At 47.9% G+C, this 72,089-nt stretch overlaps 2 protein-coding genes and 1 pseudogene across 2 annotated transcripts; 1 reads left to right on the plus strand and 2 right to left on the minus strand.

Moving 5' to 3' along the window:
• Nucleotides 1–4,567: 4,567 nt before the first annotated feature.
• On the minus strand, nt 4,568–29,791 carry LOC149344761 (uncharacterized). Its single transcript, XM_089542666.1, has 4 exons — nt 29,495–29,791; nt 26,000–26,187; nt 10,366–10,520; nt 4,568–4,699 (listed from the first exon to the last, which is right to left on the minus strand). The coding sequence occupies exons 1-4, from the start codon at nt 29,562–29,564 to the stop codon at nt 4,597–4,599; spliced, it is 516 nt and encodes a 171-aa protein (XP_089398792.1). The 5' UTR covers nt 29,565–29,791; the 3' UTR covers nt 4,568–4,596.
• Nucleotides 29,792–35,981: 6,190 nt separating this feature from the next.
• Nucleotides 35,982–37,976, plus strand: LOC149344762 (uncharacterized). Its single transcript, XM_089547298.1, has 2 exons — nt 35,982–37,127; nt 37,970–37,976. The coding sequence occupies exons 1-2, from the start codon at nt 35,989–35,991 to the stop codon at nt 37,974–37,976; spliced, it is 1,146 nt and encodes a 381-aa protein (XP_089403424.1). The 5' UTR covers nt 35,982–35,988.
• A 21,070-nt stretch (nt 37,977–59,046) lies between these two features.
• LOC149344763 (uncharacterized) lies at nt 59,047–61,521 on the minus strand (annotated as a pseudogene).
• Nucleotides 61,522–72,089: the final 10,568 nt, after the last annotated feature.

Genomic DNA, 72,089 nt, shown 5'->3' on the forward strand with positions numbered 1-72,089 from the left:
AACTATTTAACTAACCGTAAGCAGTATGTCTCGATTGATGGAGAGGAATCGGGCGCTCTTTCAGTCACTTCTGGAGTGCCTCAGGGGAGCGTACTTGGGCCTTTATTGTTCTTACTATATATTAATGACATCGTCGACACAACTGTTCCGGGCGTTGAGATTCGATTGTTTGCGGATGACTGCTTGCTGTACAGAGATATTACATGTTCAAATAAGCAGATTGACCTAAACACTTCTCTAACTAACATCCTTACCTGGTGCCAGAAATGGGATATGGCTTTAAACAAAGAAAAAACTAACTTCCTTCGCGTGACACGTAAAAAAAAATATTTTTGAGCACAGGTACCATCTCGGACAAACACCACTAAAGGAAGTTTCCAGTTTTAAATACCTGGGTGTAACATTAACTAACAATCTGTCCTGGAATTCACATGTGGAAAATATCTGTTCGTCCGCCTTTCGCAAACTCTATTTTTTAAGAAATAAACTTTCCAAAGCTCCCCCTCAGGTTAAACTTCTCGCGTTTAACTCACTAATCAGGCCTAAGCTCGAATATGCATGCGTGGTGTGGGATCCTTATACTAATACTAATATTAAGAAAATTGAAAGAATCCAAAGAAAAGCCATAAGATTTATTTATTCTAAATTTTCACCTTTTGATTCTCCGTCAGAGCTAATGAAATCTAACCGTATCCAACCTCTTGAGGTAAGAAGAAAAAATATTCGACGAGAATTTCTTTCCTTCCTCATAAATAACAAACTGGCTCTTGATCCTGCACCCTATTTATCGTTTTTAGCTACACGCACCACACGTCACCATCATCCCGGTTCACTTACCCCGTACTTTGCTAGAACTGACACATTTAAATTTTCCTTTTTCCCGCGTACCATCAGTGAGTGGAATTCTCTGACATGATAAAATGTAAGCGCATAGTCATCCTGCATGCCTTTTTTATTTTTATTTTTAGTTTTTCTTTCTATTTTACTTGTTATTTCTTTTTATTTTACTTGTTACCCGTGTATCTGTGTTATCTTGTTCTGCTTGGATCTGTAAGATGATCTGCAGTATGAAATAAATAAATAAATAAAAAATTGGAGCGAGACGAGCATAGAGGGAGACGTTCGAATGCAAGCAGTGCAGCATCGCTTAGTGGCATCACATTCCTATATTAGACGACGCACGCCGAGAAAATCACGGCCATGCTGCGTGGCAGGTCAATGTGTAAAAGTATATGAAGGAGTTAAAGCACTGTTCGTTTTCATTGAATCATTCTTCTGGGGCCTAACCTAAGGACTAATTGTGGGCCGCTACTGATGTTTCCTTTTTCTTTCTCTTGTTTAACGAGCTGAAATTTTTCTATTGCGGGGCACTCGCGAGGCGTCGTGCAGCCAGAAATAGACGCGGAGAGAAAACCCTTTGTCGCGGTACGAGCGCGATACGGTAGCAGTAGCGAACGACCCAATGGAGACCACGTCCTTCCTCCTGAGCGCGCATGCGCGCGAGCTTTTCGTGGCCGTCGGCCGTCGGCGCCAGCGTCGGTGCACGGAGCGCAGGCCACGGGCTCGCGTGTTCCTTTTCATATTGAGCGCAACTGTGCAGTCCCCTATTGTGTCACAAGTGTGTATGCGTGTGTAGCCAGAGGCAGCGATGCCGTATAGGTAGAACACCCGCCTCGCGTGCAAGAGTACCGGGGTTCGAATCCCAGTGCCGCGCAATTCTCCACCGGGTTCGAAAAAAAAAACAAATCTGTGTGTAGATGCGATTGCATAACCAGGCCTGGGGTGCGGCCTGATATCGGCGACCAGAACCGGCAACGCACTTCCTCACCAGAACAAGATTTCGCCCCACTGGCGTAGAACTTGGCCCCAACCTTCTATGAGCAAACCAATTAGCTCTCGGCACTCAGTCCTCGGCGGCTGCGAAGCAACTGACAAAGGCGGCGGTCAGACCTGTGACACAGCGGAGGGTGCTAAGAAGCACTGGCTCCGGACAGGCCGCCATTGGAAACTGCACTTGGCAACATTTAATGCTAGAACTTATCCATGTAGTGAGGATAGTCTGACAGTGCTATTCGAGGAACTCGCGAGTACTAAATGGGATGTCATAGGGCTTAGTTAGGTTACGAGGATCAATGACGCGTATACAGTACTAAATGGCGGGCGCATACTGTGCTACCGCACCTTAGCGGGTAGAGGAGAACTAGGTCTGGGATTTGTCATTAATCAGGATATAGCTGGAAATGGTGAGGAGTTCTATAGTATTGACGGGAGAGTGGCAGCTATCGTAACTGGGCTCAATAGGATAAACAAGCTTAAGGTGGTGCAGACCTACCCGCTGACATCACGCCATGATGACCAGATCGTTGAATGTTTCCATGCATATGTGGAATCGGCAATAGCCGAAGTGAAATCACAGGACAGAGTCGATTGCACTTGTCTAGAGCGCAGGAAAGGGGCTGTTCGAGGGGAATGAAGGGAAATTACGAAGCAGGTATTGATTTTCATTAATAATGCTTGCGCTGGAGAGGAGCTGAATAGAGACGTGAACGCATAGGCACCAGCGCCTTACCGCTGGCAAAGCAGCTGCGAAAAGATTTCAATTCATCTGCTCCGCAGCACACCGTCCGAGCACTCTAGACAAGTGTGATCGGCTCTGTACGCTGTACAGATGGGCGACTTCAATGCGAAGGTAGGCAAGAAGCAGGCTGGCGATCAGGCGGTCGGCGACTATAAGATAGTATCTCGGAATAGCAGGGGAGAGTTATTAGTAGAGTTCGCAGATAGAAATAATTTAGGGATCATGAATACATGCCTTCTTCCGCAAACGAAAGAACATGAAGTGGATGTGAAAGAGCTCCCCTAGTGGGAAAGCTAAAAATGAAATAGCCTTCATACTATGTGCGTTAACCCTGGTATCGTGCAGGATGTGGACGTCCCCGGAAAGGTGCGCTGTAGCGACCACAGAGTGGTAAGGTGCTGAATTAGCCTAAATTTGAAAAGGAAATGGAAGAAACTAGTGGAGCGAAAGCCCATTAACTAGTTAGCGGTGAGAGCTAAAATACAGGAATTCAGGATTTCGCTACAGAACAGATATTAGGCTTTAATTGAGACAAGCGATCTTAATGTTGAAACAATGAAGGATATTCTCAGGGCTATCATTACGGAGTGTGCCGCAGAAGTAGATGGTAGGGTGGTTCGACAGGAAACCGGCAAGCTTTCTCAGGAGACGAAAGATTTCATTAGTAAACGCCAAAGTATGAGGGCGTCTAACTCTGCAGAAAGAATGGAACTAGCAGAGCTATCGAAGTTTATAAACAAGCGAAAGGCAGCCGAAATAAGGAAGTTTAATATGGAGGGAATCGAGCATACTCTAGAGAATGGAGGTAGCCTAAAAGCGGTGAGGAGGAAACTAGGCGTAGGTAAAGCTAGATATATGCGTTGAGAGACAAGGAGGGCAATGTCATTAACAATACGGATAAGATAGTTAAAGTAGCCGAAGAGTTATACACAAATCTGCATAGTAGCGATTGCAATCAGAATGTCACTTAGAGAGGCAGCAGAGCACAGCAATGGGACATCCTGCCAGTAACGAAGGAGGAAGTAAAGAAAGCGTTAGGAGCAATGCAAAGGGGGAAGCAGCTGGTGAGGATAGGTAACAGCAGATATCTTGAAGGGCAGAGGGGAGATTGAGCTCAAAAAACAAGCCACCATAAGCAATGCCTTGCGACATCGAGCCTACCAGAAACATTGAAGAACGCTAGCATTATTTAAAGTATAAAAAAGGGGATGAACTTGAAATTTTAGCGACCGATCAGCTTGCTGTCCGTTGCTTACAAGGTATTTACTAAGCTAATCGCTAATGGAGTCAGGGTGGGCGGATGAGATTAAGAAGTTTGCGGTGACACCGTGGGCGCAACTGGCAAATGACAGTGTTAATTGGAGAGAGATGGGAGAGATGACGTTAGCCAGACTGCATGCATGTGCTGTTTTATTCCTTATTTCTTTCCCGTTCCTATTTCCTGTTATATTTCCATCTGAGTCACTCAGTACGCTGCTCTGTCTCCTTGCTGCAATCTTGGCTACCGCTTGCTCAATCAGAGTGATATGGCAAAGGGTTTCATAGCACTAGCTCCTATTAGCTTGTTCCTCAATTTCGCGCTAAAGTCGAGGATGGCGTCCGCAGCGCCACCTTCCACCTGCCTTGGATGGCAGGTGGTGAAGTGGAGAGACGAAAAACCCTCTCCACTTTTAGGAGAAAGGAGGACCAGGCTTTTCAACAGTGACTGAGGCGTACACCTCGGCTGCGCCAGGGAAGGGTTCGAACCTCAACTCCGGACGCCAGTGTCCCCAGGCCCCGCTTTTTTTGTTCACACTAACGCTCAAGTACTAGAAATACGTGCTCGTAACTGTCCAGCGAATTTTTTACTTAGAAGGGTGGCGAGACATCAACGGGTACTGTTCCACGCGGTGCAGAACAAGACATGATGACGAAGATTGAAAGTGGTCATCTAGAAGCCCCACAGTGCAGGAAATGTCTGGCAGGCAGAGTTTTATTTCCAGCGTGCAGGCTGTTCGCCGAGTGTCGCAGATGCAGCGTCACTGGAAGTCCATGCAGCCGCGGTACATGTTGCGGCAGTCGTGTCCTCGGATGCCCATCATGGCGGAGTCCAGGTACTCCATGTTTCTGTCCACAGCCATTCTGGGGGGAACATAACACAGCAAAATATGCAGTAGCGAAACATCTCCCCTATTCAAGTAAGCTTACAGATCAACTTGAACTACCTGAAACAACCTGAAAGTCGCCCTACTCTCAATGAAACTGGCCAGCAAGGGCGTACAATAATTTAGATTCATCATCCGACTCCATTTCTCTTGCACTTGCCGGATTCGCTGACAGCGGCTTTCGCACTTCATAGGGGCTAAGTTATGTATGTGGCCATGTAGAGCTTTCGAGAGGTAAGGCCGTGCAGATGCCAGCGGCCTTTGCATAGAGTTATAATATACCAGCATTAAGCTAGGTCCGGTAACCATATTAAGCTTTGTCGTTAGTCCCTCCATTCTTGGCAGATTCAGGTGATCATCGTCCCAGAATTGCGGTCAACCTGTCCTAAAGCATGAAGCCAAGCTTATCCAGGAACCACCAAACGTTTTTGTCCGATCGGCATGTAGCCCAAGCCGGATTCGAAACCGCGCTGCCGGCACAAACACAGCAGCTTCGTTTGCCAATGCCGTAGGCCACTTGCTCGGCCTTCAGCGCATTTGGTTTCCAACATGGTGTTTATTGCATAAAGTAGCCATGCAATGCCTGCGCTGGAGTAGGGTAAGCTGTTGGGCGAATTAGTCACTCAACATTATCAAGGAACCAAGCCCCCCCCCCCAAAAAAAAAAAAAAAACGGGACAAAAGAGAAGAGAAACACACGAGCGTTGACTAGCAACCGAATGCATTGATTGCGCGAGAGCCTAGACACATGTGAAGAAGACTTGCGCCGACGCAGAAGAAAAAAAATATATAAAACATAAAAAAGCCACCAGCACTCGTCATTCAGGAATTAAGATACACCAACTCGTGGCGGGACCGGGAAACAAAAGTTTTGCTGAGAGATGATGAGCCCCGCGCGCGATAGCACAGGCTTCCGAGGTTTTTCTTGTCCGTGCACCGGAGTAATGCCTGAGGAAGACAGGCCGATCAAAAGCGGTAAACACCCTTGGCAGGTTTTTGTAGGGGATCGCCAGGTTGCTGTAGGGACAATGCTTGCTCTTTGAGACGATCATTTATGCATCGCCCCGTTTGCCCAGCGTATCAGGCGCCGCACGAAAACGGCACTTCATAAACAATATACGTGCGGCAGGTTGGAAACTGAACCTGGCAACGTTTAACGTAGAACGTGATCCAGTCACGCTAGTCTGGCAGTGCTGTTCGAGGAACTAGGGGCTAATAAATGGGATGTCATAATCTTGTTGAGGTAGGAGGACAGATGAAGCGCACACAGTACTAAAGGGCGGGCACGTACACTGCTATCATGGATTAGCGGACAGGCGAGAACTAGGTGTGGAATTCCTCATCAATAAGGACAAAGCTGGCAACGTAGTGGAGCTGAAGACTATAAACGAGAAGGTGGCAGCTATCGTAATTAGACTTAATAACAGGTACATGCTGTAGGTGGTGCAGGCCTACGCCCCTACATCAAGCCATGATGACAAGATCGTTGAAAGCTTCCATGAAGAAATGGAATCGGCAACGAACAAAGTACAATCACAGTACACTGTACTAATGGGCGACTTCAATGCGAAGATAGGCAAGAAGCAGGCCGGAGACCAGGCGGTAGGTGACTACGGGATAGACTTCAGGAATATCAGAGGAGAGTTATTAGTAGAGTTCGCAGAGAGAAATAATTTACAAATCATGAATACCCTCTTCCAGAAACAAAAGAACATTAAGTGGACATGGAAGAGCCCCAGTGGAGAGGCTAAAATGAAATAGACTTCATATTATGCTCTACCTTTGGTATCGTGCAGGATTTGGAGGTCCTCGGAAAGGTGCGTTGTAGCGACCACAGAATGGTAAGGTAAGAAAGGGACGAAATTAGTGAAGCGGAAGCCTATTAACGAGTTAGCGGTAAGAGGGAATGCAGAGTAATTCATGATGTGGCTGCAGAACAGATATTCGCCTCTTACTGAGGAAGACGATCTTAATGTTGAAAGAATGAACGATAATCTCACAGCTAGAATGAACGATAATCTCACAGCTACCATATTGGTGTGCGCAGTAGAAGTAGGTTCGACAAGATACAGGCACGCTATCTCAGAAGTAAAAAATCCTGCTTAAGAAACGCCAAAGCATGAAAGTGTATAAAACCTTACAGAGAGGAAAGAACTGGCGGAGCTATCAAAGCTAACAAATAAGCGTAAGTTAGCCGACATAACGATGTTTATTATGGAAAGAATCAAGCATGCTCTAAAGAGCGGAGGCATCCAAAAAGCGGTGAAGAGGAAACTATAAGAATAGTCCAGTATAACGATACTGCCTTGGTTATAGGTCGCTTAATTGTTTCGCAGTAATTATTCTAATTTTCCACACTTCCTTTTTCTGACCTGTTATTTTACAGTGCTGACTGCACCTTGACTGAAATTACTGCACTGATTGCAGCCGATTTTCTTTTTTGTTATCCGTGTCACCATGTTTGTAGCCTATTATTTCGACCTCAAAGTTGACCTAGTTCTTGAATTCTCCAACCAATTCTGTTACTATTTTTGCCGTATATTTTTGTTTAAGTTCTTGTATTCATTTGTTGTATGTACCATTCAGAGCCCTTCATGGCACAGTCCCTGACGAGACTCACAGTATAAAAAAATATCATATGTATGCGTTAAGAGACAAAGACGGCAATGTCATTATCAACATCGATAAGATGGTTAAACTCGCCGAACATTTCGATAGAAATCTATGCAGTAGTGAATGTAATCAGCATGTTAATGAGAAGGACAATGGCGCACAGCAATGGGACCTCTCACCAGCAACGAAAGAGGAAGTAAAGAGAATCTTAGGAGCAATGGAAAAGTGGAAAGCAGTTGGTGAGGATCAAATAACAGCAGATTTGATGAAGAACGGAGGGGAGATTGCGCTAGAAAAACTAGGCACCCTATATATACACAGTGCCTTATGACCTCGACCGTACCAGAAGCTTGTAAAAGCGCTAACATTACGTAGTTCATAAGAAAAGAGGCGTCCGTTGCCTACTGTCCGTTGCTTACAAGCTACAAGCTTACTGTCCGTTGCCTACAAGAAGTTAATGGCTAATGGGATCAGGACAACCTTAGACTTCAATCAACCAAATGATCAGACAGGCTTTCGTAAACGATACTCGACAATAGACCATATTCACAGTATCAGTCAGGGTGTAGAGAAATGCGCACAATATAACCAACCCTTTTATATAGCCTTCATCGATTACGAGAAAGCGTTTGACTCAGTGGAAACCTCAGCTGCCATGCAGGCATTGCGGAATCAGTGTGTAGATGAGTCATGTGAAAATACTGAGATATCTGTAACGACAGCACAGCTACCATAGTTCTCCATAAAGTCAGCAATGAAATTCCAATAAGGAAGCGTGTCAGGCAAGGAGACACTAACTCGCCATGCTATTCATCGACTGTTTACAAGAGGTGTTCCGAGGCACGGATTGCTGAGCCCTCTTGAAGTGCTGTAGATCTCCTTTTGTTCGTGTGGCTGCCCATTGTTTCTTCCTAGCCCATTTTGTCTCGTTGATATGCGTAGAGCCTTCTGCGTTCGCTGGTGGTCCCTGGTAATGCAAGCTCTTGTCGTGTAGCACTCTCTCTCTCAATGCCAGCCTTTCTCAGGATATCCAGGGTATTACACTGCCATTACCTGAAGTGTGCCACAGCATCATACAAGGCAAACAGTATTGTAGGCATGACTTCCACACCTCCTTGAGGCCCACAGCAATATCATCATCATCATCAGCCTGACTACACCCACTGCAGGGCAAAGGCCTCTCCCATGTCTCTCCAATTAACCCTGTCCTTTGCTAGTTGTCGCCACTGTATTCCCGCAAACTTCTTAATCTCATCCGCCCACCTAACTTTCTGCCGTCCCCTGCTACGTTTACTTTCTCTTGGAATCCACTTCGTTACCCTTAAGGACCAGCGGTTATCTTGCCTTCGCATTACATGCCCTGCCCAAGCCCATTTCTTCCTCTTGATTTACACTAGGATGTCATTAACCCGCGTTTGTTCCCTCACCCACTCCGCCCTCTTCCGATCTCTTAACGTTACACCTATCATGCAATATACTGCAATATAAGTCCATTGAAACACTCATTTCCATTTTGTGTTTTGCCATACAAGCACTTCGATGGAAGTTCTTCTTAGGGCAGATTACTGTACGCAGCTTCCACTCTGTTCAACACGGCCTTTAGAAGGCCTCCTATGTGCACACATTTCTCTTGGTCAAATGCTTCAACCCTTTTGCACCCGTGCCAGCTGTTCAGACTAGGCGGGAGCAGGCCGTGCCTCGGCTGCTCGTCAGTGGAGCTGCAGGGAAAGAGACTGCTTAGGGTGGCATGTTTCATTGCCGAAAGGTTTCCCAGGTTAGCTCGACGATCCCATAGCAGTTTTTCAGGTGGTCAATAAAGGCATCAGTTAGCTTTTTGACACCAAGTTCACACACTGCTTTCTTGAGTTTTCTCAGGCGGCAGCCAACACGCTTCTGGACATGCCCAATGCATTCAAGTTTCTTGGCGTTATCTCCGTACATGCCCTTACAGTGGCATAGCTCTTGGAATAACCATCACTGTAGTAACGCAGGTACTTCAGGGCTCTCGATGCTTGTGACTTCTCAAATATTCTGTACAAGCCAACTGTCTCCATATTTCCTGCACTATCTTTAAGGTTTGCTTGCACTATGTTTAAGGTTTAGGTGACAAAATTCGCGCGGTTCTTCATACAGAGTTCGATTGTGACCGGGAAAAAAATGTGTCAGGGGTGTAAAAGGTGAATACGGGGCACAAGAACAAGCTCAAAGCAGATTACAAAACATTTTGTTTTTTACTCAGGATTGCGCCTGTGAACGCATCAAGAGAGGAGCATTCAACTTGCACTGCGCTAAAGCTGACAGAAACAAAAACAAATTACAGGATTGCACTTAAATCTGCTTAAGAGCGGAGCTTTTCCCAGTCTTCTTTCTTGCTCCTTTTTTTTCTTTTTTGGCCATTATTTTGTTTAAGTTCATTATTTTTAATTTTTATTTTTCTTTCAGGTGTGTATTAACGTTTCGTTTCGTTATCTCCTTCTTTTTCATTTTTCGTTCTTTTTATTTTAAATTTGGTTTTGTTTTCTATTTTATTTTTAATTACCGACTAGTGAATGCATGGATTGTTATGTGGCTAGTGTTAGGTTGGCTATGGATCTGTCTTGTCAGACGAATGCCACTGATGAACAAAAAAATGCTTTCACATTAATAAAGCAGCTGCTGTCTCTTAGCTTTAGCGCTTGATTGCCAAATAGTGAACACCTGCTTCAGCGCTAGCGCCCAGAGATAGTCAACATAGAAAGTAACGTTGTGAGCCAAAAACTGAGGTGAGCGACACGCCAAATGCGGCCGCGGCAAGTAGACGATCCGCACCAGGGCGCCGGGCGGAGAACAGCAGCGACAGATGTGTTGTCACGAAGCGGAGGCGCCCGGAACTGCGCTTTGTACCGTGCCGGTCGCCACACATCTAGCCAGCGTTACAGGCCCCGAAAGATTTGCTTCACGCAAAGCAACCCGCACGTGGTATTCCCGCACGAGTACTGCCGCACCCGAAGGGCTCGTTTAAGAGTTCTGTGGGGGTGGCATGCGGACTCACTCGGCCTGCTGTCGACCCATGTCCGACGCCATCCGCTGCCCGTGCTGGCAGGCGGCCATGCGTCCGCAGTACACCCGCCGCGTCTCCTGCAGGGCGTTGAGACGATCGTTGTCGCTCATCTGCGTGATCAGCCTGTTGACGCCTTTCAGGCCCACCTGCGACAGTGAATACAAGGCGGCCACCTAATCAATCAACCAATCAATCAATAATCTTGCAGCGCTGCAATACTGTTTACTCGTAGTTTACTTTGGAATGCACTGAAATCTCCGTGCAATTTCCAGGTTGTTTTCTTTAGTCTTCGCTTCAGAGGATAAGTCCTCTTGTCTAAACGTCGGCAAGCGTCCTTAACTTTCCCCCTCCCAGGACTAGCGCCTCCTGTTCACCCAGGGTGCCGGTGGAAAGCGTCCCTTCCCACTGCTCCAGCGCCGCGTCGGGCGGCTCTAAGTGTTTGGGTGTAGCTGTGCATATCCATATAGTGTGTGTGAATGTAGAAATGTCACCTCAGGGTCCATGTAACAAAAATCGGCAGTCCGAGGTGGCCAAAATTCGGTTGTTTACGGACTGCCACCCCTCTCGCGGTCAATACCGTAAGCTACGTGCAGATTGCAAAATTCGAGATTGCTGATAAACGCACAACCACTTGGCAACAAAATGGGTGAAACAGGATCGCTAACAAAGACCCATACATACAGCAGACCAAGCCATAAATTTAGAGAGAAAAGAAAAACGCGCTTTTCAGAAGAAAATGACGATTTATGAGAAAAGCTTTTATCGGCCACTCCCAGACGGCGCAGCCATCTGGAAGCGGCCGCCATCGTTCAAAGCACAAAAAGCTCGGAGCAAAATATTATATGAAGAACGCCTGGGGAAATTGGACGATAACAGCAGGGCAGCTGCGGTAGTTAACTACTGTGAGAGTGAGGACGGAGCGAGCTTTATTAATGCGAAAGCACTACTAGGCTGTGTCGTCGGCGGGGTCGTGTCCGCAAAATGTGTCGGCAGCAGTTATGGGCAACTCACGATAGGTAGCGTCAAACGAATAGTTGTAATTGAAAGAGGATGATGTGAGGATGCTGGGCAAAAAGAAAAATTCGGAATCGGATGAATAGTTAATTAATTAGAGCCAGAAATTTTCAGAACGTGGGCGTGGCCGGAGCTAAAGTGGCGCCAAATTTTGAAATGCTGTTAGTGTGCGTCCACGTGACCGGAAGTGTGGGCGGAGCCAACGCTGGCGCCAAATTTGCAACTCCGAAATGCATACTGAGATGAAATGAGAGAAAATGACCAGTTAATCGAAATTAAAATAGGAATTGTTGAGAGTAAATTAAGGCTAATTGTGAATAACGGTGAATTAATTCTGAATTAAGGTGAATTACTGTAATTTAGATGTGAATTAATGGTACATTAAGCCGAAATAAGGATGACGTAAAGGAATTATTATGAATTAATGCGAATTATTTTTCAAGTAAATGTAATCAAAATGATTAATTTGTGAATTAAGTGGGCAATTAAGGAACCAATTAAAAAATGGCTGAGGCTTAACTTGGTTAAGCCTGGAGAATGCGAAGCATCATCGTGTCGCGTAATTTGGAGGCGCACAACCACAGCAACGGCGCGAGGTGGGCCCCCGTTTCTCCACTGTCATGACGTCATCGTGTCACGTGGTGTGACGTCATGTATCACGTGATTTGGAGGCGCACAACCACAGCGACGGCGCGAGGTGGGCCCCCGTTTCTCCACTGTCGTGACGTCATCGTGTCACGTGGTGTGACGTCATGTATCACGTGATTTGGAGGCGCATAACCACGGTGAAGGGCTGAAGTGGTAGCTAAAGTATGCTTCGCATAAAACAATCGACTTGAAATGTGGAGGCATCATTCCTTTCGCATTGCTCCAGTGCGGGTTACCGCGGTGATCTCGAATTTTGCCACTCGCAACAACGGCAACCATCTTAATAATATTATTTAATAATCATGTAATAATATTTAAAATGTGTCGCTTCTGGTCGTTGAACCCCGATGAACCTTTAAACCCATAAAATGTACAGGTAAATTTCAGGTATATCCACATTCACAATAAAAAGCCAACAATGAAGAAGAGCGGCTGCACACTCGTGCGCACACGAATCACGAGCGTGCGCACTGTATGTATTTTTGCCTAACTGTATAAAGACAGATCTGTTACCGGTTGCCTACATAGTTCTCTTAATTTGTGGGTTTCGCAAAATACCACAAGCAAAAAGGACGCGGCGTGTTCCCGCGCGCGTGCACCATACTGCTTTGAAATGTAAACAGGTTTGAAATTTAAACACGTGTGAACACATCACGTATTTCCTGCCCTTATTTTGCGGCTAAACAAACAGAATGTGTAACCAGCTTACCTCGCGCAAGCGGGTGTTCTTTCATGGCACAAATTTTTCCCGCCTTTGCTGATCATTTTTTTCCTTCAGGAATGCAGAAAAATGCTTTTCCTGACTCAAACCTGCTGCTGTACCCAAAGGCACAGCAGCCAGGCATGATGCCTTGGAATTTCACGCCTTTGCGCTTCCACGAATAGACCGAAAAAAAAAGGAACTCCCGCAGAAGGCATGTATTCTGTCCGCGTGCTTGGAAGGCATATGGCAGCGCGAAGTCACGTGACCCGCATCAGCTAATCAGCGCGCCAGCGGCACGCGGACAAGAAGTGCCTACGAGTGCGCACGAAAGCGTTAGAAGTGTCACGCGGCAGCTGCGTGGCATGTCGCTGTCTGGAGTCCTTCGGCGTGCTCTCGCAAGCGCAAGAAGGCGGCTGTTTCTAACACATCATGCGCTTCTTCCTCCTATGAGACCATCTCAAATGATGTCGCCTGATACTACCGAAAAATGCCGTCCTAATAAGATCGCAAATGCCCTTTTAGTGAATCGGCTGACCTAGAAACATGACGTGCACAAATCACTCTATCTTTGCACTTGCTCTTGTCTCAACCCCCTATTTCTACTCACCCCGAGAAGTGGCTGGACGATCTCAAGGACGTTGTGGCGCAGGGCCGCCGCTCTGACAGCGCGGCCGGATGGCCCCCTGATAAAGTCAGCTTGCGTTTGCGTACAGGGTATGGAGACCAGAATCGGCTGGACTTGGTTATCTTTCAGTTAGAAGCCTTCGGGCCTTCAGCGCAAAAAAAAAATGGCAGTGGCTTATCTCTGGTTAAGCCTGGAGATACAAGCGAAAAGCTGCAGTAGTGCTTTGTTTGACGTCATGGCTGTCGCAGTTGGCGCACAATGCACTGGGAGCGTCACGATAAGGGCGTAGGCAAGCGCTTTATATAGCCCTCCTTCTGCATGCGTAGCAACTGTGGTAAACACGCGGCTGCAACGAAAGGGCAAACGGTGGCGAGGAGGAGTAGCGCGCGCAGCAGTAGCGGCGGTGCACATGCGCAGTAGCGCGCGGCTGCGGCGAAAGGTCAGGTGGCGGAGTTGGCGGCTACCTGCGCTGCGCGTGACGTCACTCGGTTTCGCGCATGCGCAGAGCTGGCGAATCTGTGCACCGGCTCACGGCTCACGCGAAGCTCGGCTCCGACCCTCGTAGTGAAGCTTTTCGCTTCAAAAAGTCAGCTCAGCAGTGCCCGCTTTCATCGCGTCAACTCTCAGGACTAACCAGCGTTTTTTGTTGTTATTGTTGTTATCCGAATATTCCCGCGGTGAACGACGAGAAGAAGCGGAAAAGAAATGTCCGCAACAGCCAGGCTGGGGGGGGGGGGGGAGAGCTCGAACAGAAGCTAATGAGTGCCACGAACAGGGCGGACGCAGCAAGCCCCCTACGCAGCAGAATGGCAGCACGCCTTCCAGCACTGCACAGTCAAGGACACCGATGAGGACGTCTGGGCGCGTCGAAGAAAAAGCTGGCAGTTTCAAGATTGCCGACGGCAAAAGCAGCGCAAGCGTCGTTATCTGCGAAGTTGAAGCACTGACCCGACTCGTGAGCGGGACAAGTGCAAACTCGCTGTTGCAGAGGTCGTAAGCAAAGCAAGGGCTTCGCTTCTGTCCTGACGCTCAGGTCTGAGAATGGAGCATATGCCCGGCAACCACAAGATATTCAACATCATAGCGAAGAAGATGCACATCGCTGCCTTCAAAGTAGCCTACGACAACCTTTGTAGCAGCGAGGCGAGTAAATGCACTGCAAACTGACGCTGCTGTCATGTCTGAGGGGACCTGGAAGAAGCGCAGGCACAAGAGACACAATGACGTTGCCGCTGCCAATTCTGAGCATAGACTTGTCTAAGCGTTATCAAAGGGCTGTCAAACAAGTGCTGTCAAGGCTGTAGTAGCCACAAAGTTTTTGACGAGGAACATGATGGCAGGCGTTCCATTTTCCTGTGCGCGATAAAAATGCGGAGTGCACAGTGCATATGGCTTGGAAACAGAAGCAGCGGCACACATCTGGAGCAGGACGCAGTCATACGACACGCAGATGCAGTTCACCACATTTCTTAGCTATGGTGGCAGCACGACGTGTAGTGCAGTGTGTGAAGCGGAAGTTTATTGATCGGAGGCAGTGACCAAAGAGGACCGCTCAAAACACGTCACCAAACACCTTGGCACTGCGCTGAGGAAACTAAAGACGCCGCTGCCGCATGAACAGAAGCTTAGTGGCAAGGCCATCCAGAAACTATTGCCAGATAGCCATAACCAGCAACAGAGACAGCGTAATAGCAATGTTCTGCGGAATCTGGGCGTCGTATTTTCACTCGTGCTCAAGCAATGAAGCAAGCAGCCACAAGCTTTGCCCTGCTGGGAAAGAGTCATGGTGGCGCCCCCTTCCTGGCCAAACCGCAAGCAAAAGGAGCGCGGCCGGTATACAAACGCTTGACGGACGCCAAACTGCTCGCTCGCTGTTTGCAACGATTCAACACGCTGCTGGGTCCCTTAACAGCAAGATTTGGGTATTGCGGCCCAATAATCGCTTTTCTTGCCGACCTGCACTGGAGACGGCCACCACCATTGCAGTGTTGTGGTTCAACAGGGGGACTCCAGCTTCGAGGAACTGCTGGAAGAACTGGGAGTCCTCCCTTCAAGCAATTCGTCAGGCTCAGCTTTGAAAGCGACCAGAAAAATCTCTGCGAGTCCCACAGTTGAAGCCAAGTGGCATCGCCGCAGACAAGTGAAGCGAGCCCTTACTGAGGTCTCTGTTTGCAAGAACCGCGGGGATGAAACTAACGCAGCAGGAGAAGTCTCGTCTCATGGTCTAATGGTCAACGTTTTGAACGATATTAACACCAAGTTTCATATGATTTAGGTGATAATTTTGGATCTGACATGCACATAAACTTTTAATTCATTTTCTTGTAATTGGAGTTTTTGGCATTTTTTTTTTATTTTTGCGCGCACGATTTTTTTCTCTTGCTCTGCTTTGCTCGCAAATAAATTTTTCGCAGATGTTCCTTGTTGAGCATGAGGGCGAATTTTGCTGATTTAACTAATTTTACCATGTCTTCATTAGAGTTTTGTAACAAAAGACTGGCACACAGGGGAAAGTACAGCTACTTTTAATTTTTTTGTTGATGTAGAAGATGCGGATAAAGTTATTTCATCTAGATTTCCGCTTTCTACGAAAGCTGTTTTAAAATACTAAATAAGCACTAGAAAGACTGTGTGTACAAGAAAGGTGTTCATTATACATTTCATAGCGAACAGAAATTCAACTACTGTACCTATAGAAAAAAACCGAACTCACACGTCAAAAAAAGTTTATACCAGCATGCAAATTTCATCCCCGGGCCCTAACTTCATTATCAAAGAAACCTTTCTTGTTTTACAAACTTTTGGCCTTAAAGAGAGGAAATGCATTCGAAGATTGTTGGTAAATAAGTTTGCAGAATTAATGTTTTTGAGCATCGGTACTAAGTATAAGTTTCTTGGAATCGAGCCGGCTACTTCTTATTATATTTTTAAGAACCGTTTTTTTTTTAATTCCCGCGCCAACTGGTGTGCTCGTAGTGATGGTTTTTAGGACTATATTTATAAGAGTCACTAGTATGCTGATGTCATAGTGATCAGCAGGCAACAAGACGCTGTCATTCACTGCAGCCACCACGTCGCAAGTCGCGAAAGTCATCTGTTCGTGCCGCGGTAGCTCAGAGGTTACGGCGCTCGGCTCCTGACCCGAAAGAGGCGGGTTCGATCCCGGCCGCGGCTGCTGAATTTCGATGGAGGCGAAATTCTACAGGCCCGTGTACTGTGCCATGTCAGTGCACGCTAAAGAAGCCCAAGTGGTAGAAACTGCCGAAGCCCTCCACTACGGCGTCTCTCATAGCCTTAGTCACTTTGGGACGTTAAACCCCATAAACCAAACCAAACCAAACCTTCACTACGGTGTCCCTCATAGCCTGAGTCGCTTTGGGACGTAAAACCACAATAAGCCAAAGCAAACCAATCATCTGTTCGTGTTGCTGCCCAACCTCTCGGGAGTGGCGGGCAATGCCTTCGCGCGCATGGTTCCGATGTGTCCTGTCGCATCTTTCTGTCGGTGGCTCCGGAGCCATCCACCGCGTCTTCAGCGTCCGCCCCTGACCCGTTACTGCCGACAACGAGAAAGAGGAGACCGAAGCATCCGCGAGAAGACCAGGGAGGCGATCACCCACGCAGGGGGAAACGAGTGCCATAACCGGAAGTCAGTAAATCAATCGTCAACCGATGACGTTTTGTGGGCGGGGCGCCGTCCAAGCTGCTTCGTTTATTTTTGTCCCGTGTATCGGCGTGTATGAGTTGAGAGAGGAAAGGAAGGGGGTCAGTTTTAATCGCCGATATCTTCGGTTTTAAAGCCCAGTTATTCTTGCGGTGAGGTGACGTGTGATGGAGTACCTATCGTTCACTTGCTTTAATTGCTTGGGCTCTGAAAATATCACTTCGTAGTTTCTCTAAGTAATCCCACAGCTAATTCATGATCTGTTTGCAAAATGTGATTGCGAAGCGGGTCGTCAAAAAAAAATATTTATTTCGTTAGACTATGTGCGACGTATAGGTTCGCTATCACAGTCACTTTGCTTAACTTGGAGTGCCTTCGTTAATATTGCTGATTGTGCTACCGGGGTTAAATTTAGGGCGATCGATTTTATTGATGCGGAGGAAATGCGAAAGCATGCAATCTATCGAATTCGCTTATTCAGTAATGAGGAAGCCTTCCGTTATATCTGGGTTTCTCTCTGAGTCGTGGACTTTCCAACCCCTCCTCTGCAAGGCGAAATGGAATATTTCCCTCTGTGTATTTTGCCACTCCTCAACTGTGGCTCTCCCGTTAATTAACCTCCAGACAACACGACCCTCTCGCTTGCCAAAAACTTGGTCCAAATGAGAATTCGGTGCGCATGCGCTTCGCTTCCTTTTTTTGCACTTCAGTTTCAGCTTTTGAATCCACTGCGCACGGATGGAGGTTGTCGAAGACGGCGGTGTGCAAATAACTGCGAGGGATAGTTTTCAGTTTAGCACGCGGGATGTTGGGCTGCGGTTAACATACCTACTCGCATAGCGGCGACGGCGCGGTGGTCTAATGCAGTGGCCAGAAAAGCGTATCTGTTCGCGCCGTCTCTGGTTTGAAACCCACTAGCGGAAGTAAAATGTTTTATATTAGTTTATTTGCGCTCTGAGGCTTAATCACCTGATAAGACGGCTTCTTCGCCAGCGCAGTAAGAAAGCAAGATGCAGATATACAAAGTAGCACAACATTCACGGAAGCCGGATCAGCCGTGTGAGCGCGGCTGTGTGCAAGGCGCAGTGAGAGGGGATGGCTGTCGGCCGAAGTGCCCGGAGAAGCCCACCATCCATGTCCCTACACTGCCGCCGCCGCTTACTTAGCGTTGCCTTGCTTGAACAACGAACTCGCGTGCGCGCTTTTTCTGCAGCTCAGCTCATCTCGAAGCGCCCAGGGACAGTCATTTGTTGGTCACTACTAAGTGCCCGCGAATACTTGGCAGCGGCGATGCCGTTTTGGTTGCTTCGCGTGCGTTTCCTGTGGGAGTGGCGCGAAGCAACGCCATCCGGATCGTTTCACTGCGCGCCGCTATAGTTTTGCGCATGCGCAGATCACTCGAGCAAAAACTGGATTCAACCGCCAACGAGACCTTTGCAACAGATTGGCATGGATCTACTTGGCCCCTTTCCCATGTCGGCATCCGGTAAAAAGCGGATAATAGCAGCAACTGACTACTGGACCCTTACGCCCCAGTGAAAGCGCTGCAAAAGTTGCCAAATTCATCACTTCCTTCTTTCTTTGCCATGGTGCCCCCAAATTTGTAATGGGATCTACTATATCTATATATTATGCACTTTTTTACTCTAAAATATTGGCATGGATCTACTTGGCCCCTTTCCCATGTCGGCATCCGGTAAAAAGCGGATAATAGCAGCAACTGACTACTGGACCCTTACGCCCCAGTGAAAGCGCTGCAAAAGTTGCCAAATTCATCACTTCCTTCTTTCTTTGCCATGGTGCCCCCAAATTTGTAATGGGATCTACTATATCTATATATTATGCACTTTTTTACTCTAAAATATTGGCATGGATCTACTTGGCCCCTTTCCCATGTCGGCATCCGGTAAAAAGCGGATAATAGCAGCAACTGACTACTGGACCCTTACGCCCCAGTGAAAGCGCTGCAAAAATTGCCAAATTCATCACTTCCTTCTTTCTTTGCCATGGTGCCCCCAAATTTGTAATGGGATCTACTATATCTATATATTATGCACTTTTTTACTCTAAAATATTGGCATGGATCTACTTGGCCCCTTTCCCATGTCGGCATCCGGTAAAAAGCGGATAATAGCAGCAACTGACTACTGGACCCTTACGCCCCAGTGAAAGCGCTGCAAAAGTTGCCAAATTCATCACTTCCTTCTTTCTTTGCCATGGTGCCCCCAAATTTGTAATGGGATCTACTATATCTATATATTATGCACTTTTTTACTCTAAAATATTGACATGGATCTACTTGGCCCCTTTCCCATGTCGGCATCCGGTAAAAAGCGGATAATAGCAGCAACTGACTACTGGACCCTTACGCCCCAGTGAAAGCGCTGCAAAAGTTGCCAAATTCATCACTTCCTTCTTTCTTTGCCATGGTGCCCCCAAATTTGTAATGGGATCTACTATATCTATATATTATGCACTTTTTTACTCTAAAATATTGACATGGATCTACTTGGCCCCTTTCCCATGTCGGCATCCGGTAAAAAGCGGATAATAGCAGCAACTGACTACTGGACCCTTACGCCCCAGTGAAAGCGCTGCAAAAGTTGCCAAATTCATCACTTCCTTCTTTCTTTGCCATGGTGCCCCCAAATTTGTAATGGGATCTACTATATCTATATATTATGCACTTTTTTACTCTAAAATTTGTTACTGCATTCTCGTCTGGGGTACTACAACTTCCGGTAATTACGAAAAATTAATTACGATACAAAAGAAAGCACTGAGAGCAATAAAGGATATCACGGCCGACCACAAAACCTCCCATCAATGTCACTATTCATCAAACACAGCATTCTGAAGGCAGTTCAGATATACTTCTTCCGACTATTTCAATATATCCACAAAAACCGACTATACGCTACCATTAATTCCTGACATATCTTCCACAACGTACCACTTCCGAAAGCAAAGAAAACTGGTTCCTAAAATCCGGTCCAATTACGGTAAACAGACAGTACGCTACCAAGTTCCTACAGCCATAAATATTTTACCGCCACCTCTTGACTTCAATTCTTCCACATCGTAGTCCAATAAGAACCTTAAAAATTCCTTAATAGGCAGCAACATTCAATTTCCATAATACTTCACTCGAGATTTCCGTACAGTTCCTGTGTGCATTCTATGAATCTTGCTACTTTGTTTGATAATTATGTATTCTGATGAGTAAATCTTGGTTGTGTCCTGTTCTGTGAACTTTACGTAAAAAACTGTGTGTTGCAAATTGTTGCTTGTGCATTATTGTGTTATAACCTGCATACGCGTCGTCTTTTTTCCTAACTTGCATTAAATGTAAGATTTTTTCAAATGTTTTATTTTTTGCCACTGCATTGCCAACTGTGTACGGGTGCTGAGGCCTTCGTCAGGCAAGTCAGCCTTTTGCCTCAGTTCCTCTTTCCATGTAAAATAAATAAATTGAATTGAATTGAAATTGAATTGATAGATAAACTGCGTTTGCTGCCGACTTTACCGAAGCAATCCTGCCACCAAAAAACGATTGTGCACCACCCCAAACTAACCGTAATGAAACACGCAAACAAAACGGTCATCGACATGCACGCCATGTCGACGCCGAACACAAGATTTGACGCGTCACCCTGCTTTACGTCATCCTCGCTTACAACATCATCCAGATGGCGCTGTTCAGTCTCGTCCACTACGGGGAGCCTACGAACACGCTCGATGCCACGCTGCTGAATGCTACCGATGAAGGCAACCTCGACGACGCTGGGATCTACGCCTACGTCAAGTGGAATATTCAGGAAAACTTGCGCAGAATAACACAACACGGGAGGGAGAGACACGCACACACACACGTGCGCAATCTTGCAAATGTGCAAGTTTGCGCTCGCGGCAAGATTGCGCTCGTGTGTGTGTGCGTCTCTCCTTCCCGTATGTGGCCCAACGTTCTGCCCAACGTTCTGCTCTACTAAGTATCAAGTGGAGAACAAGCCGAGTGACCGACGAAGTTTGGGTCTGAATGACCATTCATCGCGCGGACTCAATGAAAAATTTTTGCCCCGTTTTATCGGCCCGCACAAACTCATTTTTCTCCTAGGTGACCTTTAGTCGCTCATCATTGAGCGTCAGCTTAACAGCGACGCCGGGCGCACCTAGAAATGGCACGTGCCATGCGCCTGAAACCCTATTACGCGCGGCACTGAGCCCTACTGAGACCTTTTCAGTTTTTAAGTTGGCATTTTTTTCTTTCCTTCAAGCATCATCTCGATACTTCTTTAAAGTGGTAGAGACAGCAAAGTTTTGGTCGGCGTGTTCCTTGTTTGAAACGTTGCGTATTGCCAGAGGGCGTGTGATACAAGCTCCGCGATTCATATATGCGCGATAAATAATTTATTTTTGCATTATTTACACTGAGCGAGTTTTGCTTCGCCTTCAGAGCGCCGGGGTGTGCTACGATGTCACACCCGGGGATGAGCAGCCATCCTGCTCACGTGAGCTCCAAACGTTGTTACATGCTGCGTTTTCTGCCCTCGTGGAAACGCTGTGCACACCAGCACCTTTCGAAATGCCACTATGTTGAGAAAAGTGAAGCGACCGAGGGACGACATTGAATTCTGAAACCAAATCCATAGCTTGGGCCGATATCAGTCGCCACACCACCTATGCCAACGGGGTTTCTGCGTCGTATTCCGCTTTGCCAGACTACGCCGATGCTCGGCGGACGGCCGTGTCGGTTCCTCGTAGCCGACAAGCGTCAGTCGGCCGATCCCCCGGTCACATTACAGCGACACGATGTCTCGCTGTTCGTACCGACCAATACCCGTCTCTGTCTTCACTTGCTGCGGGACTGCTATGAGTCCCGTGGCTGCTGATTACGATATCTGCTGCTTGTCAGCAGATGTCGATATCTGCTACCAATATCGATATCTGCTGCTTGTCACTGGATTCAGCATTTACCGTCGTAACTCCCTCAGGAATGTGGCCATGACGACGATTGCGTCTCGGCGCTATTTTTGTTTGCGCACATCTGCATCTCTATACTGAGAGCAATGGGGATATACAAAATTCCTCAAGAGCGCTGTCCCGTATAACAATGTCGCACAAGACAAGATGGCTGACCATGCGTTTCCAGCCGAAACAAAGCAAGAAGGACTAGTTTTTTTTTATTTGATTCTTCCCAAATACTTTTCTTACATTCTATCCGTACTCTTAGCGCCTGTCCTGCAGGGCACGAAGTTTTTATTTTTTTTTAATACAGAAGTCGGCCATAATGTCTTTGGTAACATAGTTTTGTGGAAAGCGCCCTTAGGGAATTTTGAATATCTCCTATTACGCGTTCGTTCGGCCTGCGCTCTTTTTCTTCGGTTGTGCATTTCATTGTTTCCGCAGTGCGGTAACTCCGTAAGGATCGCCGATTAATGCGACCGCCAGCCTGGGGAATGTTTCGTAGAGAGATTGTTGACACCGCGCAGGTCTAGTTGGTAAATGCTTTTTCCGATGTGTCCAACAGTCGGCTTTATATTGCATTATCTAGAAGTATGCTCGGATCCCATTGTCTATAAATAAAATGGCTTAGTTCGGTGTCCACGAGAGAGGATGACGACTGCAGCCGGGCGCCTGCAGCTTTGGTCGGCAGACTGGGTCATACAGCCTATCATTGGCATATATGAGCGTCCTATGGTGTAAGCAATCATCGCTGTTTATGCCAACAACAGTGACACTTGATGTCACTATTTTCAAAGCTATGCTCGATGACCATTCGTATTCGCTAAAACTAGTGGACTCGCACTCCACAATCGCTGACATAGCACATTTGAACCCCGTGGACTAGCTTAGCCTACTCGTACCGTTGATGAGTGTCAAAAGGTGAACATTTGAAATGCAGTCACAATAAAAAATTCAAGGGGGAGGGGGGGGGGGGGGGTACTTTGTTGGCCTAAAGTGCGGTGAGGAGAAAGCCTTTAGCGTGGTGTTGCTGCTTGTGTCACTGATGTGTGGTTAAGATGTTAAGTGCACAATTGTTTGTCAACCTTAAATGCCGGAGACACTGCAGAGCGTTTGGGAAGCATCCGTCTGATTCGACGCCTCTCTGCAAACACTCTCCAGCGTTCTAGACAAGGAGAACTCCATGTGCGTTGGCAGCAAGTAGCGTAGCCATTAGCACGCTCGGCTGCAGAACGGAAGGATGTTGGTTGGAATCCCATCGTGCACAGAGATTTTTTTCTGGTCTGTCTAGAAAAAGCGTAACACCTCTGCTGACAACCTTCTGTCGACAACGATGAGGCATTAAAGGCTGACGCCTTAATGCGGATGAGGTACAGACCAGAGCAACTAATGAGGCCGTCGTCTCATCGACGTAAAGGCTCCCCTCGGACGCTAGTGCTGGTGCTGGCTGGTGCGTCAGTGACGGCGATCAGCTTACCGACCGACGAGTTGCCGACGTAGCGCCGCGCGTCGCCGTTCATAGTAGGGGGGCATAACACCTGTCTAGAACGACCGAACTGCGTGTTCCGCAGCTCACAAAATCGTTGCTACCAGGAAGGCGACGAAACCCTTGAGTTAAACTGCACATGCTTAGATCCAGGCCATTATTAACCAAAGGTTATCCCTAGATATCTCGTGTTCAGCCCGAAACACGCCCAGAACGTGTTCTAAACAAACTCTGTGCGCCATGTTACTGGGGCTGTTGTGTCACTAATACTCACTGATATCTTTACTAATGTTAGACGTCACTAGCTATCGACGTGTCTCGATCGTGAGAAAGTTTACTTTAGGACCCTTTGTAGCTTAAATAATATACATTTTACGCGTTTGTTGCGTCACAAATTTGGCCGTGGCTGCCATTACATACATCGGAATCCCATAACAAGCTTCTTATAGCCTCAAAATTCCGTATCTCAGACCCTTTTAACGTGGGATATTGGAGTGAGCATCTTAATATTCGTTTGTCCATGTCACAGGCCGCCGACACGCGCCCTTATCGTGTTCCTTTTTCTCGTGGGAGAAGCGACCTGATTTCTCTGGCAAGATTGCAGCACCAGGCAGTTGCCTCTACGATTTTCGAGATCACCACAGGTGCTCTCTGTGCCTTATCTGCACTCTGAACACGAAAGGAGCAAAAAAAGGGGCAAGCTGTCTTCTAGCGCATTCCCTTTGCGGGGCAGAGTATGCCACCCAAGCCCTGGGGTTTATTTCCATCGCTAAAAGTAGGGAATGCAATAAAGGAGTAATTACTCATTGGCATCCACCCGAGCGCTGCCATACGGCTACAACGGAAAGCTATACAGCTTTCTTATAAACTTCGTAGTTTAAGAAAAATTCGTCCTGGTCCGGGGTTCGAACCCGGGACCACCGCTTCACCGGAGCAGTCGCTCTACCAATTGAGCTAACCGGGACGGCAAGCTTAGGGTAGGGCGAGAGCGAATTGATCAATCACTCGAAGTGGGAACTGTGTTGGTCAAATGTTTAAGGGAATCCCCTAAGGTGGAGTAGATTTGTAATAAAGGAGTAATTACTCATTGGCATCCACCCGAGCGCGGCCATACGGCTACAACGGGAAGCTATACAGCTTTTTCGGAAACTTGGCATCCACCCGGCTGCGCTCGGGTGGATGTCAATGAGTATTTACTCCTTTATTACAAATTTACTCCACCTTGGGGGATTCCCGTAAACATTTGACCAAAAATAGGGAATACTTATGGTTGCAACTGAAAAAAAAAAATCCCTCTTCTAAAGATGAAAATTTCTAGCAGTAAAGAACATTTAAACCTTGAGGTTCTTTTTTGTTTTTCTTCTTCTCGCTTGCTGTTGCGTAGAATCACAGCAACCAACAACACCAGTCAAACAAACGACCAGGTGGACCTTCAAACTGCTACTATATGGTCGTGACACAATCATTCGGTACAGAAATTCGCAGGTTGTAAGTCGTTCCCATGTCTTTAAAAATTACAGTTGAATTCAAACGTCCGCAGCCAAGCAAGCGCTGTGTGAGTACGTGGAAGATATTTAAGGACCCTGGGAAACATCCATTGAGACTACACAACGAGCGTGAACCTTCACATGAGAATTGATAGGCCAAAAACTGAGCAGGATGCAAGGGGCTTTCTCTCCGCTGCTCCTCCTCTCCTATACTCACAGGAGGAATTCATAAGTACAGATTTGCAAGACTTTTCATGCAAGGCTTTCATCTTATGGGGAACAGCGCAACGAAGGCTTTTTTGCGCTGTTCCCCATAAGATGAATACTTACCAACTCGCCCAAATTTCAGCTTTACTCAATGCAAGGCTTTCTTAATTTAATTCATCTTTCGTCACCGGCGGTATGGCAAATTATAAAGCAGTTTTAATTTTCAAATAATCACCCGTAGGGCGCAAGCTTGGAGGCTACCGGAAAGCCTCTGAATTAAATTGTGGACGACACATTGAACTACGCACGTTATAAATTTGCGAAGGAAGGAGGCCAGTCAGGAGGCAAGTGGAGTTGGTTAAGGAACCAAGACGAGTGATTTGCATGGAAAACAGGAAACAGACATGGGCTGGGCGTTTAGAGCTGAGAGGAGATATGGAAGTAAAGGAGTGGATTCCAAGAAAGGAAAAACGCAGCAAGGGCACGGTAGAAAGTCAAATGGGCGGATGATATCAGCAAGTTTGTGGAGCGGCCGCAGGACAACGTTAACTGGTGGAATATGATGGTCGTCTTGCGGTGAATGTAGTTAGGTTGCGGCTGCTACTGATGGAGATGACGACGGCCAATGATGACATCTATCAACTCGAGCTGGGAAGTGGATGCCGTTACGCAGAACACGCTCAGCAGGACAATGCGACACGTCTACATACAATACGAGAGCGCGTTATTCAGATATTATAAAGCCCAGCTACTTTCTTACAGTTTCCCCGCGAGACCTTTCACCAGTGCAGCGATTATTCGTTGCAGAAACAGAGCAAAAGCCTCTCACCCGGTTGCTCAGCGACAGCAGACCTCCGCCACCGCCGCCATCCCGCTGCGGCCCCGGGCTGTCGGGAACCCCGGAGGTGAGCGACGCCTGTATGAGTGCCAAGATGACGGCCAAACTGGCGGCCATTCCTGAGCCGAGGGGCTCATCGGAAACAGTCCGAACGTCCCGCTGCACCGGTGCTTCACTTTCTGCATGAGAGGGAAACCCGCCAGTTCGCGTCGGTAAGGTGGGCGTTTAGATCTAGAATTGGCAACAGCTGCGACTGGCATCGTCTTTTAATTGCATCAAAGAAACTTTCGGGTCACAACCTGACCTGAAGACGAGGTTCATGAGCTGGTGCAGAGGTGCACGGGGAAGGAGCTGACGCTGATAGGATAGGATAACTTTATTTAGCTCTAGCGCAAGTGCTTTTATGCGGTCAGATGAGTTCATCCGCAACGGTCGGTTGCCCCTATTCCAGGGCTCCGCTGGATGCTGCCGCCAGCTGAGCTCGCCGTACCAGACCGGTCTGGTCATCGCGGCAATCGCTGGAGAGCAGACCCTCCCATTGCTCCGCACTTGGATTTGGTGTAACTGGGACGACGTCGACGTTTTGACATGCCCATGTTATGTGATACAGTGTAGGTTTTTCATGGCACCAGGACAATTGTGTGCGTAAAGTGTGGGGTGAATTTTACTTATTCTCGTGCATTGTTGCGCTTACGAAGGAACTGGGACACAATCAGGGACGACACAGAACAGATGTGCGCAAACTATCAACTGCAAGTTTATTTCTGAGTGCATGTATATATAGGCATTGTGAAGACAAAAACAAAAACAGTGTCCCAGTTCCTTCGTAAGCGCAACAATGCACGAGAATAACAACCACCAACTAGCCCAATTTGAAACTCTTCTAAGAATTTTACTTAGTTTGTTTAGATTTGGATATGACCCGTTTGAAGTTGTCTCCATGTGACAGCCTCTTCTTTGTTTAAGGATTTGTGGGGTGGTGGGTTCCACACTGACGCTGAGGAATGTTTTGTTTCCATCTACACTCTGCATTCATTTATGCGTGCACATCAACTAGCGCTTAAGCATGTTGACCGCCCCTTGTCAACCTGACAACTGTTTTGTTACGCAGTGCCCGTAACTGAATCCGGAAATCAACCTATCGGCTTAAGCAACAGCACGGCAGACAACTAAGCGCGCCTTGAATAAATTTAAAAGCAGGGACATAGCAGCCAATGAACTTGGGTGGCATTTAAAACGTTTTCCGCCATCTGCAAAGCTTTGCCCTTTAATGTACTATACTAAGTTGGAAGCACATTTCTAGAGCCGCACATATGCGTTTCTTCCCACAAAATCTTTTACCAGAAGAGAATTTTAATGCACACTTTAGTGACACTGGGTGACAGTGGGTCTGGGTGACAGTGACAGTGGGTCTGCATGTGCTGCTTTCACTCGTGCTGGCGTAGCCACATGGTCAGAGATTGTCGTTGCAGGTCTCACCCCCGACCATCGTGGCCAGAAGATCACCGCTCACCGGAAGCACGTCCCCTCAAGCGATGATTTATTGAGGGCGCACGCTTTCCCGACTACATAATACGGACCATGATTATTGCAGAGACATAGAGACGCCACCGTCTATGTGGCTCTCTCGAAGAGCGCTTCATCCGCTCCGGAAATTGGACACTTCGTATTTGGCTTGGCTGGAGCTGTGTCGTGCACATGCATCCTGGTGGTCAATCCTTGCTGCGCCTAGTGGTTTGTTCGTCGCATCTTAGCCGCTATACCGTGCTAGAACATTTCTCACTAATGAATTTAACTAAAACGAATGTTTGGAATTCGGCTTGTTTTTAATTAGCCAAGCGTTTCATTGAGGTGTTCCTCTAGAACTGAAGTGATGCTGTTTCCATCGAATCCATGTTTTCTGCCTAACCAAGCCGATTATGAAACCTCAACTTCCATGGCGTTCCATGGCCTGTCCAAGCGGATGCGCTAGCACAGAGCTTCTTTCCCCTACAAGCAGTCTTGAGAAACTCAGTGGCTCTGACAACTCGGACCCGCCGCGGCTGCACTGACCGTTCGTGAACCCAACTGTTTCGAGCGACACACACACGGTGCCACCGTTTGACCAGAAGAAAGCAACCATCATTAAAAAGTCTGGCAGGCACTCCGACAGCAACAAAAAAAAACTGGCACCCCCGGGAAAAAAGGGATGCGCAAATTATCAAGCTCACAAGCAATTCAGGACGAACGTGTGACAGCGTGTCGTCTGTACAGTTTAAGAAACAGAAAAGTGTATAACATTTGCTAATCGAGAAGGCAATAAACCTGAGTAGTATGGGACGCGCTTTATGAAAATTTTCGTTGTGTTCTTGCATTTATGTTTCATCTTGCACGCTATTATTTGCGCGTTGATTTTGTAAACGCGATATATTTTGCAGGTAATAAAATGTTACTTCGCAATGTCCCCTTGTTTTGCGACTCTTGTCGTTCTGTTTAACTTGGAACGCTTTGTTTAGCGTCTTGCTCGAGGAAGCCACCTTGTATGTTGAATAGGTTTCAGGCATTTTTACCACTGATTGCTATGTTCCGAACACTTGATCTTTTAACCAGTTTGGAGCAATCGATTATGCTCACGAAGCAATACAAACGGTTGGCATATATTCAATGTCAAAACCTTCCAATGTCAAAACCTTTGCCGAAGAGCAAAGGACACCCTGGCGCTTAGCAAAGCTTGAACAGCACAAACTGGACTGACGTCCTGAGATTGCGAGTGTGGGGATTCCCTCCCACGTTCTTGCACGTTCATCGACAGAGCATCTCGCGAAAAGGCTTTCACAGCTGGGCACCGTCATCAGGAAATCATAGCACTCGCTGCTGCATGCGTTGCCCGGACAGCCAGATTACAGCGGTGGACGGACGCGAAACCGAGGATGCCACCGCGGATTACCGGACAAAGGGTGCTGGCGCTGAACAGACCCCGATCCCGTGACTGCAGCCCTGTTCGGACGTCCCTGTCAATTCGTCGTTACGCGGCGCCTAAGAAGCACTCTCCAAGCCTCGCCGCAGGGCCCACCAAACGACGCAAGCGACGAGCACGCTATTGGGATCTCTTATATTTCTTGGAAAAAACAGCGCTAAACGAAAGGACAACGTTGTCCTTTCGTTTAGCGCTGTTTTTTCCAAGAAACATGTACCAACTAGCTGAACTCTCCGTTTTATTGAAGGATCTCTTATAAAAATGGTCTATAGACTTCTTATTGGCTCTATTGACTTCCTATAGATATAGCTTTTTGTCTATTCATAGTCTATTGACTGTGTATAGACAAAAGTCTACTAAAAGTGTATGGCCATAAATCTACAGATTGTCTATAGACTGCCTCGGGCATTTGTATTGCCTATAGACTTTTGTCTATAGACAGTCTATAGACTTTATAGACAGAAGTCTATAGACACTCTATAGACTGCCTAAAAGTTTTTTTTAAGGGGAGGTCGGGTAAACGAGCTTACCTCGATCTGCCCGGCTGTGCAAGACGTGGAGGCTGAGTAGCAGGAGAGCGCCGAGGATGCGTGGCTCCATCGCTGGCCGTTGTAGAGTTCTCCCGACTGCTCGGAGTGTGGATAATCAGTTTGCAAGAAGCGATGGAAGAGGGTGCCGATACACGCTCCGTAGATGTGAAACGGATGAGAAAGCTTTGTCAAACGAAGACAAGGACGCTGATTTCTTTGTTGCAGCTGCGAGAAGCTGTCGAATCTCAGCGGCTGCGCCCGCGATAGTGAAGGAACTTGGGAAACCCAATGGCGACGGACGAGGAGGCGCGTCCGGAATACACCGAGTAGAGAACACGGCTCGACTCTGTTTGCGCAATGTGCGCAGTTCACGCGCCTGTTGGGGCGAGAAATTTTGCGTCCCACGAGCGCTGGGTGCTTCGCCTCCCATGAGCGAGCGTCGCGTAGTCAGACGGTGAGCCAGCACAGTGTGGCAAGCCTGTTGTTAATGTATTCGCGTGCGAGCGCGTTTCTCACAGCGACGGAGCATCGATGAGTGAAGGATGTGCTAACGATACGAATACCCCGAAAACCTGATATTCTCTTCTTTGATTTACTTCATATCATAATACAGGTGCGGTATTATTTCCTGTCATATTTTTGTGTTAATTTGAATCTGCGATACCGTCGTCGCTGAGCAGCGTACGAGTGGAAGGTGCTCGTCAGGTAGAGCATAAGTGCCTTTTGCGCTACCACACTGGACGCTTTCACACAGAGGAAAGTAAAAGCTCGTAAAATGAAGCAACGGGCACCGGCCCGCATTGCAGATGGCTATATGTCTGTAGGGACTACAGACACTTTTAGTCAAGGCGAAGAAGAGTTGTCGCGCTTGCGAAGATTCTTCCACGCTGTTCCAGGGGTTCCAGGCATTGTTAAGTGCGGCCTGCGTTCGCTGTAACAACTTATGATCGGCCGGCATCGTCATTTTCGCATCCAGCGTTAAGCCCGGCCCGCGTGTGGCGTTCAGGGCGCGGCGTGTGCCGCCAAACATGCGCCGCCACTGGCGCAAGAACGCGGAGGGGTGAGTGCCCGTGATAACGTAAGATCGGCGTCGCACAGGACGCTCCATGCGGGCTGGGCGCAACAAGAAACTCGGCGCTGCCTGGTATCGCCACATACTGCCGCCACTGCTGTTCCATGCGTAATTGAGAACAAATGAAATGAAATCGCGGTGTCTGGGGCACAACTACATTCTCTAACACACAAAAAATATTCCATATGCAAAAACGGTATCTACGCCACGTGTACAATGCTGGTTACAGTGCAACCACTGCAGAATTTTTTCACAGTGCTCATGTTAATACAGCTCACAAGCTATACCGCTACCGTTTGAGTGTTCGGTTCAAATATGAAGTGAAAAAAAAATATTCATAGCCTGGATGCCTTGGCACATTTAGAAAGAAATACGAAATGTTATCATACTAGACGTGCAGAAAACTGGAAGGTTGCTGTACCACGCTTGAATTCTGCTATGGAGCGATTGTGTTATTCTCTGCCATCTCTTTTAAACTACTATCAGTCACTGAATTTTGATTTATTTCGTTCTTCCGCTGTGAGACATGTTTGCCGATTGACTGACCTGATTTCATCTATTCTGGTGTTTGTTCTACTTAGCTCTGGACTTTTTTCCTTGATTCTGCACTGATCAAGTGTCTTGATTTGTTTATCGTTTGTTCATTATCTGGCGCTGTCTAGGCGCGGCCTTATATATGGGGCGGCGGACTCGTGAAGCCGCCAAGTGGCAGCTTTTTTTCCGTAGCCCTCCATCTGTAGCACCTGATGGAAATAAAGATTTGATTTAATTTGATTTGATTAACCAGCAGGCGAATAGTCGAGAGTGTCGGGGGACCTCTGCGGATCGTTCAGTAACGCAACCTGCGAAATCTTATCACATCAAATTTATTTCGCACATGTGCATGTAAATAAAATCATGCCCACGAGGTGAAGTAAAAGGAAGAAGACCGTGCTTCCTGACGCGGCTTCACCCCGGCTACACGAGACTGGCAACACGGCACAAGTAAATAGTATGAAAAATGACATGATGCGATAATCGTCATGATTATCATCATAATTATAATGTCATGAACGTACAAGCATCATCAAAGGCCCACACGATCGAAAATAACAAATTTAGAGCAACGTAACTTTGAGAAAGCACGAAGCATCGAAAATATCGTATTTAGACACACAAACGAGGCAATAAAAAACGATTGCGGTACAATCCGTGCTTCCCCTGGATTAACCAGCTCCCGGAATGCATGCATGCTGCGCCGTGTTCTGTCAGGTGTACGCGACGAGTATTCTGGCCAAAATAGCGACTTAACAAACTTTATGCGCTCGTTCCGTTGCGTCAGTAGTCAGCACGCATGTGGCAACAGCGACGACGGAGCGCCTAGGTTATGTCTGCTTAAATCAAATTTTCTGATCACGGTGTATTTGTTTCTTGTGTTGAAAAATATTCTTTTGCATTGGCGTCACGTGTTCCAGGAGAAGTATGTCAGGTAGAATGAAAGAATGAGGACGGCATGCAGCGTTGGCACAAGCATACGCATTTAATGCACACAACGAGACACACAAAAACTATCACACGCGAACGAATTTTACTTGAGCAGTTGCTGAATAGAGCAGCTCAATGGCCAGTTTCTCTCTCAGTTACGAAAGAACGCGCGTGAGAGCTGGTGTTGCGTCATATATTCCAGCATAGCGCGAAGGATCTGTCTAAACCAGTGCACCGCGGACTGCACCCATCGACCGCACCGTATAGCCCAGCTTCGTGCGGCTTTGAAGGAAAACGTTAGCGCCGAACACTTAAAGGGTAACTGCATAGGTTTTAGAAATCGACGAGCTTAAAAGAGTCGAATGTGTGAAACTTGCAGGTAAAGTATGCGAAGTCCTTTTGGGCTAGCATTTGAAATAGTGACGTAATCGTCAATTAAAATCGCGACGTCCATCAAGCTTCTCCGCAGTGCAAAACGCCAACTGGGGAGGGGGGGGGGGGCGTATGATGACGTCATCGAAGGTATCGGTACATTTCCAACGCATAAACGCCTGTTTTGAAGGAAAAAAAACCAACGCCACCGAAGGCAAAGCCTACCGAACATTGTTTGGCAGCCTCCAACGAGGCACAGCAGGGTGTGGCTGACGGCAGCGGTAATTTGAAAGCATACCTTCCGTGACGTCACACCAAACTTCCCCGTGCTTCTTCGCTGCTTTGAGAAGAAGCGCAAAATTGAATTATTGATTACGTCACTATTTTAAATGCTAGTGCAAAAAAAAATTGGCATGCGTTACCTACAACCTATATTGATTTGAATCCTTGAATATCGCGAAATTCTCAGAAAGAGGTGCAGTTGCCCTTTAAACCGTTAACTTCGTGAGAGCCTATGAGGGAAGCAGCAGTAGTGACGGTGGCTATGCTTCGAGATTGGACGCTGCGTGGGAATATCGACGCCGCATACTCTAATAGTTCGTTGGACTGAACGCGCTGCGCCTTTCTGAAAAATTACAGACCGATCAGTTTACTGTCCGTCGCCTACAGGGTATTTACTAAGGCAATCGATAATAGAGTTAGGACAACCTTACGATCACTTCAACCGAACAATTGATCAGGCAAGCTTTCATAAAGCATACTCGACAACAGACCATATTCACACTATATCAGTCAGGTGATAGAGAAATGCGCAGAGTACAATCAACCCTGATATATTGCCGCAACGCATTCCTGGCGCCGCCTAGTAGTCGCGCTCAGGAGGCTGGCGCGCGCTCTTCTTCGCCCGTGAGCTCGCTCGCTAGTCGGTTAGCCGGCCGGGCCGTTTCCGCTGGCGCTTGGACGTTGTGGCAAATACAAACCTGCCTACCTGCTCCTGTGACATTTTGGTGGAGCTTGCTGGGTACATCCCATGTCCGAAGAGCTTTTGGGTGCCTCCGAAGCCCCGCTACACACCGTGGACACACCTGTGCACAAGGCCAGCCGCCGCTTGAGAGGCTTAGCTCCCGAGTGTGGTCCCCTTCTTTCCTTACCGCGAACCATGACGACTACAGAGGCAAGCCAGCCCGTTCACCTTCCCGTAAGTGCCCAGCCGCTGTTCTTCCATGCTCCGCGTATGCCCACGCCGTTCCATGGCGACAAATTTGAGGATGTTGAGGACTGGTTGACCAACTACGACCGGGTCGCTGCGTTTAATGCGTGGGACGAGGAGCGAAAGTTGCGGAACATTTATTTTTCACTTGAAGACGCCGCCAAGATGTGGTTCGAAAACCACGAGGCTACCATCACCACCTGGCAAGATTGCCGGCAAAAGCTGCTCAGCACATTCCGCAACGACGCAAGAAAAGAGATGGCTGAAATGGCTCTACAGTCCCGAGCGTGCGGCCCAATGAGAGCGTCGCCATGTTTGTGGAAGAAATGACTCGGCTTTTCAACCGCGCGGATCCGTCCATGTCGGAGGCAAAGAAGGTGCGCCATCTTATGCGTGGCGTTAAAGAACAGATCTTCGTCGGCCTTGTACGTGACCCTCCATGTACTGTGGCTGATTTTAAGAAGGAGGCGACAAGTATGGAGCGTGCCATACAACAGCGATTCGTGCAATTTGATCGTTCTGCGAACATCACTGCTGTGGACTTCCGCTTGCCGATGAACGGCAACGAGAGTAGCACCCTTCGCGAGCTTGTCCGAAGCATCGTACGTGAAGAACTGCAAAAGCTGCCCTTTCTCGAGCAACACCCGAGACGGCCGCACTTCGACGCACTGAACGACCCGTCAGTCCGACGATCCGTGATACGGCGCACTTCGTCGACGGTGAGCATCTTTCCGCTGAGATACCGATCGCCGTTGACAACCACTCTACGACTGCCCTTGTAGATACGGGCGCTGATTTTTGCGTTATGAGTCGTGGCCTTGCTACAATCCTACGCAAAGTCCTGACTCCTTGGCACGGCGCGCCGATAAGGACAGCCGGAGGGCATGTGCTGACGCCGCTAGGAGTGTGCTCCGCCCGAGTCGAGATTCGCCACGTAACTTTCTCTTGTTGCTTTGCTGTGCTGGCGGAGTGCTCCAAGGACCTGATCCTCGGTCTTAATTTTCTTCGAGAAAACGGCGCAATCATCGACCTCTGTGACCTCATGGTGACTTTTTCGACCCAGCGCGCAGTTTCCGACGACTACACAGCAGACAGGCCAGTTTTCCGGGTATTCGATGACCATGTCACACTACCTCCACGCACCAGCATGTTTGTTACAGTGCACTGCGACAACCCTCCCGCCCTTCAAGGCCTCGCGGAAATGAATGTGAATTTATTGTTGAGCCTACAAGTCTGCGTCGCTCGTGGGGTCTTTTCCTTGAGTAATACCCGAACTGAACTGCTTTTAACGAACTTTAGCGCCGAATACCGCCATTTACCGCAAGGGGCAGCCATCGCCTACTTTGATAAAGTCGGCGAGCCCTCAGCCCACTGCGCCCTATCATTGCTCAACAAGAACCCTCCCGAGAGCACTGCCCATACCTTCGAACTGACGTGAATCCTGATTTGCCTTTTGACCGAAAACGCCGCCTTCAAGCAATTCTTGACTTTTACCATGACTGCTTTGCTGTCACGTCCAAGGTGGGACAGACGTCAGTAGCAAAGCATCGCATTATAGTTGACCCCACCGAACGCCCTATCCGCCAACACCCCTACCGAGTGTCGACTAAGGAACGCGAGGCTATTCGGGCGCAAGTTGATGAAATGCTTCGCGATGATGTGAACCAACCGTCCACAAGCCCATGGGCCTCACCTGTTGTGCTGGTCGCTAAAAAGGAGGGAACACTCAGATTCTGCGTCGACTACAGGAGGCTCAACAAAATTACAAAAAAAGACGTCTACCCACTGCCTCGAATCGACGACTCGTTCGACCGACTCCGCCATGCCCGATACTTTTCATCGCTCGATCTACGCAGTGGTTATTGGCAGATCGAAGTCGATGAACGTGATCGTGAAAAGACGGCGGCGCAGAACAACAGCTTACCATCCTCAGACGAATGGCCTTACTGAGCGACTCAATAAGACCATCGCCGATATGCTTTCAATGTACGTCGTCGAAGACCATAAGAACTGGGACCAGGTACTACCGTATGCAACATTTGCGTATGTGAGCACCAGCTCATCCGCGCCGACGGAGATCCTTCGCCGGAGGGCGAGCAACCCGAACTTTGAGTCCGAGCAACCCGAGCCGCCCGCGGGAGGAGAGAGTGATGTGAGGAGAGGATGAGGAGGACGAGCGCTCGCGCGGCGCGTGAAGAACAACAGACTCAGGTGTTGGACACGAAAGAAGCAACACGGCCTCTTGTTAACCCAGAGATCCTTTGTAACGGAAAGACGAATAAACGTCTTTTGAATTGTTCCTTTATCCTAACAATTCAGAAGTGGGATACAGTCAACGTTCGCCCGAACTTACGAAGTTAATCGGCAAGCCCCACCATGCCTGTCACCCGCACCGGAGCATCTTCAACGGATATGGCAAACGAAGATGGCGGACGACCGAGCAACGATGGCGGGAACGACGACGCCGACGACTCAAGTGAAGGCGGATCCGACAACGTGGTGACAAGTGGAAACTTATCCCCGATACCTCCGTCAACGATTAACGTGGCGGAAATCCTGCAGGCCAGCGTTCAGGCCGCTGTGAGAGAAGCCATCAATGGAATTGCCTTGCTTCAGACGCAGCAAGCAGCGGCCACACCCATCATCGGCGCGGGAGAGACAGCTCGGTTAGTGCCATCGTTTGATCCAGTGTCATCCAGCTCTCCGACAGTAGACGCTTGGATAAGACGCGTGGACGACTTGGCACAAGTCTACCATTGGTCCGACCGGCTGATATCTGGAAACGCACTCTCGAGGTTGGAAGGGCCTGCAAAGACATGGTATGACTCCCTCTCTTCCGTCAACAAAACATGGCCGGAATGGAAAGAAGAAATTAAGCGCGTCTTCCCCACGACAGCGGGATTCCAACGACTCCATCGGGAAATGGAGGAGCGACGACAAAAGCGCGGTGAGCCCATCGAGTGTTATTACTACGACAAGCTCTCGAAAGCTCGCCGTTGCAACCTCACAGATGAGGCTTGCATTGAATACCTCATCACGGGGCAATACGATGACGACGTAATTAGAGCACTGAGCGTACGCACGTACGAGTCACCGGAAGACCTTCTTCACTGCATGAAACGCCTCGAAGAAAGATTGGGAAACACTGCCTCCAAAAGTTCAAAATCAAGTGGTCCCCCGAACTACTCTCGTTTCCCCGCATATGCCAACGCCCATGGCAACAAAAGCGAAGCAATGGCGTCGGCCTTGAACACTACCGACCACAAGAACCTTTCTCCGAAGGCGAGGAGGAAGCCGCCATGGAATGAAAGAGGAGAGCCCCTCTGCTTCAACTGCAGCGAGTACGGTCACGTGTCCCTCAATTGCCCGGCCCCACAGCGAAAGGCGAGATGCAACGCTTGCGGACGAGTGGGCCACGGAGAAAAAGACTGCAGGGCAAAAACGGAGAGAGGAGCGCGCGTCGCTCAGAACGTGTTGGGCTTTGACCTCCGAGCCGCTGAAGAGGCCAACGAAAAGTACATTATGATAGCGAAAGCGAACGGCTGCGACATACGAGCATACGTCGATCTCGGTAGCCAATGCGTAACTCTGCGGAAGGAGGATGCCAACCGAATCGGAGTCGCTTACACGAAGTTGACAAAGCCGTTCACTATCGGGGGCTACGGGTCCGGACATGTGACACCGTGTGGGGAAACGAACATCACCCTCACGGTCGACCAAGCTACAGCGGACGTTCCCGTGCTGGTCGTGCCGGACGCGTCACAGTCCATACCCCTACTTGTGGGCCAACCTTTCACCGAGCAACCACACATCACGATTGTGAGGCGGAAGATCACAGTGCGGATTTTTGAGGAGCACAGGAACGAGGACCATAGAGACGACACGCTTCAGTCCATTGAAATTCCAGAGCTCCCAGAACGACCTGTGTGCCTATGGGCGAAGGAAACAACGGTTGTGCCCCCAAAATACGTGGGTTTCGTTAAGCTCTACGCCACTGGTAGCGCACCACGCTCAGATGTCTTCGTGGACATGCAGCTCAGGTGCCAAGAAGGTCGAGAGCATTGCATACCACGCTGTGTCCTCAGCGTTGACGGGACCAACGAAACAGTAGTCCCTATAATGAATATTTCCAATCATGAACTGACCATCGAAGAGAACGAACGAGTTGCACGAGCGGAAATTTGCTTCCCAGACGATGCATCGCCACGAGAGGGTGAGTCGGACACCAGCACTGACCAGCCCTTATTGATACCGATCGAAGAGATTCAAGTAGGTCCTAATGTTGCTCCTAAGGAACGTGAAAAGCTCGAACAGCTTATTTTTGAGTATCGGGACTGCTTCGCAACCACCGTTTCAGAGATTGATGCACTTAGCCGCTGTGCATACGACCCTCCAGAAGAGACGGATATTGTTCCTGGCCTTCACGTCCTTGCAACATGCATAGCGACAGAAGACGTGCTAACCGTTGCCCAGCTGAATGATCCAAAGGTTCAAGCTTTGAAGGAAAGGCTAGAAAAAAAAGAAGACCAACGCAAGCAACAGGAGCGGTACAAAAGGAAGCAGGTGCAAGCGCCGACATACAATCCCGGAGATGTACTAGTTGAGCGAGAACCGGCAGCAAGTGGGGAGTCAAGAAAACTGAAAGAAAAATACAAAGGACCGTATATCATCCGAGAAAGGCTTCCCAACGACCGCTACCGCATCGAAAACGTGCCTCCAGGGCGGCAAAGGCGAAGAGCTTACAGCAGTATTGCACCGGTTGACAAGCTGAAGCTTTGGGACCGGGAATTGGGAATTACACGAGACAAGTTCGGAAGAATCGGGCCGCGAGGACGATTCCGACCGGGGCGGTCGGTGGCACAGGATGGCCGAATGTGAGCGCTAGCTCATCCCCGCCGACGGAGATCCTTCGCCGGAGGGCGAGCAACCCGAACTTTGAGTCCGAGCAACCCGAGCCGCCCGTGGGAGGAGAGAGTGATGTGAGGAGAGGATGAGGAGGACGAGCGCTCGCGCGGCGCGTGAAGAACAACAGACTCAGGTGTTGGACACGAAAGAAGCAACACGGCCTCTTGTTAACCCAGAGCTCCTTTGTAACGGAAAGACGAATAAACGTCTTTTGAATTGTTCCTTTATCCAAACACGTATAATACCGCAGTCCAGGAAACGACCCGCTTCACCCCGTTTGGTTTGGTGTACGGTCGCGAAGCCGTTACCATGCTGGATGCAATGTTACTGCCCGATGTCGCCCTCCCATCAGTTGCCGGCGCTGCCCAATTCGTCCAGCACGCTGAGGCCGCCCGTCAGCTTGCTCGAACAAGACTCCGGACGCAGCAGGTTAAAGACGCTCAACGCTATAACCTTCGTCACAGGGAGGTAATTTACAACCCTGGCGATAAAGTCTGGGTGTGGGTTCCTGTTCGCCAGCGGGGTCGCTCCGAGAAGCTTCTGCGCCGCTACTTCGGCCCGTCCGAAGTGCTGCGCAAACTCAGCGACGTCACCTACGAAGTGATTCCGCAAGGAACTGTTCGTACGTCCCGACGGCAAACACAGTCGGAAGTCGTACACGTTGCCCGGATGAAGCCCTTCCACGCCCGCTAGGTCAAGCCTACGGTTCTGCTTGACCTCGCCACGCAGCATCGGGACGATGCTTTTTCCACCGGGAGGGGCAATGCCGCAACGCATTCCTGGCGCCGCCTAGTAGTCGCGCTCAGGAGGCTGGCGCGCGCTCTTCTTCGCCCGTGGCTCGCTCGCTAGTCGGTTAGCCGGCCGGGCCGTTTCCGCTGGCGCTTGGACGTTGTGGCAAATACAAACCTGCCTACCTGCTTCTGTGACAATATTGTCTGTATAGAGCACGAGGAGGCATTTGACTCAGTCAAAACTTCAGCAGTCATGCAGGCATTGCGGAATCAGGGTGTATAAAAGCCTATGCAAAAATACTGGAAGATATCTATAACTACTGCACAGCTTCCATAGCTCCTCCATAAAGTCAGCAATAAAATTCCAATAATGAAGGATGTCAGGCAGGGAGACACGATCTCGCCACCGCCTGTTTACAGGAGGTATTCAGAGGCCTAGATTTGGAACAGCTGGGGATGAGAGTTCCTGAAGAATACCTAAGTAATTTGCGATTCGCTGATGACACTGCCTTGCTAAGTCACTCAGGAGAGGAGCTGCAAAGCATGACTAATGAATTAGACAGCCAGAGCAGAACGGTGCGTCTAGAAATTAACATGCAGAATACCAAAGTAATGTTCTACAGTCTAGCAAGGGAACAGCGAGGTGCTGAAAGTGGTAGGGAATACGTGTACTTAAGGCAGGTAGTGACCGCTGATCCGGATCATGAGAGAGAAACAACTAGAATAGGAATGGGGTGGAGCACGTATGGCAGGTTCTCTCAGATCAATAATGGCAGTTTACCAATACCCCTGAAGAGAAAAATATACAATAGCTGTACCTTACCGGTATTCGCCAATGGAGCAGAAATGTGGAGGCTATCGAAAAGGGTTCATCTTAAAGGGCAACTGTCCGGGGGTCTGGACATTTTTTTAAACACAAGCCCACTGCATAGACGAGGCATCGAAGATAACCTCTGCAAAATACGAGAGCCATGCGCGCCCCGAAAAGCTGTAAAAATTGAAAACAAAGTCCGTTGGTTCTTTCCTTCCAAAAGCAAACGTCCTCAACCCCTGCTTTGGCTCCCGAGCCTTCATGTTCACGTCATTCTGAAAACCTTCGCTAAAGGCATTCCACTGGTGCGTCGTTCTGACTGACAGGCGAAGGGTGGGCGTAGCCGGTTCGTCGCGTCGTCTGCTTGTGCGCACGCTTCCCGCAGCGCCTTCGGTTTTCGCACACGCCTACAAGCACGCATGGAGGAAAAAAGAACTGAGGAGGGAGCGTATGGCGACAGCCTTGAAGCCTAGTCATAAAAAAAAATGTAGTAAAACAGAGAGGGAGAGTAAAACGCATAACAGTTACAAGCGAGCATTCGCGCTGAGATGTTAAATACTTCTTAAAGTTCCTTTTAGTAGTTTCATCATTGTGGCTTAAATGTTGAATTTGCATGTGTTGTAAATGCGTACAACAATGCCTCGGCACTAGCTCACGAGCGGCGCGAACTTCTTATTTTTTTGTATTTTGTAAATGGTATACACGTAACCGATATGAACAAAAAAGCAATCATCGTCGGCGATACTAATATTGATACTTTGGGTGCCAACCACAGTGAATACACTGACCTGTTATTTTCATATGGATTTACGAATCTTATCTCTACTCCGACCCGAATCGCAGGTTCCAGCTCGACATGCCTCGACCATGTTCTATGCAATTTCGTGCCACCTAATTATTTGGCTGGGGCATATCATACGGCAGTGGCAGATCACTTCGCGATTGCCTTCTTATACCGCGTAGACTATAGAGATAGCCGTAGAACTTCTGACAGCACGTGCGAACATAGGAAGAAAATTGACTACCAAAAATGCGCACTCAGGCTCTCTGAAATGAGCTTTGCAGACCTCGCCGATATTAATGCCAATGAACACTGCTGCAGCCTTGTCGGTAGAATTAAAGCTGTGATAAATGATTGTAGTTTTACGCAGAAAAAAACGTACTATACACATCCAGTGTGCCCTTGGATGACAGCAGCTGTGCTAAACATGATAAAAACTCGCGATCACTGGCACACCAAAATGAAACAAAACAGAGGGAACGCATATTATAGTGCTCAGTATAAGCTTCATAGAAATAAAGCTGTTGCTACCATGCGTGTACAGAAGAAGCTATATTTTAGTAACCAAATAAACGCATGCGCCGGCAATTCTAAGAAACTCTGGGCTACAGTGAACTCGATAATTCAGCCTACTTCATCAAACCGAATACTTCCTGACCTGGCCCTTTCCGCAGATAAACACCTGCTATCAGATCAGTTTAACGATCATTTCTGCTCAGTGGGTGCTGATTTACGTTTAAGTATGGGTCTCACAGACGAACCTTCTCTGCCTGAGTATCTTGAAAAGACCTTCGGTTTTATAGAAATAAGCAGTGACGAAGTAATGAGTGCACTTAATTCAATGGATGCCACTAAGGCCACGGGTCTCGATGGTATTCCGGTTTCCATAATTAAAAACAACAGTGGCGTCTTAGCTGCCACCTTAGCCTCTTTATTTAATAAAGCGTTTCTGTCCGGCATCTATCCTGACTGAAGCTTGCTAGATTTGTACAACAGCTATGGGTTTGTGAACTTAATTTCCTCACCAACAAGAGTTACTGACAACTCTGAAACGCTTATTGATGTGTGCTTTACGAATATTTGCACTAGTGATGTCCCGGCTGGCGTTTTGACATTAAGCATTAGTGACCATATGCCTATATTCTGTATAGTTCCGAGTCAACCAAAACAACACAGGAGTAAACCGGAATCTTCCACATTTAGAAGAATTGATGAAAACAGCTTATCAGAGTTTCGACGTCTTTGTGCTAGCACAGATTGGAGTAATATTTTAAGACAGGAGGATGCATGCCAATCGTACACAAATTTTATATCTACTATTCATAACACTACAATACTGCATTTCCGCAAGCAACGCGCAGAACTCATAGAAAATCAAGAAAGCCGTGGATTTCAAAACAACTATATGACCGCATACAGGAAAAGAACAGACTTTTTTCTCGTTTTGTGAGAACAAAAGACACTGACATTCTCCGTCAATTCAAAACGTTCCGCAATAAGTTAGGCGCTGACATTAAAAAAGCAAGAAGTGATTATTACGCGAGAAAGTTCTCCATGTCTGATGGCTCGAAGGGAACATGGAATACACTTAACGATCTTCTAGGTAAAAACAGAACCAATGCACCCGTCTCACTCCACATTCATGGCGCGAACTATGATGGCGCTGAACTAGCAAATGAATTTAATGGGCATTTCTTATCTGTTTTTCCGCCATAATCAACTGATGGTCCACATCAAGATGCCTCAGTCTATATAACCAGTAAACAAAGTAATTCCATGTTTTTGTTACCATGCACTGACTCAGAAATAATTACCATTATTCACTCCTTACGCAGTAATAGTGCTCCAGGTGTCGATGGCATAGCTCCAGTCCCGATCAAGAAAGTAGCAGATGTCATTGCGATACCATTAGCACATATAGTTAACCTAATGTTCACGACAGGCACATTTCCACATCAGTTGAAAATAGCTCGTGTCACTGCCATTCACAAAGGGGGTGACATTAATGATTTAAATAATTATCGGCCGATCTCCATTCTTTCAGTCTTTTCTAAGATTGCAGAACTTGCAATAAACACACGTCTTTCTCAATATCTCGACAAAAACCATGTCATCTCCAAGCAACAGTACGGATTTCAAAAAAAAACAAAACAACTGAGGCCGCCTTACTGGAAATCAAAGAAAAGCTAATTGAAAACATAGAAAATAAACTGCTAACAGTTGGCATATTCCTTGATATGAGGAAAGCGTTTGACTCGGTTAACCATAAGATATTGCTTGAAAAAATGCAGTGTTATGGAATACGCGGCGTTCCTTTAACCTTATTTGCTAGCTACCTTGACAACCGATCTCAAACAACTATCATTAACGGTATTTCATCTGGGATCGGTCAGATTGTGTCTGGTGTGCCACAGGGCTCCGTTCTAGGACCAACGTTGTTCTTATTATATATTAATGATATCGTCAACCTTCGTCCAGCAGACAACATTATAATCTATGCAGACGATACTAACGTATTTTTTTCAGGGCAAGATAGTAATATTTTGCAAGCAGCCTCCAATAGTTGGTTATCCCAACTGTCTGTTTGGTTAAAATCAAATAGGTTAGAACTTAATGTCAGGAAAACAAAGTACATACTGTTTAGAGCCAAAAATAAGGAAGTTCCGAACAACTTCCAAATTCACTTCGAACAAGCTCCTATAACTCGTGTCAGCTCTACAATATTCCTTGGAGTCATTTTTGAAGAACATTTACTCTGGACAGATCATGTAAACTACGTTTGCACTAAAATGGCTCGCTCTGTTGGTATCCTAAATAAATTTCGCACAATACTGCCTCGAAAATTCAAACTACAAATTTATTTCTCTCTAGTCTTTTCGCATGTACAATATTGTTTGTTGATCTGGGGAACGACTACCTCAACCAATCTTGTGAAAGTACTTACTTTACAAAAAAGAGCTGTACGAGCGATTGATAGTTTACATTACAGTGAGAGCACAGGTCCTTCCTTCCTCAACCATAGACTGCTAACCATCACGGCGGCTTACCACAAGAAGCTTGCTGTTTATATCAGAAACCTTATGAAAGGAAGCTGGCAGACTTTCGAGAGCACATATTTAATTGCCCAAACAGCATACAGTCTTAGGCACCCTCAATACCATGCATCAAAATCCCGTACAAACTATGGGTTCCAAAAACTAACTCACATAATTCCTCATACATTAAACACCTATCCATATTTAACAGAATTGTCGCTACAAAATATGTCCGAGGTCAGGTTTAGGAAAACTGTTCATGAATATTTTTGTTATAGCTAGTTGTGGTGTTTCTACCTAATCAGTTTTTGTCTTTGTTATGTTTTGATCTTAGTTTGTTGTGCTTACCTCTATGCATGCTTGATCTCTGTTTCGTTGTCAATATATCCGCTGCTTTTCTAGTTTCTGTTACTTATGGAAACTTTGTACCATTGCCAAGTGCCACTATGTTTTGCTTTTTTTTTTCATGGGGAGGGCAGGCCTCTGTCAGGCGCTACTAGGTGCCTTTAGCTTGCTCTCCCTTGTTTGCAGTCTCTGTACTGGCCAAACAAAACCAATAAATGAAATGAAATGAAATATTTTGAAGCTCGCCAAGGTAGTCCCTATCTACAAAAGTGGGAATCCTAATGAACTCGGAAACTATAGGCCGATCTCAATCCTTAGCTGTATCAACACTCTCTTCGAAAAACTATTGGCTAAAAGAATTACGCAATTCCTGACTAAAAATGCAATTCTGTCAACGTCCCAACATGGTTTTCAGAAATTTAGATCGACCACCACGGCTGTGCTTTCTATAACTGACTCAATCAATGAAGCACTCAATAATAACAATATTTCTGTTGGTGTATTCCTGGATATTAAGAAGGCATTCGACACTGTGGATCTCGATATTTTATGCAAGAAACCAGAACGATATGGGTTCAGAGGTGTATCACTCGATTGCTTTAGAAGCTATTTAACTGGGCGACGGCAGTGTGTTATTATTGACGAACACGCGTCAAGTTCGCGTTCTATTTCCGTAGGTGTTCCGCAGGGCTCAGTACTGGGGCCCATACTTTTTACACTCTACATAAACAACTTACCCGATTGCCTAATAAATACCCGTGCCATTATGTACGCCGACGATACCTCATTGTTGGTGACCGCTAACTCCGTTGAAACAGCCAAGCATATTTTAAACTCAGAACTTCAGAGAGTCAATAAATGGTTTTTAACAAATAGACTCACTTTGAACATAGGCAAGACTAAATATGTTATATTTGCATCCCCTTATAAAAAATACCAGAATACCTGCTCCGCAATATCGATAGGAGATAAAGAAATTGAAGAAGTTAAAACTATTCAGTACTTGGGTGTAACCTTAGACCCTGCATTAAACTGGAAACCGCATATCAAAAATTTGCGCAGCAAACTATCTTATGCATGTTTCGTTCTGGCCAAAGCTCGGCGACATTTCGAAATACACACACTAAAAACAATATACTTTAGCTTTTTCCAGTCCCAATTAACTTACTGTATAGAATCATGGGGATTCACTTACATCACTTACATTGAACCTGTTTTACGCCTGCAGAAGCGGGCACTGAGAATAATGACTTGCACAACACCGTAAACGCCTTCTCGCCCTTTGTTTTTTAGACTCCAAATAATGCCGGCATTGCAGCTTCGAGATTTTCGCGTTGCACTACTTGTACTAAGAGTCCTCTCCGGCACCTCCCCCTTTCCTTTGAACACATTCCATAGAGCCCCAACTAACAGCCGCTCAGCAGCACAGGGGAGAGTATCAAGGGGTAAAAACTTGGAATAAAATCCCCTGTGCAGTCTTTGCAACGTCTAATCTTTATATTTCACTGAAGACCTTTTTTCTGTCACAAATAATTACCTGATTTACAATGCAAATCGCTTTGGGATTGTTTCTTATTATTCTCTGTGGTGTCTATGTTGGGTTTGCCATTTATATGTCATTGAATAATCACTTCTAAGGCAACTGCGTTTATTTTGTGTAAAGAATGCTGTTCCTGCCTTCGTGTTTTTTTGCACACTCTTCTATTTTTTTGTAGTGAGCCCTCTTGTATTTCTGTAATTTGAACCCTCTTGCTTGTACGCTTTGCATTTTTCCACCATTCTTATGTGTATTATTTTGGCATGCATGTAGAAAGAATTTGTCCTCACTAATATCTTTGCTTTTATTGCATGGATCCATAACTAGCCTTTGGCTAAGGATCCAGACAGTGATGTTATGTACTGTGCTGAAGAAATTATAATAAAAAGAATTGAATTGAATTGAATTGAAAGCTTCCACGTCTTTTCTGTCGGTCGCTTTCCTCCGCACTTCTCGTCGCTATCCTCTCCCTGTGACTTTAATTCAGCCGGCTGCAGCTATGGTGCTTCCCTTTTGTATTTTTTTTTTCAGTAAACCATTACTACTACTTCAAGGTGCGACTGCGAGCGTTGCAGAGGCTCTTTTAAGCCCGCATAAGGTCGACCGCAGGGTTACTGAACTCTAACCGTGGATGTAAGAAAAGGGAGTGGTTCCCAGAAAACAATTAACATTCTTCTGCGTCATGAGTCGAGTAGAAGTCTTCTGCGCAGTTTGCTTCTGTCTGCAGCACAATGGTTCCTTCGAAGTCACTTCTGTGCTGGCATGCCTGGAAAGCTCGTCCACTGCGCTTCGCTCTCTGTTCATTTGTCTGACATAAGCTTTGTGCGGCTTCAACCTTTCCGTCATATTGCTGGTGTCCCCAACCAGAACGCGAAACACTCGGAGCAGGGGTTTTGCATACCACGTCTTGCATCTTTTCTGTAGGATGACGGGTCTTTGGGACGACGGAAGAGTAGTGATGCAAAACTATCGGCAAATTGACTATCGACAGAATCGATAGGTTGTTTTTAAAACGATCGACAGTGTACAAAAACTATCGATAGTACTATTGATAGTACAATAGATAGTATTACTATCGATAGTATTGCTACCGGTAGTACCGTATCGACAGCAACACTATCGATAGTGAGACTGTCGATAGTAACACTATTGATATTATGCATTTGTTGGCCAGCGATATAGCCAAAACATTTTCGATACCTGACTGGCTTCCCGGTCTTTTGAGGTTTAACGTCCCAAAGAGACCCAAGCTATGAGAGATGCCGTAGTGGAGGTCTGCGGATAAACCTATCGATTCTGTCGATAGTCAATTTGCCGATAGTTTTGCATCACTACTCTTCCGTCGTCCCAAAGACCCGTCATCTTACAGAAAAGATGCAAGACGTGGTATGCAAAACCCCTGCTCCGAGTGTTTGGCGTCCTGGTTGGGGACACCAGCAATATGACGGAAAGGTTGAAGCAGCACAAAGCTTATGTCAGACAAATGAACAGAGAGCGAAGCGCAGTGGACGAGCTTTCCAGGCATGCCAGCACTATCGATAGTGAGACTGTCGATAGTAACACTATTGATATTATGCATTTGTTGGCCAGCGATATAGCCAAAACATTTTCGATACCTGACTGGCTTCCCGGTCTTTTGAGGTTTAACGTCCCAAAGAGACCCAAGCTATGAGAGATGCCGTAGTGGAGGTCTGCGGATAAACCTATCGATTCTGTCGATAGTCAATTTGCCGATAGTTTTGCATCACTACTCTTCCGTCGTCCCAAAGACCCGTCATCTTACAGAAAAGATACAAGACGTGGTATGCAAAACCCCTGCTCCGAGTGTTTGGCGTCCTGGTTGGGGACACCAGCAATATGACGGAAAGGTTGAAGCAGCACAAAGCTTATGTCAGACAAATGAACAGAGAGCGAAGCGCAGTGGACGAGCTTTCCAGGCATGCCAGCACTATCGATAGTGAGACTGTCGATAGTAACACTATTGATATTATGCATTTGTTGGCCAGCGATATAGCCAAAACATTTTCGATACCTGACTGGCTTCCCGGTCTTTTGAGGTTTAACGTCCCAAAGAGACCCAAGCTATGAGAGATGCCGTAGTGGAGGTCTGCGGATAAATTTCCACCAGCTGTGGTTCTTTAACGCGCACTCGCATCGCACAGTACACGGGCCTATCGCCTCCATCGGAATAGAGCCGCCGTGGCCCGGGACCGAACCCGTGTCTTTCTAGTCAGCAGCCGAGTAGCATAACCCCCGTGCTACCACTGCGGCATTTGTGATAACTGGCTATCAGCAATATCCTAGTCATGCATATATGAAATATCTTGTGGACGAATGAAATATTTACCGAGTTCGCCTCAGCATGGGTGTATTATACGAGCTTTCACAAGTTTCTATATTTACAATCTTCTATATTTACTGAACTGCCGCATCCTGAGTGCAACATGGTAGTCTACAACGTGCGCGGCCGTATCTACCTTGCGTTCAGTGCATGGAAATGTAATGCGATGCAGTTAACTTCGAAATGATCGATGGATGTTGGATGATCGCTCAGATCGATGGTGTTGATCTTGTAGCCTTCTAATGGTTCGGTGATCCGGCGACACGTTGCGGAACAGACAGGACACTTCTTCGTGACTGCGTGGTTTATTCACGAGCGCTCACCAGCGACTTTCCTCCGAACTCTCTCAGACCTCGCCCGGCCTCTCATCCGGTGCCGGCCGGTCCCTCCGGACTCTCTCGAGCTCCGACCTCCAAGACCCCCTGGCCCGATCTCCCCCGGTCCGATCTTTCCCCGAGCCCCCAGTCAGATCTCCCTCTCCTGTTTCGCGCCAAAAACTCGCCCTTAAATGCACTTTCACAGCATTCTGGGGACCATTTTTGTAACCAATAGGAAATGCGCTTGTCAGAGCCAATCAGGAGAATTTTGTTCAAACTAAAGGAGCCAATAGCAAGCCAGTGCTCACGGGGTCGTTGTTTTCGCGAGCACCGCGCGAATTCCAAGAAGACGTTACGCATTTCCGCTTGGTTACAGTACAAGGCAGAAACAAACACACAAAACACCAGCGGCGGCACAGGGAAGGCAAACACTCAGCTCGAACCGCGCGCACTGCCCTGGTCGCGCTCCCCCCTTCGCCACTCGCCTTTGGGGCATCCCGTCTGTCACGCGGTCTGCTGTCGAAAGCAATAAATTTGCACGCGACCCCCTCTCGAAGCCCCAGGGGTCCGCGCATCGGCCGCGTCTTGCGGCCCGAACGCAACCTTGCAAGGCCGGGCCTCCTCACTGTCGGTTAACCGTCGTTGCCGCCCTCTGCCGCGTTTGTCTCAAAACAAACCCATTTCGGCGGCGCCAGGATGGCGGCTGCTCAAGGAGCCCCGACGAACAGCCAACACACACAAAACCAAGGGGGCCAGGCTACCGGCTTCGGGGTGCGTGCGCGATGGGTCCCTGAGCCGCAGCCCGGCAACTCAACTCCTCCTTACCAAGAATGTTGTGCGTACACTTGCTGTACGCACAACACAAAGCACGTTACAATAAAAAAAGTGCGAAGGGACATACGACACCGAACATACAGAAAAGCACGCCGATAATACACACAGCTACCGCCCCATCAAGACAAACTCGCGCCTTAACGACAGTCCCGACACATCTTGCGCACTCACACACGTAGCGAAGACAATATAAGAGAACGACACTTTCCCCATGCAGCGCTAATGACAAATACATTCGAAGTTATAACCAAGGCACATCATTTTCAGGCCACTCAAACATTCTGTAACATGCACACGACGACAGTTCCGAGCAGTTCATACCGCATTGTCTGTCATCACTGAAGTACAAAAGAAAAAACTCACACACAAATTCCGCACACACAACATTCGGTCATGTCCATGCGATGGTCTCTCAACACTGAGTCCTTCCACCTCTGGATCCTCCACTTCCACCTGCTGCATCCGCGCTTACTCGAGCCTTTTGTTTCAATCTCGACATGCTACCGACGTCAGCTGAGTAGCATATCAAGTGCATGGCTCCCTGTTGCGACATGGCGAGGCAGCTAAGGGTGGAGTGGCCCTGGCCAGCGCGGCCGACGATTTCAGCGGTGTCCTCCCGGGTCGAACACACGCACTTGTCTACGACGGAACATCGGCGCGGCACAGGCATTTCGCGCAGAGACGATACCGCGTTTGCGCCGTGGTCTATCTGACTCACGATCCTCACCGACGGTCAGTGCACGCAGGCCACGCGCCATCGCGATGGACAGAGCCACGTTTTCCCTGGCCCTCTTCATGTTTTGCGTGCTCAACTGCGGTAGCGTGTTTGCGCCAGACGCCTGCCCCTCGAGCTGCATAGGCAAATGCAGGCCAGGATCGCGCCATGATTTGGGGTGCGCCGCAGACTTCTGCCGTGTTTCCGTGCTCTGCTCACGGTAAATGACACAGACACCGTCCCCACCAGCTGATCTCCGTTCGTACGGCAAGCTCTCCGCCATAACATTGCCTGTACCTGTGTCCGCTGTCTCAGAATCAGCTCTGGTCAGCTGCGTCACCTGCTCCTCTAGAGACGCCGCCGCCACCAAGGTCGCTGTTTGAACTGTGTCATTGGCGCAACACCCCTGACATGCTGTTTCCACATCGATGCTCAAAGGATGTTCACAGTGGACACTCGCGCCTGGCGACTCGCCCGTATCCGCCTGATCATGCGGTTCGACGCAAATGTCTTCCTTTTCCTCACGCGCGTCGGCAACCTGGACAGTTTCAACAACAACCTGTACGTCACCCGGCTCGCTCTCAGGGCTCATCTCAGTACCGGCAGGTAGGGACTGCTGTTCTCTTTCAACCTCGACTGCCGACACAGCAACATCCGGCAACTTTGCGCCTGCAATCTCTGCATTGTTTGCCGGGACCTGCGCTTCGCCTGAAGCGCTCTCATTCCATACTAACTTGAAGCCATAGCAATTACCCAACACATATTTTACACCACTCAGACCTTGGCTGTCATCTCCTCTCCCTGGAGGAGGTATTCGGCTCTGAACTCGCTCCAGCAGTGCCGCCGGCTTCTGTGCAATTCGCTCTTTCTGGAAAGATTCTTGCATTTCCCTGTACTTTTCTTTGGCCATCGCGAGCTGGCGCTCAAGAGACTCCAGACTCACATCATCCAGTTCATTTTTGAGATAACCATCCCGCCTGGACCCTGATGCGCGTCTCACGTAATGCCCACTCGAACACCTAAGCGCGGCCATCACCTGCCGTTCCATTGGCACGCTATCGGTTTCAACCGGCCTCATGCCGTAGCAACTTGCCCGTTCATCTGAAGCATTGCTCTGCTCCTGCCTGGCATCTCCTCTGTCTGAGGGGGGTGATCGCCTCTCAGTTCGCTCCGGCAGTACCACCACCTTCTCCGCCCTTCTATCTTCCTGGAGAGATTCTGTCATCTGCTTGTACTTTTCTTTAGCCACTGCGAGTTGGAGCTCGAGAGATTCCAAACTGACATCGTCCAGCTCATTTTTGAGATAACTACCTCGCCTGGGCCCCGACGTGCGACTGGCATAATGCCCACTCGAACACCTCAGCGCGGCCATCACACCTGCTACTCACTAACCCTGCGGCTCGAGCGCTACGGAGGCAAGCAAAATGGGAAGGGGGACTCACTCTACCGTCGTGTCGGCGTCCATGGCTTCTGCGGCTTCCTCCGAGTCTTCTCACTCAGATGCCGCCTCGTCCTTTCCAACGGCTGCAGCACTCTCTTGCTCATAGGCCTCTCGTTGCCTCCTCGTCGCTCCACAGAGTTGCAGCGCTCTTCCTCCAAGGACACTCCTCAGCTTCCATCCCCTCTTCGCCTCCGACAGCTCCAGAGGCCTCGCACCAGGATGTCGCCTCTCTTCGCTCCCAACAGCCTTCAGGGTCTCTCACCAGCAGCCCGCTTGCTCTCTCCGCAACTGGCGCCCAGGTGTGATGATCAGCCGCAGCGGTGGGGCTCTCACCAAGGCGTTGCTCTCCGCTGGTGTCCAATTGTGCCCGTGCCCGTGTCCGCTCCGCAGAAAGCCGCCGGAATCATCCTGTCGACTGCGCCAGTTAATTTCGAAATGATCGATGGATGTTGGATGATCGCTCAGATCGATGGTGTTGATCTTGTAGCCTTCTAATGGTTCGGTGATCCGGCGACACGTTGCGGAACAGACAGGACACTTCTTCGTGACTACGTGGTTTATTCACGAGCGGTCACCAGCGACTTTCCTCCGAACTCTCTCAGACCTCGCCCGGCCTCTCATCCGGTGCCGGCCGGTCCCTCCGGACTCTCTCGAGCTCCGACCTCCAAGACCCCCTGGCCCGATCTCCCCCGGTCCGATCTTTCCCCGAGCCCCCAGTCAGATCTCCCTCTCCTGTTTCGCGCCAAAAACTCGCCCTTAAATGCACTTTCACAGCATTCTGGGGACCATTTTTGTAACCAATAGGAAATGCGCTTGTCAGAGCCAATCAGGAGAATTTTGTTCAAACTAAAGGAGCCAATAGCAAGCCAGTGCTCACGGGGTCGTTGTTTTCGCGAGCACCGCGCGAATTCCAAGAAGACGTTACGCATTTCCGCTTGGTTACAGTACAAGGCAGAAACAAACACACAAAACACCAGCGGCGGCACAGGGAAGGCAAACACTCAGCTCGAACCGCGCGCACTGCCCTGGTCGCGCTCCCCCCTTCGCCGCTCGCCTTTGGGGCATCCCGTCTGTCACGCGGTCTGCTGTCGAAAGCAATAAATTTGCACGCGACCCCCTCTCGAAGCCCCAGGGGTCCGCGCATCGGCCGCGTCTTGCGGCCCGAACGCAACCTTGCAAGGCCGGGCCTCCTCACTGTCGGTTAACCGTCGTTGCCGCCCTCTGCCGCGTTTGTCTCAAAACAAACCCATTTCGGCGGCGCCAGGATGGCGGCTGCTCAAGGAGCCCCGACGAACAGCCAACACACACAAAACCAAGGGGGCCAGGCTACCGGCTTCGGGGTGCGTGCGCGATGGGTCCCTGAGCCGCAGCCCGGCAACTCAACTGATGCTTATCAAACATTTCGTCGTTGGTGAGGTTTTTAAGCGTTGGTGTGGTTTATCGCTCAAACCGCGGACGTATTTCCAGTAGGATACTAGATGAGAAGGACATCTTGATACACGAGCGAGATAAAGGCTAAATATAAGCACAAAATCACAGATTACAGGAACCAAGGCACTCGGCATCATGATGGCCGGAACAAGAAGAACGAACGTTAATTGCTGTGCATCTCATCATTTGTAGGCTCTTGACAGCATTTCATATGCACTCCGCATGCCAGATGCCTTTTTCTTCTATACGCCGACCTGTGTACAAGTTAACCAATTTTAAAGATAACTGGCGGGTTGTGAAAGCATTATAGAATTAAAATAAAATGACTACCATGACTACCACAATAAAATGAGACGCAAAAGCAGGGCAGTTCAGCTTAAAGGGTAGCTAGGACAGTTCGGAAAAAAGATGCAAGTGCATCCGATGAAAGAACAAACAGCATAACCTAAGCTGGGTAACACGACAACATAGTGCACTGCATACGTTGTCTTGTTGACGTGATCGCTGGAGTAATGCTTTTCGCACACATGCTTCGCAACTGGTACATTAGCGACACAAACACTTTATCCAGTAACTTTATGTAGAGAACTTCTGCAGAGCTCGGTCACGCGTAGGCTGTGTAAACGGGTGACTCCTGTCAGTTACTCGTTCCATCACCTAAATACCACACTCTCGGGAAACAAAATTTAGTATGCGTGGTTGATTTCATAGATTCGATAGTACTATGTATGGCCAGTATTATCGATACGGCTATCGATGGCACTATCGATACTGCTATCGAAAGCAATATCGATAGTATTATCGATAGCCCCCTGTCGGTAGTGCTGTCGATAGTTTTTTTTTGCTATCGATAGTTCGATAGTGACTCAACTATCGATAGTCTCGATACTACTATCGATAGTTTTGCATCACTACGGAGGAGGCGCCTGATAATGGTGTCTGGCTTATACCCAGTTTCCACCTCTTCCTTTCTGAGAATACTGGCTAAGGCTTCACTGACGCCTTTTACGTACGGATTGCATACGCGTTCTTGGTCCTGGCGTGCGTTTAGCCTAGGCATAGAGTTGTTTTGCTTGCGTTTTTTTTTTATATCTATTTCCAAGGGATGTTTTCTTTCGTGAATAAGTTTTAATAGTACAAGGGCAGCCTTCCACCAAAGAGCGCCATGAAACAGTCTTTTCTTCTACACAAGGTTAGGTGAAAGACTTTTTTCGAAGCACTTCACCTCAGAGAACCGATGCACGAGAAAATTTCTACGCATTGGAAGCCAATGGGTACCCGGCGGCACTGGGGATCGAACCCCGAACCGCCCGAGAACCGCATGCTCAAAGCACTGCTGTCGCTTTTGTTAAAATAAATAAGCAAGCATTCGGAAACGCCTTCAGCCTAAAATCGCTTGAATTTCACAATACCTTTCCGATACCCCACTTTGACAATGTTCCTCCCAGAAAGGCTATAACAACGAGACACATGAATCGTAGAATTAAATGAATGACGAATCGGGAAGGGCGATAGTGTGAAGCGCTAAGAAGGATGTGAGCGGATGCATATGGAGAAATGGGCGTTACTTTCAAGAGGTACGCGGACGACTGGTTGCGGCGCTAAGGCTGAGAGAGCAAAGGGCAGTAAAGAGAGGGTGCTGTCTCCTGCTGTACCTTTGCCTGCGCCTTTCTCTTTTTTCCCTTTTAGTTTTCCTCGAGCCATGGACCGCAGGCCGAGGTTGCTTCTTAAGTGCGCTGTATTTTTTTTTTTACTTCCGACGCTGATGAACGACAAAGTTGGCGCGTCTGCCAAACCGGTGCTGAAAGGTCTTCACGCATCCTTGCCGCCAAGGTGTCAAAAAAAAACATACAGCTGCTAATGTGTCAGTCCTGACGAAGGGTCAGTTCTCAAGCGGACAAACATTTCCTAAAAATCACATCAGAGGTTTTGGAGAGAATGAATTGAATTTTTGACGCCCTCGTTCCGCAGGACTTCCACCAGCTTCGTGAAGAACGCAATGCAAGGCACTAAGAGTGGCAAAAAAAAGAAGCAAATTTTGGGGGATTTGGCGTGCTTACGCCAAATGCGAGGTGCGTTGGCACTTCGGTTTTCACTGAAGTTTCTGTGTTCGGATCTACTGCGCACGGCTGGAAGTTTATGTAGACGATATCCAAAGCACAGCGCGAAAGACTGGTAGTTCAGGACACGGGATGTTCGGCTGCGGCGATGATGTAAGAGCGAGTGCTGGGTTGGTTATGTGCGCCACATTACGTGCCACGTCCGTTTGCCACTGTTTTCCTCGTGGTTTGTGCGTGGTTCATGTACATACAACAAAAGGCGATGATGTAGTGGTCTAATGCAGTGGCCAGCAAAACTGATCTGATCGCGCCGTCCGGTTTCGAAACCCACTTGCGGCCATAAAGTATTTTCTTTCAGTTAAGTCTATTTCAAGTCTAACAGACTCCAGACATATAGAAGGGCCTCGATGAAATCTAAAATTGAAAGCCTAAGTGCCGCACTAAAAATGCGACCCAATCAGGTCGCTGTTGCTCCGCCACCACGCGGAAGCGACGGCTAGTTGTATTCCGGCGGCTCGATCGATGGAAACGCACCATCGTGCGGCCGTGGTTCTCTTCTACTGATTTAATCAAGAAGACGGCGCAAGGAAAGGCTTTACCTCAGAGCCTTTACTTCATTAAACAATCCGTTAAGCAGCCATTGTGAACAGGCGAGACCTTTCTGTGGCCACGTAATCGGGGAAAGCTTCAAAAACCACGTGTCCTCACGATGGGCGTCAAAGAACCCGTCGTATGGGACAAGGTCTCCATTTCTCTAAACATGATTTGTAGACGACAAAAGCGACAAAGGCAGAGGATCTGGTTGCGTGTCACGTTCTCGAATTTCCTATTTACATTATGGTAAGAGAGCCGCCTACACATGCGAAGCATCACGTCCTGTGTCGATCCAACCCCTCCTAGCCGATGGTAGGCCTCCACCAGCGTCGGAGGTACAGTGAACTATAGTTGGAGGCCAACCAGCGGTCCAGCGGTTAGGCCTATACCAGTGGTCAGGTGTGTGTGCGTGTGAGAGAGAGAGAGAGAGTGTGTGTGTGTGTGTGTCTGTCTGTCTGTGCGTGTATGCTTGTGTGTATGTGTGTATGTATGTACATGTGTGTGCGTGCGTGCGTGCGTGCGTGTGTGTGTGTGTGTGTGTGTGTGCTTGCGCACACGCACACGCACGCACACACACACACACACACACACACACACACACACACACACACATAAAAAGGCAGCGAAGAGTGTCAACGAAAATTTGCGTGAATGCAAGCACTATTTCTATGTAAGCGCATCAAACTAGCCATATGAGACGGCAAATTTCATGAAAATGTATACACGTTTAAATAGTGTCATTCTATCATTTACACGCCTAGCAGGCTATCGCCATAGTACCGCATGGATGGAGATGGAGGAAACGCATGCTGTGTGCCAGTAGTCTGGGTAACAGGAGCAGGATTACACTGCCGTTCGTAAGTGGCGCGATGCGTATTGTTTTTGTCCGTTTCGGAAAAATCTAACGAACATCGTGACTGATGTTATATGTAGATGGAAAATACCGTAAATTAGCCGCATGTACTGCTGCATGTATCCGGTCACCATATACGACATCAGCGTAAACTGACGGACCCATATGACTACAGCCTCTATGAACAAAAAGAAAAACAAAGTGAAAACAAATCCGCAATGCCAAGTTCTCACTAAAGCTTTTACGGCCGCTAGTTTGTTCATTAACCGTTTGCGTGGCGGGTACAGCATGTGGTAACATCTGTCCTGCTATATGTAATCAGCCTTTCCTCTACGTCTTTAGGTAAGCTCGTTGTACTTTAGGCGGTGTCGGCAGGGCAGTATTATTATGTTTCAAATGCTCACAAGGCACCCATTCAACAAGCCTCCCCCCCCCCCTCCCTTCGCCACCTCAAAATTTACCTTGTGCCCCTCTCGAAAAAAATTCCTGCCTACGTGCCTGCTGCCCGCACTGATTAATATATCTTGAGGTGTTTATGCTGTAACTGGGCTTTAAGCTTATGAAATGTGTTTCCGATTAGCCGATACGACAATGATCTGCAGAAATTAGTTGCAGGCAGAAAAATGCAAATTACTGATGTGGAAATAATTTCCGTAAATACAAAAAAAATCATTCGTACTACGTAGATCGTCTGCTGAATGCAATTAGGGACAAAACTGGGCGTTTAGGCTATCTCAATTTCCCACGACTCAAAGTAATGTGTTTGCGTGACAGTCAAGTTTCTTAGGTTCCATTTCTCGTTTGATTCACTCTTCACCTAAAGGTTGTCCAGGCTATTAATTGTTCGTGATACAGCTTCTTTCGGGATGTGTATGCGCATTAACCTTGTTCTACACACTTTAGAGAAGTTATCGATGATGTTGTTAATGAGTGCAACTGCCAGGCTCTTAGGGCGCCACTGTATCGTTATCGCAGCAACAAGCTTTTCTTTATCAGGTGCTTTGGCATTCACCTTGTCTTGAAGTTTTGAACGGCTTTTAGAACGCTTAGGTACTTGCATTATTAGTGCGAGAGCAGTCTTCCGGTGAGTAAACCCCGAGCAAGATCTAGCTAGGTATGTGAGTTGGTGCCAAAAACACAGCAACGGCGACATAGCAACGCTATAACATAGTTCTGCAAATAAATAAAAACTAAACAAAAGAACAATTCAGGGGGTACTTTGGCTCTCTAAAGTGCTGCAAGGCGAAAGCCTTTCCTGGCGCACTGTTTGGCCTTGACTGCGACATAGAGTTACTATACCAACTCTAGAGAGAAAGCGGCGGCAGCACTCCCATGTAAACCCTCTCCACTTTTTTTATAACCGTGGATGGCAGCCATCTTGTTACTTCGCTCATGGTTCCCTGCATGATCCAGACGACCTAGACCAAGTTTGATGGTTTAACGTCAATTACAGCGTACTAACCTGGCAACTTCGCCCAGCATGGCCGCGGGCTTCGTAGTGCGCGGAAGCTGCGCGAGCGGCGCGAACTTGATTACTTTTGTATTTTGTAAATAGTGTACAAAGCTCTCCCCTGTCCTTTCTTACTGTCGCTCCCCTCTATACTTCTCACTATCCTCTCCCTTTCCCTTTCATTTCCGCCGGCTGCAGCTCGGGTGCTTAAGATATTAGATAGCAATTGCCGCGGCCGGCAACACTCATTTGATCCACTCTTTTATTTTTAAATAAACCACTACCACCTGTGCGAGGAACGGTGTTGCGGCTTGCTTACGTACTGTGTTGATTTCTTTTCTAGTTCACGTGCAAAATGTTCGCGACTGTGAGCGCACAAAGATAGTTCCAGGTGGTGGTGAATACTGCGCCGCTCATTACGTGTGATTTGTGTTTGTGTGAGCCGAGATCAACGAGGATTGGTGGTGAGGTCCAGCAAGGTTTGTTTTGATGTACGGGGCGTTATAAAACATGCATGCCCCATGCATTTCGGCATTACCTGGAGTCCCTTCAGTAACGTGTGCACCATCCTCACCTCCTGTCTTCTCCCGCGGTCAGACTTCGTTGGTGTTCCATAATTGATGCGAGGCAGAAGGGAGACGACACACGCGCATAGTGCAGCGCCTGCCTTCTGTACTGTTTTCATTTTCTACCACTGCCTGTCAAGATGCGAATTCTGTTTGAATACAACGCGAAATCTGTAATTGACTCCGCTCTGAATGGTTTAATCTGTGTGCAACGAACCACCAAAGCTCCGACCACCAACGATGCACCGAAGCACCAACAAAGAATCCTATTTCCTCTATCCTATTTACCTTGCGTTTGGCGTATCATTGCCATCTATCTGACAGGACACAACACGAGATATTTGCAATCTAAAGGAATGCAGGCCTGAATTTGACACTGGGATTCTTCTTCATTAACAAGCACATTGGCCAGGTTCATTCCTACAATGCACTGGTGAAGCTACCCCACTACTGTCACTGTATCAACAGTTGTTGAGTTCCAAGTTCTGATGGTGTAATGAATGGAGGAGCATTTAAAAGAATATACAGTACTGCTACCTGGAACAGCTGGTACTCTGTATTTTGTAATAAATTTGTAGCATGTATAATAACCCCAGGGATTTAAATTAATCAAGAATCATCTTCTGGTGCGTGCTTCATAACCCAAGTGCAACTTTGGCTTGTCAGAGGAGACTGCATCTTCTACCTTTAGCGTGTTACCTGCAAGCACTTGCGTGGAGATTTCCCTGATGATGCTGCTTCTGAGCTGGGGGTTTGTGGTGTAGACTTTTCCTGAAGCAAAAACAGTTTTGACCTGAGGTTCTAGCTATTTATCTAAAGCATTTCGCCCGGCCGCGGCGGCTGGAATTTCTTTGGAGGAGAAATTCTGGAGGCCCGTGTACTGTGCGATGTCAGTGCACGTTAAAGAACCCCAGGTGGTCGAAATTTCCGGAGCCCTTCACTACGGCGTCTCTCATAGCCTTGGTCGCTTTGGGACGTTAAACCCCACAAACCAAACTAAACCTAAAGCATTTCGCCTACTTTCGCTTGCGTGGGGACTTTGTTGTGGGAGTGCGCAAGTGCTTGCAGAGGGATTTGCATATAGGTGAGGTGACCGGTTGGCTGAGATACTTTGTCACACTAGTGGCCTGATGTGGGAACTTTTACATTACCGGAGACACCAGCATTTGGACTCATTCTGTTTTACCTGCAAGCGTGGGAACTTCATCAAGGGTGACTGAGCTCGTGAGGGGGGTGAGGACATTTTCTGCGAACTGTCTGCTTCTGAGCTTGCGTGCCCCTACATGGATATACCCTGAGATAAAAATTTTGTTGCCTGAAGCATTGGCCTTTCTGCTCACCTAACCTTACCTGCTTGCGTTTTTGTGGTGACATAAGTGGCGAACACTGCGATCCTGAAATAGCATTGTGAGATGTGCTTGCAACCTGAAGTAAAAGTATTGCACGTGCTGAGGCACTCACTGTATTATAACTTATCACCCTACGCAGACAGACTTGGTGAGACACCACGACCTCTGTCAGAACTCTGTGTAATAATGTAGACATGCCTAACATACAGTCTCTGCTGCGTAAACCCTGCCATCCAGTGCACCACTCTGAATTGCTGATACATGATGAATTTTATTTATCATGAACCTGATTCTTTTTATGCTGCAATTCTGCCTTTACTTTCGCACTGACATACCAGTTCGCAAATTTTTAATTGTAACTTAAATATTTAGTGTTTTGTTGGAAAGTTAAGTTTACCACTTTTTACTTATACGATTTGGCTCTAAAGGGTGAAGTTAGGCTCAGCATAATTTTCAAAACTCACTCGCAACAAGCATCAAAAATTTCACACTGAATGCAGCTTCTACTAGACATAAACAGAGAGCAGCCACAATTTGCACCTACCTGCTCACTATGTTTACTTTGGAATATCGCTGGCACTGCATCTGGTTTCAAAAAGTGCCTGCTGTGGCTGCTATAAAAGCATGACTGCTCAAAATCTCTTCATCAGATCCTCTGCCCTATACGTAACTAGGCAGTGGTGTCGTAATAGTGCTTAGCCACTTTTGCAGAAAGTTTTTATTGTTCTGAGGAATTCATTATACTGTTTCAATGCCAGGCCTGCAATATATACCACTAAACGGAAGGCTCCATGAATTAATCCTTGTCATGCGTGCTGCATGCGTAGGAAAAAAATCTTAACGCAAAAAACACGCGACAGTTCCGTTTTGAATTTTCGAGAGAAGAACATTGCTCACACATGAAGCGAAATCCCCGATTGCTTTTGACACCGTGTTTTGCATATGATGCACGATGGCGGTATTCTTCTGAAACTCTATGCAAGAGCGAGGCAAAGCGGTAGATCGGGTCGCGCGGAGTAACGCGAGCGCGTTTGAGTGGACGGTTGTGTTTTCTGCGTTCTTTTGTTCTTGATCTGTGCTCTTTTGCTTTTGAGAGTAGGCGGGCTTACTCGCCCGGGCGACTGCTCTGGTGGTTTGGGGTGTCCGCTTGAGGGCCGGCAATTCGCCGCGAACGCTGCCGACGGGTCTAGTGTCCAGTTTCTTGTACGCGATCGACCGACGTGCGCACGAGAAATACGTTCGACCAATGTGCGCACCGGAGACGACTTGCGTCTGCAGTGCTTTCCCGGCACCGAATCAGACATCGAAGAATAAAACCAGCAGAGAAGCCAACGCTCGTGCGAAAGAGCGCGGACCGAGCGGCGGGAGTGAGTGATTCCGAAGTGCACACGGCGCGGAAAGGTTTGTAATGCAGTGCGTATTGGGCGTATTAAACTGCCATATCTTAACACTGCCCTGCAGTCGACGCTTTCGGTAGCAATGAACTAGCCCCCCTACCGCTGTAGCAGCGGTAGCTGCTACAGCACACGAAACGAAAACGAAACTTTCCTAAGTTCTCTGGTACACGTCTGCATATTTCAAAGTTTACAACAATAAAAGAATTAAGTGTAATGCTTAAGCACCTTCTTCGACGTTTAAAGTTCTAGAGGTTTATTTTTAATGTGTTCTTGTGACTATATTGAAAATAATCGATTAATTTTCAATAGCTCAAACCACAAATAAGTACAGGCAACTATGGGAGTAACAAGATGGCGCTGCTCGAGTGTAAGACAACCTCCTCACCGCGCTTTACCCTCTGGTCACGGCAACCCATCGGCGACTTAGGGAAGGGGTGAATGCCTTACCTTGAACGCAACCGGTTGCTTCTAGCGGGAATGCCCGAGGGGTTAAAAGGAGGAGCTCAAGGCGGGAAGTCTCTGTCGCGGTACTCCTGCGAGCTGCCCCCGATGGTCCCCATCCTGCCCGCGACCCCCGGACGACCCAACGCCGGTCGACGACGACTTGGTGAGCTACTGTACCTCTATTTTAATCGGATAGAACATTCTTCCGCAGTGTGCTTTGCCTTGCGCTAGGTTAATAAACTCTTTCCTAGCGTACTCTGTCGTTGCCTATTTCGTCCGAACCCGCCGTGGCTGCGACTCTGCGCCACGGGTTGGGGACACGAGTCGCGTACGAGTAAACGCCTGCGTGTAGCCGGCACGGAAGCTCGCCTTCCCGGCCGGCTGGACGCGGAGTGACCCCATAAGAGAGACCGGAGATACGCAGCCGACGCTGCTGCTGGGTCGCTGGGTGCGACGACCGGAAGTCGCAACCCGAACGTCAGCGAATGACGTATTCATGGGCGGGGCCCAATCCCAGAGCTGTTTTCTTCATTTTTTTCGGGTGCCCCGCGTGTACGAGTTGAGGGTGGAGAGGAGGAGCGCAATTTTTAATCGTCTATAACATCGTTGTTATTGATACTAGTTTAAAAATTCTTTCGCAGGGGTGACGAGCGATGGAATGCCTATCTCCCGTCTGCTTTACGTAATCTCAGTTAATATACTGCATAGTCACTTTAAGAGAGACAAAGCCAGTGTCTGGCTTCTCGGCCGGCTGCTCGAGTTTCGGTCAAAGGCGCCTGCGCCGTAGGGGTCCGAGGGTGGAGGATGGCTTGCCGGGAGCATGATTGCGCAAACTTCAGTGCGTGATTGGCTGGTTCCTTTTTCTTCTTTTGGGATGGCCAGGCTTCTGTCACAGAAGTTTACGAAGCAGCCCGTGAAGCTGGCCAGAACAGTGGCCAACACTTCTGGACTGATAAGCTCCTGCTTGGTAAACGCTCGGAGTAATGCGGGTAGCGAGAAGTATACGCTAGAATCTCTTACACTTGCGCAGTCACGGCTACTGCTCCAATTTCCGGGCGGCGGCCGACACGAGGAAGCGCAGCAATCGCGAAAAGCTGCAAACAACGAGAGCAACAGCGGCTGCCGTAGTGTGTTTCATGTTTTCTGCGTGGTTCGGACGGCGTCGTGCGATGTCTCCGGCACTCTGGCTGGCCCTCGTCGTCTCGTGCGCGGCACGTCCTGCCCGCGACACGCGGGTCCCACGGAACGAAACCAGCGTTTCACTGGCGTCGCTTCCTCGGCAGGCCCAAGGTAAGCCCCGTCGTGTGGTTGTGCTTCGCCCGAGGTTTCGCGCCAAAAAGGCACTGGGTCCGGCCGATCTGAGGCCCGGTTGTGATGTCGAAGAAGCCGTGATGGAAGCGACGAGGCGACGCGCGTTGAAAGTAAATTTGTACCCCTCTCTAAAGACGGCTTCATGGCATAAAGCAAGGAAATGGAGGCACCCTACTGATCTCCTTCCGCATGTCCTGAAACAGACAGATGCTTCTGATGCGCAAGGCCTCGATGGAAATGGACACGTGACTTCGTGTAGGTGGATGGTAATGGCCACAGACAATTACAGAGAGCACCTGAGCGCACAAAATTCCTGTTTCTGCAATATTTGGTTATTTCTGTTTGCCGACGCAAGTTCCTGACTTAGGGCCGTTTCACATGCTGCGACTAGAACGACTATGGTCGGCCTAGTCGGTGACGCCGCAGTGCGATTTTCGCACAGTGCTTCCACATGCAACGCGTACACAGCGAATTCGGTCGGAGGGACACGCAAGGTTGCTCGATGTTCGCATAGGCAACCCACGATTAAACGCGACAGAAACGCTGCACGGAATGTGTTGACGATGTTATGACCAGCGTGTTTTTAGATCCAAGGCAATATTTCGTATGTTTTGATTAGAATAAACAGTTTTGCTTACACCGCGGGAACAGCTCCCACGTGACCCCACGCCGGGCGGCGCGTGACGTGACGTCACGTGTTAGCTGTTGCCGCGGCGGGTCTCGACGCGCGGGCTCTCTCGTTCGCGCGCCTGGAGACCGGTCGTGGCCGCGGCAACAGCTCCCACGTGACGTCACGTCACGCGCCGTCTCGGCGCTGCCCATTGGTCAGTCGCAGAGCGAACACACCGACGCTGCGACTGGATTCCAACCGGACGGAACTTGGTCGCAGGCCTTCTGCGGCTAGACCGACGGCCCTCCCCAGTCGCAGACCGACAGAATTCGCAGCGTCGCAGGCGAGAATCGCATGCATGTGAAACGGCCCTTACGCGATAACATTTAAATGTTTAAATGTTAAACATTTAAACATTGAAATGTTATCGCGTAAGTCAGGAACTTGCAGAATATTGCAGAAACAGGAACTTTGTTTGTGCGCTTAGGTGCAAGTGAAAAGCTCTGTGATCCGCTTACAGCAACGCTCGTTTCATGGCGCGTTTACGCTTCGGCATTCGGCGGCGAGGGCAAGCGGAATTCGCCGCCGCGGCAGAGATTCCGCCTTAACAACTAGCGGAAAGCTCGATCGACCCGCGACCGATTTCTGCCGCGGCGAGGAGGAAGTTGCATCATAGAGAAACATGCTTAAAGGGGTCCAGAAACACAATTTTAGTTAACTGTTTTGCCTGTTGATTGCATACAGTGAGTTATAATGATGCTATTAGCGTCGGTAATACCGCGTATATTCCGTTTTTTTAATATTTTAATGTCCTCCCAGAAACAACTTCATGGCTCTGATGGTGTCGCCACACAGTGGCGGGTTTTTAGCAGCGGATATGACATCACCTGGCGCGAGCTTGATGATCGGACGGATCGGACAAAGAGTAAATATACTTCAAATTGTGTGAATAAATAGACACATTTTGTCACCTGTCTGCGTTTTATATTAGATCAACAAAAACAAATTGTTTGTCTTAGATAAAAGCCCTGCAAAGCAAGTAAAATAAAAATACACCACCAGGGGCGCTCTGGCATGGAAACGACGCTGCTAGTCTCAGCAAGAACGAGTTACAGAGAGCAGGCAACCATGGAGTACAAACTTCCGCGACGTGCTCTGGCTGGCTGTTCTGATTGGTTGCGCCAGGTGCCGTCACTGGGAGAGTGAAATAGAAGTGGGAAACCCCGCCAAAATCGAGTTTAGGGCAGCGTTTTGTTTGCTTGTATTTTGAAATTTCTTCACTGAATAACTCCCGTTCCTGTGCATCGATTCCTGTAATTCTTTTTAAGTCAGCATCTGTGTGACATAAACAACCCACCTGAAGTATAGCCGGTATCCCCTCAAGCAGTGTTTCGCAGCCCCTTTAAGTATGTTTGTCTGTGGTTGCATTCCCACACCAACAAACATGGCGGCGCGCTTCGAAGCGGGACCGCTCGCTTCGGACTCAACTCGTCATTGTTACAGCCTTTTTCATTGCGTTCATTGGCCATAAATGGGGCGCCGATCTTACAATTGGTCTCACCTCGCCTATAAGAAAGATTAGGAGCGAAAATTTTCCTTTATTTTTATTTAAAGTGATGGTTCTGCCGCTTCTAGGCTTAAGAGGAGCTAGCGTAGGTTTGTTGTCAGGAATGGTTACCGTCTTAACAACTAGATGGCGCCACTAGGCTTGGCTTCTCGTTGTCTCTCGCTGTGCATGCGCTGAACTCAACGTGGGAAATGTAAGAATTGGTGTAACGTACAGCAAAATACTGAGTTTAGCGGTGCGCAGACAGCGTCAATTTATGTTCTTTTCTAACCATATCTGCGTGCGCCGCGAGCGGCGTCGTGGCGGCCACGAAGTGCGTACGAGGCAGCATTTCGGTGGCGGCGGAATTCGATCGCTTTCATGCCCAAGTGTAAACGAGCCATAAAGCTGTACTGAACCTAAAAAGTAAAATGTAGCATCGTCCGACTACGCTGACATGTTGACATTGCGCGCAAGACTACTACTTTTGCTGGTGTCGCCTTGGCGCACAAAGTGATAGCAGTGGTGAATCGACTGCCTGAAAACACAAGTGTGACGTGGCTGCCAGACTTGAAGTGTGCCAGTAAGCTAAAAAGTCCGTGGTCCGCTGCCAGAAAAAATGTTATCGCATTTGTCGCGCGATTCGGTCGGCGTGCGGTGCGCGTATCTCGTAGACCGGAAGCGAGACCCCAAGTGACCGCTAGAACGCGGGCCAAAACAGGTCCGTGGTCCGTCGTCTGGATACACCGTAATGGACCACATGGATAAGACCCCGGTGTCATCTTGGGGCTTGGCCGTGTCGGAATGCTCCCGACTTCGACTCAAAGGAACGAAGGGCTGAAGTTAGAACACATAGGGGCCAAATTTCCGGTGTATACTCACGTGCCGAGCGCCGATGCGCCGTCTCCAGGCGACCATGCCTGGAGACAAAGGTCAATTGTTTCCGGTTCCTGCGTGCCTGCCTCAAGCGTCGATTGTCGGGACACGTGCCGACTACCAACTGGTCATGGAACAACACGTGCAGGCCTACCGCCACCTCCTCACCCTAAAGCTGGAACACGTCACGGGGGCATGTGCCTAAGTGCGCGAAAGTGAAAGAGGCCGTCCTCTACCTAAGGATTTTAGGGGACGTGAGCCCTATACAACTATGCAGTGAGGGGCTCTGCCGTTTGCTCTTAGTTGTGCATAATGTGTATAAGCTCACTCGTGATATTTCGCCCATCACCAAACTCCTTCCCTCGACGGCACTCCTGCCCTGTGGTGGTAGGAACGGGCGTCGAGTCGACCGAGGCTCCTTAACGCAGCAGCCACCTCGAACCCCCATGCAATAACGCGGCTGACAATGAGTCAGCAGAAAGGAACCTCACGCCAATTTCAGCGGAGCGCCTGCTGGACGGAAAATAAGCGCTTTCCTGGACGGCGACGGCAGAAGGCAAGACAGCGCATAAACATGGGAAGTGAGACGGCACAGCGCGTTGTGCGGTCGTGTTCCGTCTCGTACTGTGTTCCGGCGGCTTCTCCCGAGGATAGCTGCGGAAAGAAGAGGATAACCTCCTCGGAGGTGGTGACGTTCTTAGAAGTGGCTTTCATAGTTCACCCTTGTCAAATGCCGGCTTAAGCGGAGTCAGCTGGTAGAAAATCATCGTTTCTGCAAGAAGTGCTGCGTCACCGTGACCACAAGAACTGCAAGAGGGCACGGTCCACGCCTCTTTCTGGAGGCGGCTCCCCAAGATTCATCATCATCATTCATCATCATCATTTATTAGACCCTTAAAGGCCCCTGGGAGGGGGTATTACATAAGGGGGGGGGAGTAGTACATTCATCATGACTCACATTGATGGGGAAAAAAAGAATTAAAAGAAAGAACAAACAAGAAAACACACACACAACAAAAGCATAAAGAGAAATAAAGTCACGAAAGGGAAATGAAACCATTTATACAGCAAGATAACACATCAGACGTTCTTTAAACCTTTCTGGATCGCTTTCAATGACAACCGATTCTGGAAGCCGATTCCAGTCTTGAATAGCGGCTGGCAAAAAAGATTTGTTAAAGGCATTAGTTGATCCGTGTAAACGTTGGATGCTCATGGAGTTGAATAAACGGGATGACGTGCGCACAGGAGGGACTAGAAGGGACTCGCGTAGGTTAGGAAAATTTGTGATATAATTTGTGCAATAAACATAAGCGAGAAACTTTGCGTCTAAGGGCTAGTGGGCTGATAGCGATGGATGACTTGATAGCGGTAATGCTGTGGTGAAAATCGTAATCAGAAGTAATGAAGCGTGCCGCACGATTCTGAATGGATTCAATGGTGTTAATTAAGTAAGCCTGGTGAGGAGACCAAATTGCTGATGCGTACTCAAGTTTAGTGCGAATGAAAGTCTCGTATGCTAGTTTACGGATTGATTGCGGAGACAGTGAAAGGGACCTTCTAAAAAAACCCAGTGTTTTTGATGTATCAGCAACGAGTTGAGTGATGTGTTTTTCCCACGTCAGTTTGCTGCTGATTGTGACACCTAAGTACTTATATGATTCAACCTGCGAAAGGATAGTTGATTGAAGAGAATAAGGATACGTAATATTGGAATGATTGCGTGAAATTTGCATAAATTTGCATTTAGTGATGTTCAGCTCCATCAACCATTCGGAACACCAATTATCTATTTTTTCTAGGTCATTTTGTAGGATAACCTGGTCGTCGTGAGAGGAAACGCGACGATATAACACACAGTCGTCAGCGAAAAGACGAATGGAGGAAGATATGCCGGATGGGAGATCATTGATAAATATGAGAAAGAGCAGGGGCCCAAGCACAGAACCCTGCGGCACGCCTGAAATCACTTCATGAGTTGCTGAATGATAACCGCCGATGACGGTATATTGAAACCGGTTAGTGAGGAAACAGTTAATCCATGATAGTGTGAGGGGATCAATATTGAGGCAAGAAAGTTTTGACATAAGACGTCGGTGCGGGACGCGATCGAACGCTTTTGAAAAGTCTAAAAATATGACATCGGTTTGAAATAATGATTCCAAATGCAAATGAAGGTCAGTAGTGAATTCAAAAAGTTGTGTCTCACATGAAAGACCGGGGCGGAAGCCATGCTGCTTAGAAAAGAAAAATGAGTTATTGGGAAGGTGGCTGGCGACTTGAGAGTATATAATGTGTTCCATGAGCTTACATGCAATGCACGTTAATGAAATTGGGCGATAGTTGGACGGATTTGAGCGGTTTCCTGATTTGAATACTGGCACTACCTTGCTTAGTTTCCAGTCTTCCGGAAGCGAGCTGTCGGTTAATGACTGGGTGAATATGATTTGCAAGATCAGGCTAGAAATTATTTTAGTGGACTTCAGAATCTTCGCGGGGAGGTTGTCAGGGCCGGGGCTGGTAGAGAACTTAAGGCTGTCAATAAGTTTCTCGATTCCTTCTGCAGAAATATGAATGGGCGGCATCTGGTTGAGGTGTGAGCGAGGTAAGACCGGCGTGCTTTGAGCAGGTTCATGAGTGAAAATGGATGAGAAGTATGAATTCATTACATTGGAGCGCTGCTTTACCGGTACCAGAGAACCGTCTTCGTTAAGCAAGGAAATGTTATGGTTTTTACTACGCGGAGGAGTAAGAACGTTCCAAAACTTTTGAGGGTTGGTACGGAGGATGCTCAGTAGGTCTAGATGATAAAACTTTTTCTTAGAACTTTTTAAAAGCTTATTGTAATCCCTCAGAGCAGTAAAATATTTTTCCCATTTAAGAGCAGAATTTGATATTTTGGCAGCGCGGAAAAGGCGTTTTTTCTTTTGCGATAGTTTTTTCAAAGGTTTGGAAAACCAAGGTTTGCCTGCGTCACCACGAATGGACACGAGTGGTACATAGGTATGAATTAGAGATAAAAGTGTGTGTTTGAAAGCCATCCAGTTTTCGTTTACTGATCTACTGTTAGCAGATTCGCGAAAGGAAAGGTAGAACAGTTCCAACTCTTCGTTGATGCGGGTGAAATCAGCACTGTTAAAGTCGCGTATGTGTTTAATGGATGGTTGACGAACAGGTGCTTGAATGGATAGGTTGAATAACAGCATTTTATGATCACTCAGACCATCGACACACGACATAGAATCTATTAATTCTGCATCCGTGACAAAAACTAGATCAAGTGTGTTGAAATAACGAGTAGGTGAACTGACTGTTTGAATAAAGTTAAACAGAAGTATTAGATCAAGAAACGCTTTAGACAGACGGGAGGATCCAGTTAAGTTGGCCCAGTTAATATCGGGAAAATTGAAATCGCCGCAAAGTATACAATTAGCGCGGGGAAAGCGACAATTCAATTCGAGCAGAATTGAATGCAATTCGTTAGTAAAGGAAATGTCACAATCAGGTGCGCGATAACAAGCAATCAGTATGTATGTGGTTCCAAAAAATGAAAAGTTAACACACAGGATTCCTTGACGGCAGCTAATATCAATAGTGAAGGAAGGCGTGCAGGACATAATGAAGACGAGAACGCCGCCACCCCTTCGACCGAGCCTATCGCGCCTGTGAATGGTGAATGCTGTAATGTTATCAAGTAGTTCGTCGTTCCGAATGTCAGCAGTCAACCAAGTCTCTGTCAATACCGCGATATCGGTGCTGTTATCGTCTAGAATAGCTTCTATAGATTCCTTCTTGGGCATGAAACTACGTACGTTGGCAAGCAAGGTAGGCATGGCTCGACATTCAAAAACTGTCGCAGGTGTTACAAGTGGCTGCCATGGCGGCGAGAACGGGCGCCGGTACGTTCGCGATGACTGCTATGCTTAAACTTCTTGCACCGTGTCAGATTCATCATCGTAAAAGTACTGTTTGCTGCCAATAATAAGTTTGTCGAAGCGCATCTTGAAGGTTGAGTTGCTCTGCTGGCCGTACGCGAAGAGTTTCCCTCGAGCTAATCTAACACGTGCAGAATAATTTTCGCGAACTTTATACTCCGAATCTTTCAGCTTAGGGCCAGCAGAGAGGATTTCGGACTTCTTTTTAAAGTTGGCCAGTTTTAAAGTTGGCCCGAGTGACGCGCTGATTGGATAGGTTGGTTGGTTGGTTTTATGGGGTTTAACGTCCCAAAGCGACTGAGGCTATGAGAGACGCCGTAGTGGAGGGCTCCGGAAATTTCGACCACCTGGGGTTCTTTAACGTGCACTGACATCGCACAGCACACGGGCCTCTAGAATTTAGTCCTTTATGAATAGCTTTTCCCCAGCTGTATAGGGACCCGGGGATACCGGACTCTATTTAGGCAGCCGGACGCCGGTCTACTGCGTGCGCGCTCCTTGTCTTTCTCGCGCGAGGAACTTGACTGCTGTAAAAAGGTAAATAAATTGTCAGTCTTCTTCAGCAGCCTCTGGCTCTCGCTACTGCGTCCCCGGTAGCGCCATTCCTGTTCTGAACCTGGGCCACGACACTGCGATTATGTCGTGAAAGATGAAATGTCGTGTGCTCGCAACCTTGACAAAGATAAAATTTTGAGGGGACATCTAAGTTCCGGCTTAAGGGTATGACGCGATAGCGTAATGGGCTAATCAATGTCCCTATATGCGGAATCGGTCAGTCTCATACATCCCTGGGAGTCCTCATACCCTTCCTGGCGCAGTGGTGCAGCGGTTGAGCGATGCGCCACTGCCCTGCATGCGATGGTAGATGCTGCCGTCGGTGGGGCATTTACGACCCAGGTTGCTCTTGCCGAGCGAGCAACTATTAATTTAACTGCCACTTGTCACTGTGGTCGGTTTGCTCACAATCCGGTGGGTAAGTTGTGATTTATTTATTTATTTATTTCTGGTTCCTTCATGGCCCTTGGAGGGCATTAGAGAAGGCAGTGAGCAGTTTACAAATACGTACAGAATATATACACAACGGGTTATTTAAAACAATAGCTAACGCGCGTATTTAGCAGCATCATTACACAAGATTTCGATGTTAAGAGAATACAAGTAAACAATATTGCAAAAAAGTATGAAACGCGAAAAAACTTTAGGTTTGAGAAACAAAAGTATACAAAGTAGTGTTAAGGCATAAGGTCATTTAGAAATACTCATAACACAAGCTATAATACAAAGCAATGACAACACAGTTAGCAACAGTAAGCGGCAAAAATAACGAAAATGCATGTTTAAAATTGGCAAAATCGCTGTATACAGGATAGCAACGTGAAAATAAATAAAATGACCATTTTATCTAATCTACGACAAAATGATCCCGCAACCGTTTTTTAAATTCTTCAATGTTGTTAGTAGTAAGTAAGGCTGCAGGTAGGTGGTTCCACTCCGATGACGTTCTGGGAATGAAAGATGCCAAGCAAGCAGTAGTGCGGCAGAGTGGGATGCCGACCTTCTGCGGATGATCAACGCGTGATGAAATGTATGTAGGTGGAGTGAACAGTGCTCTTTTTAGGTATTCATTCGTGTGAAAAATTTTAAAGAAAAGGCTCAGTCGTGACACTTTTCTGCGCGTCTCAAGGGGTGGTAATGACAATGCATTTTTCATGAGTGTCACGCTATGTGAACGATTATAGTCTGAAAAAATAAAACGGGCTGCTCGATTTTGTACAGCTTCAAGAGCTGTTATCAATGATTTAGTTTGCGGGTCCCAAATTGAAGAAGCATATTCTACCTTAGAACGCACCAAAGATTTATAGAGTGTTAGTTTGACAGAAGAAGAAGCGAGAGAAAAATTTCTTTTTATGTATCCCAGCATGCGATTAGCGTTGGCGACAATGTGGCTGACATGATCATTCCAAGTGAGGTTTGGGGTTAGATACACACCAAGATATTTAAACGATGTAACTGGTGCTAAAGATGTATTGTTAATAGAATAGACTGGAGTATTAGCCATTTTACGACGTGAGAAGCGCATCACTTTGCATTTAGTTTCATTAAGGGTCATTCGCCATTTAGAGCACCAGGTAGAGACTGCGTCCAGGTCAGTTTGTAGCAATTCAACGTCGTTAGAATTCTTAATCACATGGTAAACAGCACAGTCATCAGCAAAAAGTTTCATAGAACAGAAAAGGTTGGAAGGTAGATCGTTAATATAAA

The sequence above is a fragment of the Amblyomma mixtum genome, chromosome 5, assembly GCF_055824585.1.
Source record: "Amblyomma mixtum isolate Tamu chromosome 5, ASM5582458v1, whole genome shotgun sequence".
Lineage (NCBI taxonomy): Eukaryota > Metazoa > Arthropoda > Arachnida > Ixodida > Ixodidae > Amblyomma > Amblyomma mixtum.

Bases quoted from the DNA above. Each gene is read 5' to 3' on its own strand.
- LOC149344761 (XM_089542666.1), bottom strand. From the start codon at position 29,564: ATGGAGCCACGCATCCTCGGCGCTCTCCTGCTACTCAGCCTCCACGTC. The intron at 10,521-25,999 runs GTGAGAGGCTTT...TCACTGTCGCAG, and splicing joins TGCTGTCGCTGAGCAACCGG to GTGGGCCTGAAAGGCGTCAA. The intron at 4,700-10,365 runs GTGAGTCCGCAT...TGTTCCCCCCAG, and splicing joins ATGGGTCGACAGCAGGCCGA to AATGGCTGTGGACAGAAACA.
- LOC149344762 (XM_089547298.1), top strand. From the start codon at position 35,989: ATGCCTGTCACCCGCACCGGAGCATCTTCAACGGATATGGCAAACGAA.